General features: G+C 37.4%; 4 protein-coding genes across 12 annotated transcripts in view; 1 reads left to right on the top strand and 3 right to left on the bottom strand.

The window, feature by feature from the left end:
• The window catches only part of LOC111870648 (exportin-6-A), a 42,962-nt gene extending 28,622 nt beyond the window's left edge, over window positions 1–14,340 (bottom strand). The window contains exons 1-5 of one of the 6 annotated variants that reach the window (XM_033753947.1): window positions 12,598–13,230; window positions 11,767–11,946; window positions 11,416–11,619; window positions 4,076–4,273; window positions 2,819–2,978 (exon numbers count right to left, since the gene is read on the bottom strand). In XM_033753947.1, the coding sequence (XP_033609838.1) occupies window positions 2,819–2,978; window positions 4,076–4,273; window positions 11,416–11,580 (523 nt within the window). In that variant the 5' untranslated portion in view covers window positions 11,581–11,619; window positions 11,767–11,946; window positions 12,598–13,230. The other 5 variants (XM_023863113.2, XM_033753949.1, XM_023863112.2 and 2 more) reach the window with 5 other exon arrangements.
• A 2,673-nt stretch (window positions 14,341–17,013) lies between these two features.
• Window positions 17,014–22,153, bottom strand: LOC111870647 (transcription elongation factor SPT4). Of its 2 annotated transcripts, none has more exons than XM_023863111.2 (6): window positions 22,083–22,153; window positions 21,319–21,414; window positions 21,114–21,220; window positions 20,123–20,178; window positions 18,927–19,095; window positions 17,014–17,442 (listed from the first exon to the last, which is right to left on the bottom strand). In XM_023863111.2, the coding sequence occupies exons 2-5, from the start codon at window positions 21,385–21,387 to the stop codon at window positions 18,977–18,979; spliced, it is 351 nt and encodes a 116-aa protein (XP_023718879.1). In that variant the 5' UTR covers window positions 21,388–21,414; window positions 22,083–22,153; the 3' UTR covers window positions 17,014–17,442; window positions 18,927–18,976. The 2 variants fall into 2 exon arrangements, with proteins under 2 accessions (XP_023718879.1, XP_023718878.1); XM_023863110.2 differs by lacking the exon at window positions 22,083–22,153 and adding an exon at window positions 21,646–21,967.
• A 50-nt stretch (window positions 22,154–22,203) lies between these two features.
• Window positions 22,204–47,684, top strand: LOC111870646 (beta-glucuronidase). 3 transcript variants are annotated; one of them, XM_023863108.2, is made up of 13 exons: window positions 22,204–22,384; window positions 27,776–28,000; window positions 29,730–29,903; window positions 32,023–32,198; window positions 33,326–33,468; window positions 35,005–35,207; window positions 36,898–37,038; window positions 37,129–37,301; window positions 39,678–39,821; window positions 41,085–41,169; window positions 44,477–44,653; window positions 46,101–46,239; window positions 47,308–47,684. In XM_023863108.2, exons 2-13 carry the CDS (start codon window positions 27,809–27,811, stop codon window positions 47,424–47,426), a joined length of 1,866 nt encoding a protein of 621 aa, XP_023718876.1. In that variant the 5' UTR covers window positions 22,204–22,384; window positions 27,776–27,808; the 3' UTR covers window positions 47,427–47,684. The 3 variants fall into 3 exon arrangements, with proteins under 3 accessions (XP_023718876.1, XP_023718875.1, XP_023718877.1); XM_023863107.1 differs by having other exon boundaries at window positions 22,208–22,384; window positions 47,321–47,684; XM_023863109.1 differs by lacking the exon at window positions 27,776–28,000 and having other exon boundaries at window positions 22,208–22,384; window positions 47,321–47,684.
• Window positions 47,685–65,972: 18,288 nt separating this feature from the next.
• The window catches only part of LOC111870652 (CUE domain-containing protein 1), a 7,550-nt gene continuing 4,390 nt past the window's right edge, over window positions 65,973–69,132 (bottom strand). The window contains exons 4-5 of the mRNA XM_023863120.2: window positions 68,722–68,944; window positions 65,973–66,924 (exon numbers count right to left, since the gene is read on the bottom strand). Of these exons, the coding sequence (XP_023718888.1) occupies window positions 68,730–68,944 (215 nt within the window). The 3' untranslated portion in view covers window positions 65,973–66,924; window positions 68,722–68,729. The remainder of the gene's footprint in view (window positions 66,925–68,721; window positions 68,945–69,132) is intronic.

The raw sequence follows: 69,132 nt of genomic DNA, 5'->3' as shown, positions 1-69,132 counted from the left end.
TTACAGAATCCACATATTCCTGCCAGTTTTAATATGTATTTTGTAATCAACAAGTGTGTAACACCGGTCAAAGTTTGACACTTCTCTGGCCATTATCTCCGTAACCGTTCAACTTTGGACATAGGTGTTTTGGGTTATATCGGCATACTTTAACATAAGGAACACCCTCCCGAAGTTTGGTCCATTCCTCCTGGGACATCCTGTATAGAACTGACAATATTTGTTCCAAAAAATGTTTACCATGTTCCTGTAAACTTTGTTATCAACACAGGGACTTCTAAATTTGGTCACATATGTGAACAATCATACCTCTAAAATGGGCAGAGCTATAACTAGACACAAATTTGTCCAGAAGTGTGACTATTTAGGAAGGCATTACTGTAAAATCTGATTTCAAACAAAACATTCATGATGTAACAATTTAAAATGTTTTCCCTTGTCAACTGTCTTTCATCCAATTCTCCATTCACCTACCATCAGAGGCTGGTAAAACCGGGCCATCTGAAGTTTGATATTTAACAACACTTTCAGCATAGAGACTATATAATGTTGATTATAGGGTGATTAATGACTGTGGAAAAATTGGTGGTATGAGAATTGACAGGGGAAACTGAAGCACTCAGAAGAAAAGTGCACCAGTGCCAATATTTCTGCCATAAATCCCACTTGACCTGGGACTGAAACTGGGCTGCTACGGTGGGAAGTTGGTGGCTAACCATCTGAGCCATGGCATGGCCAGAAATGTTATCATAACATTACTTGGGGAGCCATTTTCTGATGCTCTCAGCACCTACACTATGTACCGTCAAATGATAGGATGATAAACAATGTATTTGAAAGGATTTTGAAGGAAGTGGTCATGGCATAACCAAGGTACCACTCCAGAATTTGCCTGGAGGGCTGGAGAAAAATCATAAATACCTCAGTCAGAATAACGACTGCCTTGGCCAAAATTCAACCTGCATATGAGTCTATGCTGTTACTGCTACACCAGCTCAATAATTTTATCTAAAGAGTAACTGCTATGCTAACCCAACAAATCAATGAGAACAACAGTGTAAGCATCAATATACATTTACTGGAAAAAACTACTCTGAAATTTCTTTCATTCACAGCAGAATAAAACATGTTCCAAAGAATGAATTGGTCAAATCTCCTTAAGATAGGAAAAAATATTATTGATAACAATAGACAGAACCAGGAAATAGAAAGATATTGTAGTGGGAAAATCTTATATGAATACTGGATTTGAAGTTCCCACAGCAATGACTATGAACAGTTCTATTTTTGGGAATTTGATGCCATGTATGAAGGCTACTTGGAAAGTAAAATAAAAAGTCTGGAAAATATTTGTAAAGCATTTTTTTTATTCATTTGTACCACTTTTACAATACACCTTTATTTACTTTTCAACATTGTCACAATGGATCACAATGCACTTAGTGAGCCTGGGAATGAGTTTCTTTTTTATTCTAGTGTCACAGAAATCTCCCACCTGCTCTCTTAGCCATGTCATCACTGCGTCTTGAACCTCATCATCATCCGAAAAAGTCTTTCCAGCTAGACTTTCCATCAATTTAGAAAACAAGCGATAGTCACTTGATGCAAGGTCTGGGCTGTGTGGTGGATGGGCCAATACTTCACACTTGAAGGATTGTAACAACTCCTGCGTAGCTCAAGCAGTGAGCAGACATGCGTTATCATGCAGTACGCAGACTGCTCATGTCAGTATTCCCCTCCACTTGTTTTGAATAGCCTAATAGTTTCTTGAGCATCTCACAGTAAGCAGAATCATTTTTGATATCTTCTCAAGGCAAAAAACTGAGAAGTGGCTCCTCCCTGTCCTAGAAGATGGTTGCCATGAGTTTTCAGTCTGATGGTGAGGTTTTGAATTTTTTCATTGTTGGTGAGTGTGTGTGGTGCCATTGCATCGATTTTCGCTTATTCTCAGATGTGTGACGAGATACCCAAGTTTCATCTCCCATCACAATACAGTCCAAAAAGTTGTCACCTTGATCCTTGTAACATGCAAGGAATGCCTGCACCGCAGCCACTCAATTTTTCTTGTGATCATCTGCCAATGGTTAAACATCTGTCAGCATCATCAGTTTTCATTAATTTTCTGGATGATTTCAACAGTGACAATTGATGGCCTTCCACTCCTTATTTCATCATGAACATCAGTTCTTCCTGCTGCAGAGTCACACCACCATTTTGCCACGTTTTGCCTGTTCCTAACATTTTTGCCGTAAACAGAAACAAGTAGGTGATGAAATTCTGCTGCAGTTTCTCCTTTCATGTGAAGAAATGAAATTACTGCACGAACCTCACATTTGGCAGGATTTTTAATAGACATGGCCATTTTAAACACACCCTGCAAGCACAATGTTGCCCTGACTGTGGCCAGTGAACTCTGCCCTGATATACGGTTCCTATCTCACATGGAAACAATGTCATTTCTTAAAAAAAAAATCACATTTTTCCTGGACATGTGCCCTTACTTTTCTAATATCGCTCATAGTCTGGTGAAAGTCAACCGACACCTCAGAAGGGCATATTGCCTTAAATAGAGGCCTGTTTCATACTGGTTTCTTAATTGGCTTACTCTTCAACTGTGAAGATGGAGGTGATATGATCCTCCGAAACATCGGCTAGCTTTCACTGGACTACATGGTTTTATATCCCAGAGGACAGAACTCTTCTTGCATTAATAATCCATAAATATGCTTTCACTGCCTCAATATGAGATCATAGCTTTCTAAATTTTGATGTTACAGTCAAATGTGATACTATGTCATATTTGAACTGAAGGTAATACCTGTAAGCATATTGAACACCTGAGGTATATGGGCTAGGAGCAAGCGCCGCAGTTCTTCCTTGCGTGATACGCTCAGATCTTCCCATGGACAAACCAATTCTTCTGAAGCAGTTTGTAAGAATACCAAGCCCAGCACAGTTGTATCTGGAGTCTGAATTAACTGTCAGTAAATAATGTATTAATTTCTGATGATTATTCTATAGATATTGATCCACAGAGTAAATAAATTAAGAAAAAACATGGGATTGACAACTTCAACTGGAAAATAACAATAACAAAAAGGCATTTTGCAGCCAAGAACCCACATGAAGCAAAACAAGAATAAACAACAAATTACAGACAATACAATTAAATTTATGAGACCAATGGCAAACTACACTTGGATGGACCATAAAAGAAATGCAGCTATATTAAAAGACTTAAAACTGAACCAATGTTGTGTAAAATATCAACATATAGTCAAAGAACCAACTGGATTCAACATGTCGGGAGAATGCAAAGAAATACGGTAGACTTCTGAGCTATTAAACATTAGAAACTGCCTGGATCAAGGAAATGGAGAAAACCTTTGAAGAGACTGCTTGACAAATGAAGTCAGAACAGGCAAACAAGTGACACATCTAGATGGGTGCTTGATAATAATTAACTTCTGATTATACAGAAGTAAGTCTACAGAACATTACCATGAAATCACAAAATAATTTCATAACCATTTATGCACATTTACAGTCAAGGAGATAATGATAACGCATATTAGAATGAAATAAGACATCACCAGGGTGATGAATAAAGGCAGCAAGTTTTAAATTTCTGAAATCTCTAAAAATATTTGCAGATAAATATAAAAATATTGCACATGTAAAGCATTTCCAGAAAATAATTTCAACTTTTTACTACCCAATCACAATGCCCAGTATTAATACCATAAACGTAGACATTAATTCTCACTGAACAAGATTTGCTGATATAAATAATAATTTTAAAATTGTCTGTAACTATAAAAGGGTTAAGAAAGTGAAATATTTCATAAGAGGCAACATTAGACATTCAACAGTGATTCATATAGGCAGGAACACTGAAATGGTCACCCACTTCCCATTATTAGTTTGAAAGAGAATAGGTGGCATAAAAATAACTGTATAAGCTTACAATTAGTCTACAGGAAACTCCTGGAGCTCTGTATATATGTATGGATGTAAACAAACATGCTGCTAAAATTATGAAATATATTTTTCATTTCTTATTTACTGCTTTTACCTGTAAAATATTGCTGAAAAAATCTGGATAAAAATGTGGCCAATCTAATCTTGCAATATCCACCACCAATTTCACCAATTTGTTTCTGATAAAATTAGGTGCTGACTGATGGTGTTCCAATGCAAACTGGTACAATGTAGCCTTAAGATGTGCCCGCTCCTCCCACATCAAGCCCAACCACTGTTTTGTGATCAGTGTCTGAAGACATATACATAACCAATTATCCTGAATTCAAGTTGCAAGACAAAATTAATTAATGAACACTCAAAATGAGCAGAACAGTCACTTAACACACTGAGGACCGGTCGCATGATATCATGATTTTAGGACACATTAGGTTGTAACACACTATACCTTTCTCTGGCGCCACCAAAATGAATGACTACTGTGTAATATTACTCCGGAATGTTTGTTTAGTAGGCAGTAACTTGACCTTGCTGGTTTGGTTCCCCCTCAAAAGGAAAATGATCTTTGACCCTTCAAGCTCTCATGTACCAGGCAGGAAGTTAGTGCAATATGAATCAAGGACAGAAGTGGTTGAAGACCAAGCGATCCTTCGGAGAACAAGAAATATGCGACTTGTTCTCCGATGATCTGATGTGCCTTGTGAGAGTAGTGAAAGTGATTCAGACAGTGGTAGTGACAGGGGACAATAAACAATTGTGGCCACAGACAATAAAAGTGAAAGTAGCTCCCACAAAAGTGCAGGTAGTAACATTGAGGGGACAGCCACATGGGGAAAAGTAGACAAAACGCCTACTTTGGGACAGTTTACTGGAAATCCAGGGGTGAAACAAATTCCATCGGACCCAACGCAAGTGTCTCAAGTAGCAGAACTGTCTTTTAGAGATCGTTTCTTTGACATGTTATGTCAGGAAACTGACAGATACTATCTCCAACACCATGAAGGATATGACAGAAGTTATAAGGTGTTGAAGTGGGTGGATGTCACTTCAGCAGAAATGAATTTTTTTTTTTGCAATAATCATTCTAATGGGGATCCATTTTTAGAAATTCCCATTTTCAGCAAACTAATGAGCCGTAAGAGATTTGAACAAATTTGGTGGTGTTTGCATTTGAATAATAATGAACTGCAACCACAATCAACAAGCAGGCTTTTCAGAATTCAGCCCTTCTTAAACTTTTTCGTTCAGAAATTTCAGACAGTTTATAAGCCAAACCAACAACTGTCTTTGGACAAATCTGTGATTCCTTGGAGGGGAAGGCTTCATATGCGAACATATACTCCTGAGAAACTTACAAAGTATGACCTACTTATTCATGTAGTTAGTGAAAGCACTTCAGGCTATATTGGAAATTTAGAAATTTATTCTGGTGAAGGCAAAAAATTACAAGAAACTATTGTTTCCGTTTTGGAACCCTATCTTGATCAAAATTACCATGTCCATCAAGACAATTATTATAACAGTGTGGTAACTGCAGAATTTTGAGAAAAGTATGTGTTTGTGGAACAATTAGGGTGAGCAGAGGTCTTCCTCCAGATCTGAAAGAGGAATGTAAATCCCTGAAACATGGTGAAACCACATTCAGGAGGAAAGTGGATATTCTTCTTCAGTCCTGGAGGGATGCTCGTGTTGTGAATATGATTTCCACAATTCACAATTCGAGCATGGTTGATGTTCAAAGGAGACATGGACAAGTAAAGAAGCCTATTTGTATTTCTGATTATAATATATTCATGAAGGGAGTTAATAGAGCCGATCAATACATGGCATATTATTCTCTTCCTAGGAAAACAATAAAGTGGACAATGAAAGTTGCCTTGTGGCTTATAAATTGTGCCATTTTCAATTCATTTTTGGTTTACAAAAATCTAAACCCTCATTCAAAATTGAAATACAAAGCATTTCTGATGAATGTGGCAAACGCCTGGGCTACAGACCAGATGGTGGCGGCAGAACCAGAGTCACACACAGACTTAATGCGACCAGATCCATCAACTCTCACCTCATGCAGGCCTCATGTGGACCCCCTTGGGCAACTCTCAGGTGATATGCGGAAACATACCCTCTTGAAAATTGTGAAGAGTGAACATTCCAAGGGGAAGCATCCTTCTAGGCAATGCCATGTTTGCGCAGTTCACAGAATAATGAGTATGACTGCCTACATTTGCAAGTGTGTAATGTCACTTCACAAAGGGGAATGTTTCCAGAAATATCACACTCTCAAGCACTTCTAGGAGGACTGGTAAGTGTTCTACAAAAATTTTCGTTCATAAAATTAATTAGGAGATTTTATATTAATTTTTAAAGTGAACAGTGCACAAGTTAGGGTACTGGGTTTTAAAATGCCGGTCCCCAGGGTGATTTAAATATTTAAACTGCCGGTCCTCAATGTGTTAACTGGTATTTAACTTGTTTAATAAGGCTACACATAACTGGTATGCAGTATGCAGTAGCATAGTTGGTTGAGGCACTATGCTACAAGCTGGAAGGTCATGGGTTCAAATCTTGATGAGGTCACTGGATTTTTCAAATGACCTAACCCTTCCAGCTGCACTATGGCCTTCGGGTTGATTCTGCCTCTGACAGACCTTAGTACCATTCATTCACTTATTCCTTCATTTATTTACATTCCATGGATCCTTACATGGGTGGAAGACCAGGGGATATAGAAATAGTCAAAGACAACAAGACGTGTCCCATCAGTTACATAAATAAGAATTAATTCTACATAATCCATCACAATTACACATGTTATCCAAGACAAATCACAATGAGTAAATCATTAAAGAGTTATAAAATATATGTAAAAGCAGGGGGCACACGGTAGCGTAGTTGTTTGAGGCACTATGCTTCCAGCCAGAAGGTCATGGGTTAAAGTCCCAATGAGGTGGATTTTTTCAATTGATCTAATCCTTCCAGCTGCACTATGGCCCTGGGGTTGACTCAATTTCATAACAGAAATGAGTACCGGGGAGTAAAGGGTGCCAGCATGTAAGACTGACAACCTTACTGCCATCTGTAAATCAACTGTCTAGATAATGTGGGACCCCCAACATCTCACAACCCTATGGGCCTTCACAGCCTGTTATAGAGATAGCTTATGTAAAAGCATGCAACATACTACTATGAAACAAGACTACAATAATCAAATATAAAAATATACTACTCGGCATCAGCGTATAACAGACCAAGATTGTTAATTAATATTGAAGTTAAAACATTCTTCAAATGAGTAGAATGAAGTTATAAGTAGAAATCTTTTTAAAGCAAATTTAAACTGTTTCATGTCATTAGCTAACTAAAAACCTTGATTCCAAAATAGTATGTCCTTTTTGAAATACTGTTAAATTAAATATTGGATAATGGAAATTCTTATTGTGTCCTGTCTTAATGCTACGAATCTCAGAGTTAGATTAAAATTGTTCTCTATTTTTAACCATAAATAAGAGGAAAATACTATGTACTGTGATTGGAGGGGTAAAATTTTCAGTTTCTTAACCCTCTCACTGCTAGTATGTTAAGTAACTCTCAGTACTCTATGTGCTGAATTATTTTTGAATAAATCTTTTATAAATAATTTAAGTGCAAAGTATGAAAATTTGTGATAAAATGTAACTACTCTTACCTCAGACAGGGAACAGGCATCAGAAGTTGCAAAAATGTTGAATTATTCAGTATTTTTCACAGGGGAAAAGTCCATTTAAATCAGCGTTGTCCAAGGTGGCCAAAAAAGTACATAATTTACTACCCTAGTCTTATCACTATGTCACATCTTGACCTAAGTCCACAACTTTATTTAAAACTATAGGACGCCATGTTTTTCAGAGATTGATATATGTCGACCACAGCAGTGTAAGGGTTAAACAATTCCCTGCAAGAGTCTCCACTTCTAGAATTAGTAACAATTCTAATTGCCCTTTTCTGTAGCCTAAAAATATGAATACTATTGGAAGAATTGTCCCAGAAAATTATACCGTAAGTCATAACAGAATGAAAATATGAGAAATAAATCATTCTTATTGTTTCCTGTGACATACAAGGTTGAAAAGCCCTGACTGCATAACAGGCTGAACCTAATTTAGACATAAGCCAGTCGACATGTTCTTTCCTTGACAACATATTGTCAATAATTAATCCAAGAAATCTGATATTAGTAGATTTAGCAATCTGATTGTTACCATAGTCAATATACTACATATCCACTGAACAGCTATTCTTAGCCAAAAATTGTATAAAATATGCTTTATCAAAGTTTAGTGTCAATGAATTAGCTTGAAACCAATCATGTATTCATAATCTCTGTTTTATTATTTATTAGAAGACTTTTTTGTCTCGGATAAATTCTGTTTTGGGTTTGAAACCTTCTTTCATATATTTGATTCGACCAAAGGCATTTTTGGTTTTGTTATTTTTGACGTCTTCTTCCATTTGCAGTAATTGCTCATTTAGAAAGGCCTGTTTCTTTTTCTTGCAAATCTTGTCTGCTTTCCTTCTTGCTTCTTTATACACCTCATTTCTTGCTCTTGTTGGTCTTTCCATATATTCCATATATTTCTTATTCTTGAGGTCTATACTCTCCCTACATTCCCTGTAGAACCATTTTCTATTATCCTGTTTCTCTTGATATCCCAGAGTCCTCTCAGCTTCTGTAATTATTGCGGTTTTAAAATCTACCCATATCCCTTCTACCATTACTTCTTTATTTGCTCTATTGTCATTAAGTTCTTTCATTTTATTTTGAAATGCTTCTCTCTTATCACTGTCCATAATCTTGTCAATATTAAATTTCTTACATTTCTCATACTGCTTAGATCTTTGACAACTTATTTTACATATATATTTGACCTGTACTAAATAATGATCACTATCACAGTTGGCCCCTCTTAATGTTCTTATGTCCAGGATATTCGTCGCAAATCACTTCTCTATGAGGACATGATCTATTTTATTGAAGGTTACCCCATCCGGTGCTGCCCATGTTCTTTTATGTATATTTTTGTGCAGGAAGTATGTAGAGCTGATGATCAAGTTCTTATTTTCTGCAAAATCACAAATATAAATCACTCCGTCCAATGTGACCTGTAAGTTTTTTACTACATGAAAACTTAACAGTTAAGTTTTCATGTAGTAAAGGGTGTTAAGTTTTCATGTAGTAAAAAGGGTGTTAAGTTTTCATGTAGTAAAGAGGGTGCTAAGTATTCATATAGTAAAAAACTTACAGGTCACATTGGACGGAGTGATTTATATTTGTAATTGTTAGTGTGACGGACCAGAATGAAACCAATCAAATTCTGCAAAATCTATTAATTTTATTCCATTATGGTTGGTTGTATCATGTAAACTTTCTGTCCCAATTACTCCTCTGTATTCCTTCTCTTTACCTATTTTGGTGTTAAGATCCCCTAAAACAACCTTCATGTCATTACTTGGAATTGAATCATATGTCTCTTCCATTTGTTGATAGAAAGAGTCTTTGACCTCCTCTTCTTTTTCTTCNGTCAGCCAAACAGAGTGGAAGCTTCTTCACAGAAAAGCTGACCCAACATTCCTCTGTGCGGGCAGATCACTGCTTCTGTAGCTCTCAAGGAAGTGTGACGTGTTTAGTGAGTGTCTGAATTATCAGCTTGTGAGTCAGTGGCGGACTGTTTCTCTGGGGAAGCCAAGATTTTTCATTGAGTCATCTGGAACTGAACATTGACAACACTGTCCGGCCAGCCAGATAGAAACAATAACTTCCTGTTTGTTCGCTAAGCGAGAGACTGAACCAGATTGTCTACCAGCGTATGAGAAGTGAGGTCTGTGTGACCTTCACAACGCGCTGAAGCAAACTCTGCCTCTCCGCGCTCCCGCACGCAGTATCTATAGTAGCGTAAACTTACACGACGCAACGAGTTGAAACTCGTGTACAGTCTGACCAAACATTTTGGTGTATAGTGTCAATGTATTTTGGATATAACGACGTCTCAAATTTGAAGAAAAACTTATGGGTAAGTCTTTTGGAATTTCATTACACATATAATAGAGAGTATATTTTGAATTTCATGACATAACAATTACAGTTAATTTTTATATGTAAAAATTGTCATAGGTATATTGTAGGAAATTTCATTCTCTTTCAGGCGGTTTTTAGTTCGTATTTCTAAGCTGCATAGAACGGAAAATATGTAGTTTTTTCTGAAAGTCTACAATATTAAAAGGGCAACGTCAAATTAACTCCGGCAGCAGCGCAGTCGTGGGGGGTTTAAATGCCGGCTCTTAAAGGATAAGTCCATGATTCCTTTACCCAGCCATCTAATTTCCTGTATGGCTGTGATTTTCATATTGTACTTATCTATCTGTTCTAGTACTGATTTCATGGCACCAAGTTTATTGAGGGTTTTCACATTCCATGTAACTAGAGAGTAGTCCATATTCTTTGCCAATTGTCGTCTTCCATTCTGTTGAGGTTTCCGAGGCTTGATTCCAGGTTTCGAGACATTTATATTTTTTACGGTGAGAGGTCATCAGCCCCTCACCCAAAACCCAAAATGGAGGACCAGGGTATCTCTTTTAGTCTGAGTCATCCCCTTCGCCTGTCCAGCATGGGTGGCCCTACCAGTAGCTATGCTACTGCCGACACAGTTCTCAGGGTCATTTGACCACACAAGCCCCTCCACTACGTCAAAGTAGAGACACCATCAGGGGGCTGTTACAGGAATAGCTTTACCTTTATAATTAATACTCACTATAAATATGCAGGGCCAAGAATTTATTTCTTTTTCTGGTGAGAATTTAACTTAATACAAAGGAAATCTGCTTCATTTTATTAATGACTACAAGTGAAATATGTCACTAAATACAGTTCCAGTACAATTTCCAATCATAATTTATGAGAAATCAGAAATGGAATTCTTAATAGGAGTTGGAGTATAACATTTGTTAACAGATTTCAAAAAGAAATACGATGGCTTAGCCACTTCAAAAAGAACTGATACATTAAGAATGCCAAGAAGGCCACTAGAATTAACATTTAAAGGCAAGAAATGTATGGGATGACCTGGCACAAGATAGTTCAGATGATACCAAACAACATCAAGAAGAGTGGAAAGGGCTTTCAAGAAATCAAGGAAGGATTGTGGAAATGTCTTTACATGTCTTTAGCGTTACTGCCTGGCCGAGCCATATAGTTGCAATGTGTACAAAACAAAAACAACACTAGGGGAACAATAAATCATATGAAAGGCAAATATATATAAGCAAAGAGATGTACATGAACTTGCACAATTTTAAAAGAATGCTGTTTTGATTCTACACATCCATTCAGCTTAGGAATACTTTCATTAGAACAAATTAATTAGGTATCCAATATGAGTGAGAAGCATTAGAAATTCTTACCTCAATAGTTGTTAAGCTATACATACACACATACTGGTTTGTAGAATGTGACATGAAATTTAGGCAGTGCTTCCACGCACCTCGCTGGCTACTAAAGTTGTGCAAAACACCTTCTATTTCTTTCTTCCTTTCATTGCTCGTGCCAGGGGCAAAGAATTCATTCATTAAAGCCTCTAAGGCCACCAATGATTCCACATCGCTTGCCTAGTAATATGATATCAAAATATAAACAACAATGTACTGTATCATTTTTCAAATGAGTTAAATGTACTATGGCACATACATGTCTTACAGTTATCTCCATCAGTCTTCAAAACTTATAATTTAAACCAATTTAATATTACCACCCACCACAACACTAAGTGATGCTTTTTCGTGTGGCACACACTACATTATCCAGTATTTAGTATTCACATTCCTTGGCCAGTGAAGAATTTTTATTTATTCACACTCTAAAATGCAGCAGACATCACCAGCATTTCAGAGAAACTTACTGTTTCCAAATTCACAGTTCAGAAGAGAGACCCCACCCTGCAGATAGAGGCAATAGATTCCTCTGTAACATTGGCACCTTTCTACAAGTGCACAGTCTCACATCCCAAACGGCAATAATCTTCAAATTTACCACCATGAGAACATCAAATCTCAAATAGTTGACTAATGTTTTCCCCATCCTGAACTAATGGAAACATGTTGGATTTGAGGTTCCTAAGGCAGAGACTATCAAAAGTACAGTCTTCTGGATTGTAACAGTGTGCAGAGTCCAGCATTTCTGAGCAACATGTGACCTCCACGTAAGCCTAAAAGCCAAGCAAGAAACCAGCAGAAGCAGGCAGCAAGCTACTAACGTTCACAATGGAAACATCTTTCTGATGTTCAACCTTATTACGTATATAATATTTCTGATTATTTCCCCAGTATTTCAGTAAAATGTACCTTAGCAATTCCCTCACTAGATTCAACTAAATTATATTCCTCACATCAGCTTCAGTAGCCCAAACAATTTAAAATTATCTTCTGCATAAATGTGCAATGACTGTTTAGTTTATGCATCTATAAGAATAAGCAATTTAAGAACCAAGACAAACTAGATGAAAAAAGTTAACCCCCCCCATGTGTAACTGTTATGAACAGCTTGCATTGGGTACTGCATATATTGTTAGGGTCTCCAACAAGATTTACCTCTTTCATGTTAGTTATCTGCATCAAAATAGATCTTATTATAATATTATCTTATCATACAAGTTCTTGTTGAAAATCATTAACTTTGCTGGTAGTGTCATGTTCATGCAATGGGCTACAACTCTCATTAATCACTCAGATATGAAATTAGATCCGGCAGGTACTTGGGTATATGAGCAGGCTCCAAAACGAAAATTCTTTTAAAAACTTGGAAAAAGTAATACAACTATAGGTCTACCTCAATCAGACCTGCATTTCTAACCTAAATTACATATTCCTGATAAACCGCATTAAACACCGAAATATCTTTCAAACCAAACAAAATGTAACAAACACGGTGAATAAAAAATGTTTTACAAATTATTACATGACCAAACTTTAGACTGCTTACAATTCCAGCTAACATTTAAAGTAATTTATATTATTGAGTAGTTTAAATTGCATTTGCTGCTGTTATGAAAACCAGAATTATAATCTTTTATGTTATACAATACGTTCAGCAGAAGGTGTGAAAACTCCGTAATAGCATTGCGTGAATTTCATGATAAGCAATATGCACAAAATTATTAACAAATAACATTCATAGCTCCACACCAGGCACATTATTAAGCCATGTGCATGTCTGTACAAAGATAAATTTTACATACCATGGTAAGCGGTGCACAAATTTACGTCCACATTAAAATTCTACCGTCTTCTACACATTCAACATACTAAATGATTCTGAAATACAATAAATACATTTAATTCGCTGACACGTCCCTTTTGCCATTTTTCATTTGAATGCGCGAGATTTTGAGCTAAAGCTGAGAGGGGTGAAAGCGGGTGTGAACATGTAATTTCACAGAACAAATGACTGCTCCAATGCCTGCGCGCTCGATGTGAAATATTACTGCCATCTACAAGAGCAAGATTGCACTGATGTTACAGCCACCTACATAATTACATTTTTACCTTACATATGGATCCATAATAGGCATGCATTTATAGCATAAAACATAACCTCCTCTTACCAGCGGCATATTTAGAGTAAACAAACTTGAAACAAACTCATCAATCACACATTACATTTCCAGAGCAAGCACATAAACTATATAAAATATTTAAGACTTTTATTTATATTTGTATACGAAAAACAAGAAAATGTTGATAAATAATGTAGAAGTACATTGAATTTATTACAAAAGAGGGGCAGGATTCCCCAAATACAAAATCCGCCATTAATTTCACATGGAACTCAGTACCTGAATACAGCAATGCAAGCCATCTGGAACTGAACCTCAGGCTCCACAGACAGAAGCCAGCGCCTAATTGCACGAATTATTACAGTGAAATGAGAAATAGTAACTCTAGGCAAATTTATAGCTTCCTCCTTCCCTTATTCATATTTTATATCATGTATACTTACATTACCCGATTATTAACTCGGAGAACAATGGACATAGCAAACATTACAATCACTTAGAATATATCACAATATTTACTGTCAGCCTGGTGTTAGCTTTTTAGTGTTTGTGGTATGAAATTATGTGACAAAACCTCCCCACCTTGAAGACTAAAATTGCACCCCGATATTTTGTGTGAGACTCACCTCACAAAGATACACAACTCGTTTGGACCACAAAGAAACTATATTTAGCTTTCTGTATGATAGCAACTAAGGAAGAAAACAGCGTGAAGCAGGTAGCAAGCAGAGCTTTCTCTCTGCTTCACACTGGTTTCTTGCTTGGCTTATTCTTCGACCCTGAAGATGGAGATGGCATGTTCCTCCAAAACACTTGTTGACTTTCAATGAACTACATGGTATTATATCCCTTATGATGGAACTCAATTGGTGGATTTTACACTATATTTGCACATATTATCTTTATGGATTCTGAGTTCATTCGAGATGCTGCTTTAACTGTAGCAATATTACAGCATCTACTGTGATGGGTAGATTCTACTGAATGGTTAAGTATGTAAAGAAAGCAGCCACACTGTGCTGCAAGGAACTCTTCAAGCACCATAAGGCTTAATTTAAGGTGACTAGTAACGTGACTAAGATTCAAACTAGATACCTTATGAATAGAAGTTTAGGACATTAACGCTACACAACCTGGTCAGTGAGACTGAAGTTCAATTTAGCTGAAACCACTTCCTAGATTCTTTCATACTGGCATTGACAAAGGTTTATGCTCACTTCCATGCTTATTTGAAGTATGGTTTAATTTTCTGGGGTAGCGACCCAAAAAGTAAAATTATACTTAAATTGCAGAAACGAATTGTTAGAATAATCAGTGGTGTGAGTAGATTAGCTTCATGGAGACAACTTTTTAAGGATTTAAACTTACTTCCACTACCTTGTATGTATATATTTGGAATAGTATGCCATGTTAAACTACATTTAGAAAAGTTAGAACAAAATAACATAGTTCATAATCACAATACATGCCAGAAGTTAAATCTCCATGCTCAGTTTTGCAGAACAAATGCCTATAAGAAAGGAGTACTGAACATGGGAATAAAATTATACAATAAAAAGGGGGGTTTTTATTTTTAATTATAGAAATTGAACTATTGTATGTTTAATGTGTATGAAACGTTTTCCTATGACAGTGATTTGATGAGGAAGGAAGAATGGATTGGTTGATTGATTGATGTGAAATGGATTGAATTGGTTAATCTGTTGAGGAATTTATGTTGTCTTAAATTTTTAATATAGTTTTATATGGTATGTTGGACATGTACACAATTTGTGTATGTAGTTAAATATTATAATATTGTTGACTCTTATACAAATAATTTGACTTGTTCTATATCTGGAGGCTGTATTGCAAAATGAGGATTTCTGGAACCAATAAAAATATGAATATGAAAGGTTCACTGTAAGGAAACATTGTCACACAAGTGAGGACAAAAGGATACAGCATGAAAGCTGAAAATTGGGATAGCAGAACCAGAGAAGACATCTATTGCTAGCCAATGGCTCTGTGAACACATTCCCACAGCAACAAATACATGTATGACAATGGAGGATTTGCTTATGAACAGACACAATAGAGAAGCCATGAAGACAGAAAATTCTAAAGGGTTCTGATGACGGTGTACAATACTTAGAATTACCAAGTTTTTGAACTTTGTCCATTGTCCAGTATTCCACAAACTACAGAACACAACGTTTTGGAAACTGAATCTGTTTCTGTCCTCAGGTGAGGAGACATCTACTCTGTTGGGTCCCTTAGGAAGAGCTAACCTCTCTATTGATGTGAGCTCTTTCTGAGGACGGAAACAGATCCAGTTTCTGAAATGTTGCATTCTCTAGTTTTTAAGACTGCTGGATCATGGCCAAAGTCCAAAACCCTGCTAATTCTGAGAATGGAGACAGTGTTTTCTATTGTTGTGTGTCACATATTTAGTGACCAGATATGGGGTTTGGATTGGTAATTGGATTTATTGGACTCTCACAAACCATAACTAAAAGTAACTATAACAGCGCCATGAATGTATACACTTTACAATTCACAATGGTATGCACTAAGTATTCTAAACTTCACTATGTGCTGCCTGGTAATGGCTCCCAACAGTGCCCTCTGCTTCCCGTGCAAAAGGCTTTACTGGTCATCGACTGACTCAAAAGTAAACTTCACTCCACCTTTCATGACTGTGAATCCTGGATATTGACTCCTAGATGAGTCGGTCACCACTGGTTATCATCTGTCTGCTTACAGACTGCTCTGGCTTGTCCAGCTAGCCTCGACATGAACCACTGTCTCCATGGTTTCTTTATTGTTGTGTGTCTATTCTCCAATTCCTTCACTGCTGTGTGAGTATTTGTTGCCGCAATATCAATACTGACATGTGTTAGGGTTTTCTGCGATTATTAGATGGGGTTTGGATTGGATTTACTGCATTTATACACCAAACTTGCAATTACAAGTGACACTGTGCTATCGCTGATCTATACACTTGACAGTTCACCGTTACACACACACACACTAGGGTTCTCAGTCTTCAGTAGTCATTTCCTGGAAATGGATTCCAACACAGCAATTATACCAGTCTCACTGTAACTGCAGCACACATGAAGTCTTCTTTTCACAGCCTAATTCCTTTCTTGCCATCTCTTCTCAGTCATCTTCAACTGCCTACATAAGAGACTCTCTCAATTCTATTTCAGCTGGCCTGGGTTCCTCGTTATATAGTCTCTGGGTGGATCCAACAGAAAACACCATTTCCATTGTTATGGCTCAACAATATATCGATTGTTTCTTGTTTATTCATTGCTGCAGGAACCTGCTTACCGAGTCACTGCCAAGCAATCAACATCTACTCTGACTCCACTGTTCTGGCTTTCAGGTGTCACACCACAATATCAGTCATACATACACTATTAGGTTACTGAAGTTCTGCTATAAAATAAATATATTACACACATTTACATATGTTTATCAAACGGTATATTTACCAAGAACTTACAGTTCAGTCACTTATCATGTACACACAGTTTAAATCAAACACACATTTATCATGAAACATATCTTATGTTTATAAAATGGCATAGGTAGGAATATTAAAATGGATCTCGAAGCAATAAGTTACAAGGAACGGACTTGGTTCATCAGACTCAGGACGTGGACCAGAGATGGGCTGTTGTGAATGTGGTAATGCAGATTAAATCCTCTATTGACTCGTAAAATCTCTGTGATGAAGATGCAAGTATATTAAATCAAACTGTGGAAAACTGGACGGTCCTTCTCCCTCCAAAAGGCTGATCCTGAATGTGCTGAGCTCCCAGGCAATGAAGACAGTCCAGCTGGTTTTTGTGATACTACAATAGCTGCATCCAACAGGTGTTCACAGTCACTAGAGGAAATAAAAAACAATGTCACATTTCAACCAAAAACTGAGTTCAATAACCTACAACCCAGAAGAAAGAAACACAAGTTGCTGTCTTAAAAATTATTGCCATACAAACTGAATAGGAACGAACAACTCTGCTACATTTGCTGATAAATATTTTAATTCTTTTGTCACTTCCAGAATTACTGAAACATCACCAAATATTCTGGCTCATAGTATTCAAAATAACAGGACTGAAAATAATGTGATGTCATGTAATCTGGTTGAAGTTCACTGATGTTCCTCTGAATTATCAGTTAACTTCTATCGGAATACATGGTATTACAACTTAGGCAATACTAGCATACCCAGTTATAAGAACATCAAATTTCATACAAAAAATAATAAAAACTCTTGAGATTTGAGGTCCTCACAGCAATGAATATTATGGTCATGGACTTCTGAGATGTAGAGCAGTTTGACAAACAGCAACAATGTTCTTTGGTTCAAGTCCAGCTGGATATCCACAGAAAGAAGGCTTGTACTCATTTTGTTCCGAAATTTGAGAAGTTCCAGATGGCCTGGCATGATCAGCTGCAACCATAGTTTCTAATCAACCCCTGGCAACTAGGAATCCACTGGTGCCCTTGGCTACACTGTGGGCTTGTAATTTGAGAAAAATGACTCTGAGCTCTTCTGCTGAAGAAAAGGTAGGAATTAGAAACTGTACCTTCTGCAGAAAACAAAGCTTCTTATTAACCCTTAGATGGAGAGAGAACAGTTGCAACAAATACTAACATTTCAGAAGAACCAGTTCCTCCATCATCAAGGTAGTATCCTGTATATTGTGGCAAGTCTGCTGAAAGCCATAACTGTGAAGCCTGCAGAGACAGCCATTGCTAGGGAATGGCTCTGCAAACATGTCTGTTGCTAGGCAATGGCCACAACAGACATGCACACCACAAAAGAGGAGTTGGTGGAAGTGGTGTTCCCTGCACAATCCGTGCCGAGTCCATCTAACAAGGGTCAGCTGCCACTACCAGTCAGTTTGAGTAAAGTCAAGAGAAGAGCCCTGAGATGGCAGTTACAAGACTAGGAAGTTGCTGTGAGATGGCTGCCAACCTGGGATTCAGTTAGTCAGTCAGTGAGTCAAATGAAGGTCTGCACACAGTCAGCTGAGAGTTGCAGCTGTGAGAAGTGGAAAGCTGGTACCTGAGGCCAGGGACAGTTGGGAACCCAAAGAAAGGGAAACATCCACCATTGGAAGCCATTACCATGCAACAGCTAGTGAAGGCCATGATTGAGAACACTAATTTGTGTGTGACAGTGATCTGTAGAGTGCAGTCATGAGTTGTGTGTTAAAGCATCCAATAAATCCAATTACCAATCGAAACCCCATCTACTGTCACTCAATCAAGTGACAATATGTAATCTTAGTCATAACTTGTTTTAAGTGAATGTTCATAACATCATAACTGATTAGTATTTCCTGTATTAAAAAGTCATACCTAGTTCTTAACGTAGACCACAGTAGTAGAAACCGGAACATACTGCATTTTTACCTCTGGCTAGTGTCACGGGGGCGATATACTATACCCCTGCTCTTCATTTCTCTAACAACACCAGGAGGGAGCCGTCCAGACACAGAGATAGCATATACGCCCTTTGTAAATCGATCTGCAAATGTTAAGATACCAGCACATCACACTTGGTAATTTAAATCAACAGTTGTGCCATACTTCAAACTAGAACCTGTTCTATGCATAACAATGTGAGATAAGGGCCTGGGTGTAATACCGTAAAAGGGTGATCCCCAGGAAACGTCACAAAATTATCACTGCACTAATTTTATAAATGTGAAGAGAAGGCATTACCTGGATTCAGCTACCTGATGATAGGGTCCAGTGATGGGTTGTTGTTAACAAGGTAATAAACTTTTTAGTTCCACAAAAATTGGCAATATTTTGAATAACTCTGTAAGTACTAGCGTCTCAAAGACTCTGCCCCATGCAGTTAGTTAACCAATTTAACATTCGGTTTTGTATCCAGAATTTACTATGGACAGAATTACTTTTTGGCTTTGCCTACATGTAGAAAACAACTGAGGCTATTAATATAACGCTTGCTCAAATTTTAACATGAAGTTATAAGTGTAAAATATGATGTAAACTGTTTATAAGAGTTGTTTAAACAAAATCTGTTTTCTGCTATAGCCCTTCAGTACTTTCTTGAGGGAGACAAACATGGCCAAATACACTAATGGCTTTTGTCTGAACATCCCTCACAAATGCATGAGTTGAAGCATCATTTCAAACCTTCCTTTCTTTCAAAAACAGAACTTTTAAGCATTATCAGAATGTGGAACATGGTAAGAATGGGGATGTGATGTCATAACATGTGATGCACATTCCTATTACTGTACATGTCAGTTTCCTTGAACTCTCAGAGGTCTACAGGGCAGTACGTGTATGTTCCATCATTCCACAGTCTGACTGAAAACGTGCTTTGTTAATGTCTGTAGAGAGAATATGGAGCTTAGGGTGGATGTTTTCTGTTTGGTGTATATCTACTGCACAATGCTGTGTCGCTTGACAAACTAGACCTAATTCCTTTCAGCTGTACAGATAAGGAATGCAGGGCTCAGGAAAAGCAATGCAGACAGTGCTAAGCCCAGACAAAGCCCATTCTGTTACTAAGAACTTACTAATTCTCTGCCACTTGCAGACCCAACTGTCCTCTGGGCTCATCGCTGCAATCATCCTGAAACCACACAAGGCACAGCAAATATAAATCACTAACATAGGCATAGTATCATGTCACAAAACTACACTTCATTCTAATATTAGAAGACCAATATATTTAAATGCTCCTTTTACATGCAACATTTGACTACATTACTCATGGTAGAGGGCCATGCCACAATTCAGCTGGTTAGATGTTGGCTTCTCACCATGAAGCCTTAGACTAAATCCCAGCTGACTACATGTGAGGTCCGTGGTGGATAAAGTCACATTGAGGCAGGATTTCCTTCATATTTTTTTTTGGTCTTACACTGACAATCAACCATTGTTCCATACCCATCTATCACTAACTGCATAAGCTACGCAAAAGTTCAGAACTGGGAGTACATCATCACATCCTTGGTCATTATGTTGGAGGCTTCATCTGTGGCCCAACACTTGGCTGGTTACAGAGTAAAGAATTTAATTTGTAGTAGAAGTCTGCTGCCTTTATTACATAATAGTCTAATTGGGCTGACAAGGCTTTCAAAGAAGTATTCTTCCAAATTATGACAGCCTAGTAATCAGCGGGTAGAGTTTTCATTTTGGTAGGCGTAAGACTTTTGTCTTTTCCAAAGTATCCAGACAGGCTCTGGGGCCCACCCAGCCTCCTATCCAATGGATATCTGGGGTGACAACCAAGGTCTGAAGCTGACCACTAATGCCAAAGTCAACAATAGTGGAGCTATACCTCTACTCCCCCATAAGTCTTCATGGCATAGTACTTACTTAATAAAGCACAGGTAAAACTTTACGTTTTTACTACTACTTATCTAATACTTCTACTTGGACTTCGAAGGTGGAAAAGTATGTTACTCCCAAATATCTGTAAGCATCTATCAGGCTACACAGAGTCACATCTCAGAAGACAGTAATCTTAAACTAACAATTCCAGTCATAAAGAAAAGAACGTACCCATCGAAGTTGGAACTGGTACAATCATACACATTATCTCTATTATTCTTCATACGAAGAAACTCGTCGCAGTTATCACATCCATCATATTCGAACTGATCAAAAGTCTGAAATAACGAGATAACATGTTGACAAAGCCTTGCAGTACTTGAAATGTTAAAAAATAATTGGATCCGTGATAGTCTGAAACTTAAATTTTACTTACCTTAATCAAAGAACACACCAAACACGCTCTCAAGCCTCGTAAATCTTTTGGAATTGTGTCCATTGACATTTTTTGGCCTGCGTCTACAACGTAAGCCTACAATGACAAATATCCAATCCTAACGCCAACAATGACTCCTATAACACATGCGGCCTATCTGGTTCTATTATCAAACACGGATCTGTAACTATGCAGCAGCCAATTTCGGCCACGGATTATAGCCACTCTGCCTTCTTTATGTATGATAGTAACCAAGCTTCGCTATATAGCATAAATGGAGCAAACTAAAATAATACCACAAGTAGTGCAGAAGGAAACATTTCATACCCAGCAACGATTTATTTTGTGTCCCGTAACAGAATGTATAACAAAAATCCCAATTTGAACAAGTGCAGTCATTTCACAACACACTTCTATGCTTCTGCTTATCATTTACTCTGTGCGGTAGACAGCATAGCCAATACAGGAAACCAAATCACCCTATGGACCCTATGGATGGACAGTTTCGCGTTTTGGGGCGTGGCGAAAGAAATCGTGATACGGCAGTTACATTAAGAAGGGCCCTTTTACGAGTATAATTAAATATGAAACATCATATGTCGTATTTCAAAAATTTTAGTTCCATAAAGTTTGGTTTTTATCTCCCATGTAGGTTCACTGCCACAGACTGGTGTACTGTTGGTTGACGCTAATAAAACAAGAATGAAAGAATTTCTGTAATTGAAGTAACGAATGTTGCATTATTTTTTGTTCTACTGACATACCTTACCAATATCCCGGCATTTCTGTACCTCAAAAGTATATGTATCTATTCGCGATGTGCCCACTCTGTATGCACGTGTAGAATGTAACGCCGTATGGTTAAGTTGGTTGTTACCGTTGTTACCAAGAGTTACGAGACAGCTTCATCTCCAGGTTATGACTATACTCGGCTTTACCCTGAAGTTGCAAGCACTGCGACCCACCTGAAACGTCGGTAACAATCAACCAGACCACTGAATCACAACTCAGATAACAGAAATCTTCATAATCACCATAGAGAAAACCACAAATCTTGCAATTAAAAGTAAGAATTCAAAATTCATAATTTATTTACATTCATAGACTGTTACACTAGTAAGTTTAAGCCATCTAAAACAGTATTACTTAACAACTCTTAAAAATGTACAAAATTATATACAAGACTACAAACAATACAATCATCTTAGGATCATTGTCTTCCTGCTGAAGCTAGCAACTGAGGATGACATCCCCCAACAATCCAATATAAAGCAATGCATAAACTTTAAAAAAAAAATATAGAGCTATCCCTGTAACAGGCCGTGAAGGCCCATAGGTTGTGAGACGAGGGTCCCACATTATCTGGACAGTTGGCTCAAAGATGGCAGTAGGGTTGTCAGCCTCACGCACCGGCCACGCTTTACTCCGCAGGAAAATTATTTAATTAATTCCAGGAACTAATTTCTGTTAGAGGCTGAGTCGACGCCAGCTCCATAGTGTGGCCGGAAGGATTAGGTCAATTGAAAAAATCCAGTGACCTCATCGGGACTTGAACCCTCGACCTTCCAGCTTGTAGCATAGTGCCTCAACCAACTATGCTTTGTACCAACTATATACAACCACACCACATTAGAACCAACACAAGCCACCAAACTACCGTCCTTCATTGTTATTAAAAACAGTTGTGTAATAGATAACGTTTTAATTTTATTTTTAAAAGCTTTAAAATTTTCTATTCTTTTTAATTCAGGGGGCAAGCTGTTATGTATTTTAATTCCCATGTTAATTGCACTTATTTAGCAGCAAACAGTGTTGCATGTTTGTACATACAAATCCTGTTTTCCTTTAGTGTTATACTTGTGAATGTCAGAATAATGAGTAGTGTAGATCTTGTTCCTTTTTAAAAAGCATAAGATCTCATTCATTCATTCATTCATTCATTTATTGTATATTCTATAAATCCATATACATAGATATAGAACCAGTCACATAGTTAATATAGTACAATACAATTATAAATATATATGTACAGCTTATAATCATTATAATAGACAAAAAAACATGTGTTAAATTTACAGTCTTACATCATTATACATAAAATTATGCAATATTAAAATTGTTTATGTTATTATCCTTATTTCTAGGCAAATTTGTTACTAAAGAATTCATCACATGTATAAAAAGAGTTTTTCAATAAAAATGTTGTCAACTGAATTTTAAATTTTTTTAAGTCATTAGACATAGATTTGATTTTTGGTGGCAAATGATTAAAGATCTTTACCCCGATGTAACATATTCCTTTTTGGAATTGTGTTATCCTAGTTTGCGGATAATGCAGATCACAGATAGATCTGGTACTACAATTATGCATTTGTGAGTTAAATGTGAATAATTCCTTATTTACTATAACTAACAGGGAAATCGACAATATACGATGGGGCACCCAAAAGAAACCGAACTAATTTTTTTGTGGGCAGAGCTTTTGTAGTACTGCGTTTTGCCGCTGTGAGCGCATAGAGCTAACATTCCTGAGTCGATAAGCTGACTACCGTTGCTTCAGAAGGTAAGGACTAGTTTTGGCAGAGTTTATAGTGACAACTGTTTTGTGTGATCGTCGTTTTTGCAATGGCTGATTTTCTTGCGGCGATGAAATTCTGCTTTTTGCTCGGGAAAAGTGGAACAGAAACTCTTGAAATGTTAAAAAACGGCGTACAAGGGCGATGCTGTGGGGAAAACTCCAGTGTTTGAGTGGTTTTCCCGTTTCAAAAATGGTGAAATGTCAATTGATGACAAACCTCGTTCTGGTCGTCCTTCCACGGCCTGAACACATGAAAATGTTGAAAAAATTCGTGAAATCATCAAGGAAGATCGACAACGGACCATTGAAGAAATTGTGAAGCAGTCGGGTGACTGGTTTTTCCATCATGACAATGCCCCTGCTCACACAGCCCTGTCTGTACGACAGTTCTTGACCAAAAATAGTATGACCCCTATTCCTCACCCTCCATACTCACCCGACCTTGCCCCGTGCGACTTTTTTTTGTTTCCTCGAATGAAAAGAGACATGAAAGGAAAGCGTTTTGCTGATGTTGCTGAGGTGAAGGAAAAAATGACGGAGGCGCTGTCAAGCATCTCAAAAGATGAATTTAGACAATGTTTTGAAAAATGGAATAAAAGACTAGACAAGTGTATTAGTGTAAGTGGAGAGTACTTTGAAGGGGATTGAAGGTTTGTGCTTAAAATTTGAATAAATAAGTTTAAAAAAAAATAAGTTCAGTTTCTTTTGGGTACCCCCTCGTATATTGAGCTTGTAGTGGGAGGATATCCAATTCTTGAAACAAACTACGACACGATGTTCTCTTTGTTGTATTTGTTATAATCCTAATTATCCTTTTCTGCATCCTAAACACTTTTATACTATGCGGGGAGTTACCCCAGAATATTAATCCATATGTTATTATTGAATGTACATAGGAAAAATACATCATTTTTAATGTCTCCAGTGGTAAAAAGGATTTAACTGATCGGATTGCAAAACAGGGTCTGTTTACCTTATCAATTACTGCATCAATATGACTTTCCTACGTTAAAAAATTTTCAATTTTTAATCCCAGAAATGATATATTAGAAATACTTGGAATATATAAAAAAGTTATTGTTAAAATCTTAATTTCACCAAACAGACTTCCAGTGGTCGCCCTGTTTTTCACTCCTTTAATGAGCCTTAGACATTTTTTTTTTTGTAGTTTGAAGACTGAATTACTGTTATTTAATCCCTCCCCCCACAAGAAATAATAGCAGATTTCAGTATAGATTCAAATTTAGTAAAATAAACACTTCTTAGTACTGGTAAACTTACTGAGTCTCATATGGATTTAATCAAATAAAGAGCTTTGTTTAATTTATGGCAGATATATATGAATGGCCCAGCTTAAGTTATCTGTGACATAAATACCTACAAATTTTTGATGTGATGAATAAGTTATTTCATTATTTTTAGATACAGAATTGATCCATAAGTTAAACTAGATCCTCTTCCCTGAAATAGTATTGCTTTAATCTTTTCAGTATTTATCATAAGATTATTAGGAACCAGTTTTCTAATTGTTTCATGACTTTTACTGACTTTTCTTTTAACAATGGGAGGTTTTTCTCTGTGAGTAATATGTTTGTGTCATCGGCAAATAACACCACCTTACAGAACTATAAGGTTTATTTTGGACTCCATCCATCGTCTGGTATATATAAAACAAAAAATCACATTTCCAACACGACCACCTTAGCTTCTTGAACTGCTTGGGGCAAATCGTTTATAAACAACAAGAACAGAAGGGGTCCCAAAACAGAACCCTGAGGAACACCATATTTTATTTCCTTACATGATGAAGCAAACAGCTTTATATTTGCAGTCTTTTGATCTAAATGCTGTACTTCTACAAATTGAGTTCTACCAGTAAGATATGAATTCATCCATGAGTGTATTGTTCCTCTAAGTCCTTAGAGTTCCAATTTGGCAAGCAGTAATTTATGATTCATTACATCAGAGGCTTTAGTTAAATCTGAAAATATGCACATAACTAACAGTTATAAGGCATGGGGTCCCACAGTGGTCCATTGCTCTTTTTCTTTATATTAATGACCTGCCAAAATCAATAAATGTTAAAGCTGAATTTGTTGTCTTTGCAAATGATACCAGTATAATTATTACTGGCCTTAACCTGATAAAATTTAAAAATAATGTTAATAAAGTTTTCCAAGATATAAATAGATGGTTTACTACTAACTTATTGTCATTAAATGTTGATAAGACTCAATTTATGTAATTCGTAACTAAGACTGGTTCTTTACTTGCTTTAAATATGATGCATGGGAACAAGAAAATAGTTAATATTTGTAATACAAAATTTCTTGGATTAACATTGGACAATACTTTCTCTTGAGAGATTCACATAGATACAGTCATACCTAAACTAAGTTCAGCTTGTTATGCAATTAGAACAATTAAGCCTTTCTTGTCCCAGGAATCATCGAAGATGGCGTATTATCCTAATTTTCACTCTATTATGACTTATGGACTAATGTTTTTGGGAAATTCTCATTATCACAACATAATTTTTAAACTACAAAAAAAGAACTACTATTACAATTATCATGGTGACTAGGGATAGAGACTCACGCAGAAAATATTTTAGAGAACTAAAATTCACCACATATATTCATTTTTACTCTTTGTGATTAATGACAGTATTCTTATGTTCCCATTCATTTCATATGTTGGACGAGCATTTTAAATACAAGATGAACTAAACTTTTTATATTGCGGTTCATATGGTATATTGCGTAAAAGACTTTCAATTGGTATTTGTATATGTATTTTTAAGGAATGAGCATAATGAGGTATTAATGTCTAGTTAATGAATTGTACATGTTGGTTAAATTATTGAATTGTATAATTATTGTCCCTTTTATGAATGTGGCTGTAAGAGGACTAGTTTCTGTTCTCAGAACTAATGTATGTAAATTGTGACAGGTTCTATATCCGATGGCTTTGATAGCCAGTAAGGATTAATGGAAATGAAAATAAAGATACAAGATACAAGCTATCAGCTAACACATCATCTTCCATGAATGCAGTTGACTTCAAATATTTCATTGAATTATGTGGTGTACCGAAAATTAACATACAGGAATCCAATGAGATAATCCCTCCTCACTCAAATAAAGGTCACACTTGTGAACCTGGTTGCAAAATCTTTTAGTTCCGTGAAAGTTTTTAAATTTCATGACCCCCTTCACAGGACAGAGTCTGATATAGGGAGATAAGTTACTTTTCCTTGCATACTGCAGTTCAAAGGGAAAGGATGTACAGTAGAGTTTGGGTCTGAACTCTGAAGCTCTGTGTAGTGAGGTTCAGGAAAGAGTGAAGAGACAGAGAGACTGATAGTTGAAGAGGACAGTCTTTTGGGCAGTAACACCATGTAGTTCTGAGACAGAGGCCACATGTTCCTCTAAAACATTGGGCTCTATCCAAATTGCACAATGTTGCAACCTAGAAGACTTTTACTATTGATGGTCAGAGCTGTGAATTCCTCAAATCTCAGATGAGAGTTGACCAGAGAGACTAGCTGCAGAGGCAATCAGCAAGTGTCCAACTAACATTCACATTACTGTTTCTGCGTCACTTCTGGGGTATTTTGGCTGGGACTGAAATTGTACTCTTCTTTCAATCCTTTATGTCCTGCTTCTTAACGCATCCTACATTAAATTATTGTCTTCTGGGATGTGATGCTGTATAGTATGGGAGATTTTTACTGATGTTTCTGAGAAACATGCTACCTGCATCATCTACTTTGAGGATGGAGATAGCACATTGCTCTGAAACATCAGTAAACATCTACCAGGTTACAGAGCATCACATTCCAGAAGACAGCCATCTTCAAAATGAAATTTGTTTCAGAGTGCATATTAAGTATCAGATTTCATCACTGAAATGGAGACCTGGTTAGTTTTGTTAACATTTTGTACTATATTACACACAACTGTATGTGGAATTTTATATCCACGAGAATCTGAGAGTCGAGAAGTAGTTCCGCTGGATGGTATCTGGAAGTTTTGTACATCCCCAGCTGAAGATCAGGAGAAAGGGTTTAGAAACAAATGGTTTTCCACAGATTTAGAAGAGGTAAGTAGTGAAGATAGGTTGGCAAACTATAAATATGAAAAGTTACAACTTCTTGCAGATTACTAAGAAATAGTCTCCTGATCATGAGTACAAATTATGGATTGAGAGGACACATTAACAGTTCCACTGCAGGCCTATTCATAAATGTCCTTTCAGGGCCACCTTTCTTTTTTCTCTTCTTTTCTGCCACTTTTATTGTTTGTTTTTTTTTTTCCCACTTTCCTTCCTCCTATTTTTCTTTTCATCCCTTTCATGATGCTTTATTCCTTTGAAAATGTTTTCTGTCACCTCTATTCCTCTTAGGTTTTCTTTTTCCCCTGCTGGAGGTAAAAAAGCCCATTTTAGAGCACTGATTCCCATTAGCCCGCTCATAGCCCAGTCCCAAGTCTGCCTTCCTTTTGTTATGTGCTGTTTTCCCCATTCAACCCAGTTATTATACCCTGAAGACTGAGGCAGTAGATTCCTCTGAAACATTTGCTCCTGTCTACCAAACTATACATTGCTACATACCAGAACAATTATAATATTGGTCTCAACGAATGTCTGCTAGATATAAGACATTCTGTATACACCTATACAGCAGTTAAGCATCATACATTTACATAAATGAAACCTGCCATTTTAAAGGTATCCTCGAAGGTGCATTTACATACATGGTGCGTTCCGTATATAATGCCTCCTATTTTTTTGTGTTAATATGTAACATCTGAGCTGGATGTTGGTGGTGTTGTAGTAAAGGTTGAACCTTCCTGCCAATTTGGTTGTCGTGCGACAGATAGCGACAGCAGAGCAGTCTACCAAAATGGCATCTGACATAGAAGTGTGTATGAAAGAAAAATGTGTTATTGAATTTCTCACTGCCAAACAAATTGTACCCATTGACATCCATCAACACTTGCTAAAGGTGTATGGAGACAATACAGTGGATGTCAGCACAGTGATTCGGTGGGTAGTGCGTTTCAACAGTGGCGAAAGTGAAGTGCACGACAAGCCATGCCATGGGTGTCCCTGCTCAGCTGCCACTCCTCACAATGAACAGCGCCTCATCTGAACAGATCAGCAGATAACGACCGGGGACTGTCAATTCTGAACACTAAAAGATGACGCTGACTAAGCTGAAAGCCTGTATTTCCCGAGTCAGGCCAGAGAGGCAGACAACCTTTTGCTTGCAACACGATAACGCTAGACCCTATACCAGTTTGGCGACCACCGCGCACATTGCAAGGTTTGACTGGACTGTCCTACCACATCCACCTTATAGCCCCGATTTAGCACCTTCAGACTTCCATCTCTTTGGGCCTATGAAACACAGACTACGTAGGCAACATTTTCCAGACGACGATGCTGTCATTGCAGCTGTAAGAAAGTGGCTAGCCTCTGCTGGCGCAGACTTTTACGGCCATAACATACAGGCTCTTGTTCATCGATGGCAAAAGTGCATAACGAATGGTGGTGATTATGTGGAAAAATAGCTGTAAGTAGCTGAAATCTTGCTCTATTTAACTGCGTTATTATGATTTCTGTATCTGTTGTAGTTTTCTTTAAAATAAATAGGAGGCATTATATATGGAACACCCTTAGTATTTATGTATTTTTCATGTGAGTTCTGTACATGGACATACTTCTCACTCCTATAAAGAATATCGACAAGTGAGTCAAGGGAAATATCACACATGACTACAGTACTGTTACCAGTTCATATGAATCAATGTATGCAAATATTTTGCAGTGGATACCAATGCCCGTCCCATCCAGTTATAATGATATAACTGTTAATTCTGTAGTACGTGATTTTATTGGTTGGACATGGTATCAACGTCAGTTCTATACTCCTAAGCGCTGGTGGCTAGATAAGCAGCGTGTGGTGCTACGATTTGGAAGCGTTCATTATACAGCCATAGTGGTAAGTTGTTTTCCTTAATACATGAAGAGACTGATATACAGTGAAAACCGATTCAGTGTTCCTGGGTTTGAGGTTTCTGCATATTTGAAATTCAGTATAAATATTCACAGGTAAGTTATCTTAGTATTAAATTACACCCATTTGAAGTTTTCCTCAGTTTAGTGTTCAAATCCACTCATCCATCAAAGAAACTTTAAATGAGAGTTTCACTGTAATAAAATGCTATTATTCATAATTAACATGAGATTCAAATTATTGTAACTACTGATTTCTAATAAGATCAGTCAGTTAATGATCTTATTTCTTGTAGACCTATGATCTTACATGTTATCAAAAATTTAATTTGCAGCTTGGTATATAAGGCTTTCCAGGAAAGACCATTAAAATCATACTTCATGTGAAAGTATGTAAAAATCTGAACATAGCTATTGAATGTATGAGGGGTAAGCCTTCTCAGCCCTTGCACCGTGACCTACAGTGGTCTATTGTGCTTCACATTTAAACACCAGACTCCTGAAATGGTGGTAATCTTGAGCTGGCTGGAGTTTATTTAAATGCCCGCTGCTGGTGCACCATTAAATGCCCGTTGCTACTCTGCATTTAAATGTCCGTTCTTGTTAGGACACTTAAACAATTTAAGCATTGTGTTTAAAAATGCTGTATCTAACTCAATTTTTATAATAAATGGACGGAATTTACATTGTTTATATCAGCAAAGAACATAGTGTTGCATATTGTAATGGAAGATTTGAAAATTTTTATATAAAATATTATACTCTGTTTTCAATTTTTTTCTTTTAATTTTGATGTGTACTGCAAAAATGGTTTTCCAGTTCTACACAGAGTTGTTCTGAATTATAATTTCATTTCTGTTTGTAACACTTGACAAATTTTAGCAGTCCCTGGTGTCATAAAACAGATGGAAGCAATAAAATCATTTGGTCTTCTGCTAGCACTGCTTACACTCTTCGGATTTTCGAATCTTTTGACTGAAGGACAGAAGAATGAAAGAATGGTTATTCAAGAGAAAGATAGAGGGGGTCCTTTCTTCAGTGCTAAGACCTTCCGTTATAGCTGCAAGAGATTAGTTCCCTTAGTGACGTTTGCATCATGGCTGAGATACAGATTGCGATCTGTTTTCTGTGCGTTCATAGTGAAATTGAATACTGTAGTTTCATTTCAACCTATATATACATCAAGCAGATAAAAACAAAGTATGTACATCTAATTTTACTCTGTATTTTTAACACATTAATCTGCAGAATCTGTAATAAAAGTACTGGCTCATGGATGAGTTTGGGCATAACTCATACGTATATTCTTTTTGCTGTTGTTCACACAGGTATCATTTTAATTCCTCTATTATGGTTTTATTCACATCTGTCTGGTAATTACTGAATTTAAAAATAAATATTTAGGACTGTTCATGCGCTTCTACTAGTGGCGTTTGCACATGCTTCCACTAGCGGTGTTTAAATGCCCAACTGGCCAAAACAGGGTACTTTGACCACGATGACCATACTCATCACTGGCCCAAACGGGGCACTTCGGCACTTAAAGGTTAACATAGCTATTAATTACTGCATGAATTTATGTAATATTCTGGAATGCTGATGTTGTGACTAATGAATACAGCTATTGAATATACTCAATACTGGTAGTAAGGACATGATAGTAATAAATGTCACTTATGCCTATTTTAATGTCCACAAGCATTGGTATGGGTGAGATGGGGACAAGTTAGACTTTTGCAAGAAAGAAGGGAAATTACCAAATATATATAAAAAAATTATAATTATTTTTAAATGTGATGCCATCTGTTTTAATGTAGAGATCCAAAACTCTGGAGTGATCAATGGAAGTATTCTTAAATGACTTGAACATAAGTCAGCAAATTTTCATTTTCTGGCTACCTCTGTCCACTTAGAAAAACTCACAGTGGCAATCATAATTAATATCTGTGAAACTGAAGATTGCTGCCTCCTGACATGTGACACTGTAATTTATTAGGTAAATAACAATCTAATAAACTGTATAGCATCACATTCCAGAAGACTGTAATATTCATATTCACCAGTGTCAGAACATAGATCTGAAATCTGTGAAAATAATATTTCAGTGGGTAAATGGTAAGAAAGCATGCAAGCATTCTGGTGGACATCTGCCATTTGAAGCTGACATTACGACATTGCTTTTTTATGGTACTGCCAACCTTGTGACTGTGGCCGTGAACAGTACTTTGACCCTCAGTACTCTTCCACAGGGTTACGTTCAGCATCCCAATGATACAAGAAGGTACCATTATTTTTGTAATTAGTATAATACATATTTGTAAGTAATGTGTATGTACATCCTTAGAATTTTAATATCCCTTTTCAGACTTTTTGTTCCATCCGTCTGGCCTGCAAGATTATGGTCTTGTGCATTGTGACACCATGTAGTTGTTTTGGGCAGGTACCATCATTTTGGAGGAACCTGCTGCCTGCATCTCCAGAAGTAAAGTGTATGGGTTCAGGAATAGGCTTAGTTATGTACAGAAGTTACAAGGAGAGTGGTCATGTGACCCAGAGAGAGGGGTTAAAGAAAGGTACGTAGTTCTAATCAATGGGAAGAGCTGGACAAAAGTGGACAACACACAGACCTTATAAGAGGTGTATCATCACCTATGGAGGAAACAGACTAGTAAAACAGAATGGACCTATCCAGAGATGCGTTGTTTTCAGAAGGAAAGTTGAATTGGGGGCAAAAGGCCTTTTTCAAGGCTGCTATAAGTTTTTCTCACAGGTGGGAAATTTGAATTGGAGAAGTTAGAAAAACTACAGGAGAATTTAGAAAAACTACAGTCTAAACAGTCATTGTCATGAAAATCTAAAAACTTACATCTGGCCTTTATTTTTGTATATAACATTTCCCTGGATAAGTAACATGAATAAGATTTAGAAATAAAGCTAGGTTAGTCAGGTTGATTTTTGGTAGTTGCACTATGTGGATGTGGTCAGTGTTTCCAGTGCTACAGAGGTACATGTTACCTCCATCTTCAGGGTCAAAGCATGCACATCTGAAAGTTGGCAACATTGCCCACATCACACGGTTTGAAGATCCAATAGGAGAAACAACATCAATAAGGAACTATTGTAAAAGTCTAAAAGAAGTGAGGCAGGGAGCTATACTTTCACTCTCCCCCCAATACTTTTTCATGTCAGTTTGTTTAATTACGTGCAAGGATACTTTTACCATTATGTTGTTTAAATATTCATATATAATGTGTGTGTGTATATATGTACACATATATAATATTCATATGATAGATTCAGAATAAATATCTAAAGCTTTGACATTAAAGGCCCAGCCTTCACTCTGTCATTCCAGTTCTTGAAAGCATTTAATTTCATAGGGATCATATGTATTTCTTATTTGTTTAGGTATCCACCTGGTTATGCACTATTCCACTATGACTTTGACTTCTTCAATTATGCTGGTATCCACAGGCCTGTTTATTTATATACCACTCCTCAGACATACATAGATGATATAACAGTTACAACTGATATACATGAAGATGTTGGTAAGTCATAGATCCTACATATACCTGCATGTTCTTTGAAGACTTGATTGTTTTGGTATTGAATGCTGCATTACTGCATTAACTTCCAAGATTGTCCACAGTGAGTCCAGAAGAGGTCTGAATGCTTAGGGTAACTACTTGGGTTAGGGATTAAATGTAGAACATCCTAGCCAAAGCAAAAATATAGCTCAGCTAATATAGTGCCTAGGCTACTGGCTGGAGACCAAGAAATCAGGGATTGATTCCTGGCAATGTATCCAGACTCACTCTAGGGCCCATCCAGTCTCCTATCCAATGGGTATGGGTGGCTCTCTTCTCAAGGGTGAAGCAGCCAGGGCATGAAACTGACCACTTCCCTCCACCTAGTGTCAAAGTTAATAATGTGTGCAGCTATACCTCCATTCCCTGTATGTATTCATGATGTGGTGCTTAATTAATAACAAGGACAACTTTACCTCACATTAGATAGAGCCTTTCATAATGATGCCTTATGCTGTCTTTCGTAGGGAAAAATATACCTTTATCCAAGTGAAAAACAACTGGAAAGTGGAGCTGATTGCTTGCACCTATCTAGGATAGAGACTCAGAATGTGTAGAACTTTATCACCACTTCACCACTCTCCTATATGCTTTCATTGCACAGTGCTTAGGAACAGACATAACTGTACCTTATCCTTACCAAGTCAGCATTAGGTGGTACATGTATGTGTTTAAACAATTGGGAACAAAAACTGCATTGTCTTGTGAGATTTGAGATTCTCACAGCAGTGAGTATTGTGATGCCTTCTGGAATATGAGTTCATGTATTTTGGTAGATAGATCCAGATATTTTGGAGTAACCTGCTGTTTCTGTCTACCCTGAAGATAGAAGCAGCAGCTTGCTTTGAAATATTGGTGCCTATGTATGGAACTACAGGGGGCATGTGGTAGCATAGTTGGTTGAGGCACTATCCTACAAGCTGGAAGGCCACGAGATCGAATCCCAATATGGTGGATTTTTCAATTTACCTAATCCTTCCAGCCGCACTATGGCCCTTGCATTGACTCATCCTCTAACAGAAATGAGTAGCAGGAATATTTTGGGGGGTAAAGGGCGGCCGGCGTGTAGGGCTGACAACCTTGCCGCCATCTGTGAGTCAATTGTCTACAAAATGTGGGAACCTCAACATCTCACAACCCTATGGGCCTCCACGGCCTGTTACAAGGATACCTTTACTTTACTTACTTATGTATGGAACTACATAACTAGGGCTGATGCCATGGCACAGGCAAACCAAGCACCTACATTTTGCAATCCCCTTATTTTTTACTTCATCTTCAGTGTTTTAGTCAGTATCCAGGGATTTTATGTTATGAAGTGTGTTGAAGATGGAGAAAAATGAGTTGTATTTAACTAAGCAGAAGGCAGGGATGGAATTTCATGTTACCTGGAGTGGCATTTAGGCTTATACAAGACATCTCATCACTGAGACCATTTTATATATACATATATATATATATAGCCTTTTTGTGTAACTACTCTATGTTCATTTCTAGGCATTGTGAAGTATACAGTGGAATATCAGAACAAACTAAGGGACCCTTCTTCAGTGCCTCAGTGCACTGTTACTGTGTTTGCCAAAGATGGAACAAAAGTAACTTCAGTTACAGGAGTCAGTGGGAAAGTACATATTCCTAAAGCCAATTTTTGGTGGCCATACCTCACAAACCCAAGTCCTGGATACCTTTATACACTTGAGGTAAGTTCAGAAAGCATTAATTAAAAACATTATGTTCCTATATTAGATACCAGTTTTCTAACAGTGTTCTATATGAACTGTTTGCAGGCTTCATGAAAAATTTCCACAACATAAGCTAAATACCTTTCACTGACACATCAGTGCAGTGTTTTTTTCTTTGTCCAAACAGGACAAAAATTGAATAAGAAAATACCGTTTTCTGATTTCCCTGTTCCTTGTCAGAACGTTGGCAGTATTTCAAGGAATCTGCCATTTCCATTCTCTACCAGTGCTGGTAATTTCTTACCAAATTTTATGGCATCACAGCACCTCAAGATAATAAATGTCATAAAAACGACTTCAATTAATGGACTCCAGTGCCAGCTCTCAGTCCTTTATATATGTATTGTGGTTACTTGTGAATTATGACTGTTAATCAGGATATTATCTTTTTGCCTCGTATTGTCGTATGTGTTAGATAGCTAATGTGGGTGATCTTCGTTGTGTGGCTTGTGTGACTTTGTGTATGTGTTTGGTGACTATTTCTACATCCTGGGTCTGTTGCCTGTATGGATGTTTATGGAAAGTGGAGGATGTGTGTGTATGTATGTATATATATGATGAGTCCTGTATCAATGTATTTTGATTTGTGGGAAAATGAACTACAGAAAGAAAGAAGGAAAGATAGTTGGTCATAAGTGTGTAAATTTGTAATGCATTTAATTTAGTTAATTTGGGTAATTTGAGTGAAATTGTATTAATTTTAAGTTTTTATAGTCATGTTCTTTTTAAATTATGTTTATTGATTATAATTGTAATAAGTTCCCCCCCCTCCTATGTTGGTTGACTAGTGTGTGTGATTTAGGTTGTGTGACTTATGTAATTTCTTATATGTATACATCTATTATCAAAGGGACTATTTCCACATCCTAGGTTTTTTGCCTGTATGGATATATGGAAAATAAAGAAAATGAATGAATGAATGAATGAATATATGGCATAATATATTTTATAGAGAGATATGGATACTGTTACAAAAATATTCCCAGCCAAAGTATTTGCAAAGGCAAAGTCTTTATATTAAATCAGCAAAAATTGTGCATTAAAAGAGTTCTGAGAATATTGGAATTAGATTTTATATGAAAGTGCCACCTGGTATAAAATAAACACTGAAAAGCCACATTTTGAAAAGGTAATTAAAATGACTGTTGTTTTAATCTTCCTTTTTTATATACTAGAATATACAAGTACATAAAAGGCAAATGAAAATAGTTTTACAGATTATGTATCTGACTGAATGTTAACATCTCAAGAAGGACTCTGTTCCATGAATTAATTAGTTACCAGTATATTTTAAGATATATTCGACATGAGAAATCTGAATGGAGAAAGAAGATTTCAGGCACATATAGGCCAGCCATGAATATTCTATCCATGCCATAAGTGCTACAGCTCTTCTGAAGAAATTACTCATACAGTCCTGTTGTAATGTGATAGCTGTGTTCTTGAAAAATCACTTTATAAAGATTCAGTAGAAACTTCTTCTCCCCACACCACATGTTAACAATCATTGTCTAGTTTCCATATGTTCAGTGACATATCCTTGCCATGAATATTGTGTTCCATAGTACTTTTATCATATTATATCAGAAGTAAAAAGAACTCATATTAGAGAAAAACTAATTACCTTATAAGTTGCTTTTATTTCTAGATTTGTCTGACCTCTGAAATCGGTAAAGATGTTTACAGATTACCAGTTGGTGTTAGGAAGATTGCATGGAATTCCACTACTTTTTTCATCAACAATATGCCCACATATTTTCGGGGATTTGGAAAACATGAAGATTCAAATGTGAGTCCAGTTGCTTCAAAATAGCTTCAGTCTATTATTCTGAGACTCAAGACCATTTGCCATACTGTGTAGAATCTTTCATTTTCACAGCTACGAGGTAAAGGATTAGACTATGCTTTGCTAATTCGAGATTACAACCTCATTGCCTGGTTGGGAGCCAATGCTTATAGGACTTCACATTATCCTTATGCAGAAGAGGCTCTGGACATGGCCGATGCTCTTGGAATAATGATCATTGATGAGAGTCCTGCCTGTACAATTGAGTAAGTGAAGTACATTCCCAGAATAGGAATTCTGATTTTGTTAAACAAAAACTTTAGGGATCAATGTTACCAAACTTTAGATTAATACCACACANTGGGAACCTCCCACATGAAGGTCAGATGTCAAACTGTGTGGTGTTATATGTAATCATACAACTGCCGTCATGAATGCAACAATATATTTGGTTGTAGTTCTTTGTATTTTCTTCCTCTACCCTACATCTTTCGGCCGTAACTGGCCATCATCAGGTGTATTTTTCACTATGTAGCTGTCACAATGCACACAATCCAAAATGTAAAACACCAGCCTGTCAGTTTTGTTTAAAATCTTGCCAACATACGCTTGTCAATTTGATTTTAGAATTCCAGTTTAAAATTAAAAAATTAAAGTGTTAAATCACAGGGATACCTGCTCTGTGTCNTAGCGAATTTTATTTCACATTCGCTCATACAATCACCCAAATTACAGATTTACGATTACTGCTATCTGCAGTATCACAATTAGTACACTCCAAATGCCACAATACAACTGACTGGCTGACTGTCACAGTACAACTCCCGACTGTTACTTTATAACTGACTGTGAATAGCCTTCGCTGCTCCTTATGTAGCCTTGATCGGACCATACGGAAAACGGCCACGTAATAAGCACCCTTGTTGCCTGGCGCTGTGTTGCTAGTAACGCTAGCGGTAGTAACCGCTGTTACTACCGTAACAAACCTGTTGCGTCACCGTTACGTTACCGTGCGGAGGAGGGGGAGGGGAGCACTGACTCACCCGCCGCGTCACTGCTGGTGGGGGGTTTCTCCTTTGCGCAACATGTCACACTGCTCCCTCCTTAAGGCTGTTCGTCCCGAATAGCCTAACGGTGCATCCCTGTTCCTTTTCCTCGGTGGCTGTTCTTGCAGTGTTTCCTGTTTTTTCAGCTACTCTTCTTGCAGCGACTATTCTTTGTTCGTCACATTCGCTCCCTTCTTAAGAAACTGGAAACAAGAAATAACCGCTGCAGCACATGTAGACACAGAGCAGGTATCCCTGTGATTTAAAACTTTAATTTTTTAATTTTAAATTAAAAAAAAATGTTCAATTTTAAACTGGAATTCTAAAATCAAATTGACAAGCATATGTTGGCAAGATTTTAAACAAAACTGACAGGCTGGTGTTTTACATTTTGGATTGTGTGCATTGTGACAGCTACATAGTGAAAAATACACCTGATGATGGCCAGTTACGGCCGAAAGATGTAGGGTAGAGGAAGAAAATACAAAGAACTACAACCAAATATATTGTTGCATTCATGACGGCAGTTGTATGATTACATATAACACCACACAGTTTGACATCTGACCTTCATGTGGGAGGTTCCCATTTCAAATATTGGCTGGGACACTTTAACTATTCTGACATAGGTTTTCTTATGGTTTTGCACAACCTGCCATGCAGTTCTGGACTGAAGGAAATTGTATAAATCTCGAAGTCAATAGAAAGTCCGTCGAGTGTAACAATTTGTAGGTCACTTCTTTATCACTTCTGCCTTACATGTTTCGGTTTAACACAACCATCATCAGAGGCACATAGTACAATCATGAAAACACTGTCGTTGTTTAAGACGTACACAGTTATGTGTAAAAAAAAAATGAAACAATTAAAAAAATGTATAAATCTTGATATGGAGCCATTTTTGTTATGACCTAATGATAGCTATATGCTTTTAAACAAACAGTTTGTCAAATTCATGATATTAAAGATTATAGGAAATAATTTAAGGAGCTGAACACATCTCCAAATTTAATATTCATTGTCATTGAAGTACCCCATATGGAGGTGGGTTAGGATACCTCCACCATGGCCCTATGAGTCATGGAAGGCCACGGAAAGGGAACCTGGTGTCCAGAGGTATAACTGTGCCATCCTGTCAATGGGGGACATACCTGGTCCTCCAGGTTGGGGGTTGAGCACAAGGCTGATGACCTTGCTCTACGAATAAAAAAATATTGTTGCAAAATCAAAATAAGTGAAAACCAGATGGTATAATTTGAGACAAATCTGACACTCTCTTCTAAGGAAGGCTATGGCTGAAAAGGGACTGTTTTGCTGCCAATGATAATGGTCATTTACTCAGTTATCCCCCATATATGTTCCTGCTGCTGCACTGAATATTCCTGTCAAAGTTAATTCATAATCTTAACATAAGAACTTACTATGAAGTTTGACGTCTAAAATGAGGACTAGTAAAATGTACAGACCTCAAAAAAAGAAGAACTGGAGAAGATGATCACTCTACCATATGGATTTTGTTTGTTCATTTATGAGTCTACAAAGGATACATTTAATGGGATATATGTAAAGTATGAGGTGCTTGCTTACATGTTCCAGCAACTTTTCAGAAGAACTGTTGCAGAAACATAAAGAAGTGATGACAGACTTTGTGAGGCGGGACAAGAATAGACCTAGCGTTGTGATGTGGTCGCTTGCCAATGAACCAAGTTCTTTCAGAAATGAATCCAGAGAATATTTCAGGTGAGACTAAATATGAAATGTGAGATTTGATCACTCAAGAAATTCCCTGGCTTTTATGGAATCCACAGATATGTTTAAATGTTTTCAAATGTCTAAAAGTTTCATCTCCAGATGCAGTTTTCAATATTTTATGTATATTTCCTTTGCAGTCTTCGTAACTTCCACATAGAACGTGAAAAATACACATCAGTGCCTACTGTTTTCAATTCTGTGACACATGGTAGTGTAATTGGTTGAGGCACTGTGCTACAAGCCGGAAGGTTGCAAGTTCAATTCTCAATGAAGTCATTAGAATTTTCTGTTGACATAATCCTTCCAGCCACATTACAGCCCTGGGGTCAACTCAGCCTCTGACAGGAATGAATAAGAGTACTTTTCCTTGGGTAAAGGGTGGCTGGCATGTAGGGCTGACAACTTCCCAGTCATCTGTGAATCAACTGTCTAGAAAATGTGGGAGCCTTGACTCATAGGCACAGTGAAAGGCCAAAGGGCTACCTGTAAAAGTAAGTAAAGTAAAGTTGTCCCTGTACTTAACTAATGAAGCACTGTGCCATGAAGACATATATGGGAGTGGATGTATAGATCCATGCTTTCTTGACCTTGGTGCAAGTTGGAGGTGAGTGATCACCTTCATGCCCTGGCCACTTTACTTCTAGGGGAAGAACCCCTAGTACCCATTGTGAAGGAAGCTGGGTGGGCCCAAGAGCCGGTTTGGATGATGTGAATAAGATAAAATTCTTGACCCTGCCAGGACCCGAATTCTGAGCCCTCAGTCATCAAGCCTGTAGCCAGTTGCTCTACTGACTGTACTATCCCAGCTCCTAAATCTCTACCTGTGGGTCTGACATATTCATTTTCAGGTTGTTTTACCCCTTTTGGCACTTAAATATGATTCCAAGGCCATAAACTATGTCACTTATTGAAGGTCTCAAGCAGCTAACTTCTGCTGTCCAGGAAAAGGGAGTTGAAATCCCTTTGTGCTACAGACCTTACGGCTAGATTTTAACTCGGGAGTTTATGTTATTAGAATTGGAAAAATGCAATGCTTGGCCATCTGGACCACATGCATGCACTGTTACAGAAATATGATGTATTCCCCAATAAATGTCACCTCTTTGATGTGCTCTGTTTCTCTACAGTGAATTCAGTCCTAGAACATTCTGATGACACTAGTGACAAATGTGGGTGTGATACACAGAAATAAATCAAACTGTACTTCTAATATTTATATTTGTTATCTTTTGTATTTTGTTGGCATCTCAGTGCACTGGTGAATCTTACAAAATCCTTGGATCCAACTCGGCCAGTAACATTTGTAACCAGCCAGACAGTTGACGAGGATAAGGCTGTAAGTAGTGAATGAAATGAAAAATCTGATTACTACATTCAAAATACTTATGCAAGAACTGCAGACATAACTAGAAATGAACACTCATATGTCTGTACAAAAAGAAAGGTTCAGAAAAATACTGATGTGTCCACCATTTCCTCGTTATTACAACCACCAAATATTTAAAACACTACGATTGATTCTGAGAGAGACCAGAAGTGATAAGAATGATAAATGAGAAGAGAACTGTTTTCAGGGATATGATGCCATGTACTTTGGTACAAGTTTCCTGATATTTCAGAAGGAGTGGCAAGCTTGCTTGGCATAATCTTCAACTCTGAAGATGGAAACTGTACATTTCCCTTACACATTGGTACACTTGTACCACATTATACAGTGTGAATCCAAGAGAAATACTCTTCATATAGTCACCTCTGTGACAACCTCAAATCTAACAAAAAACAATGGTTTGTATGTAGTTTAAAACATTATACAGTGGAACCTCGCTTAATGAGCATAATTCGTTCCGGAATCTTACTCGTAATGCGAAACACTCGTTATGCGAAACAATTTTTCCCATACAAATTAATGTAAAATACGATAATGCGTTCCATGCTGAAAAAATACTCTAAACATTTTATACATAACGTTTATTCAAAGAAAATTATATATACATTGTTAAGGAACGTGATTCATCTTCATCTTTTCTTATATGCGGAATGAACCAACCTGGAATGTGAATTCTATTTGCAGAAAAAAAAATCGAAATAATTAGTTTATTATTTATGATTCATATCAAATTCTTTTTTTACTAGAAAGCTGTCTAGAGATTTGTTTTTGCTGATGCCTCAAAATTTGGTGAAAATGACACAGCATTATCATTAAATAAATTTGTAGCGCACATAGCCACTGCCTTATTAGGGTGATGCTTCTCAATGTACAATGCAACAGTTTCCCATGCTTTCAGCATTTCTCTTATTGCGCTAGAAGATTGTTGCTTTGCTGTTACCTCCTCCTCCTCCTCTGACAAACTCTCCTCCACAACTTCTTGCTGTGAAACACAGTGCAACTCAAAATCGTGCAAATCGTTGATGTAGACCGATTGTATGTGCATGCTAGATCAGCCACGTTCACACCTCATTCTCGCTTTTCAATGATTTTACTTTTAATTTCTACAGTTATTTTTATTTTCTTATGGCTGTCTTTTTGCGACTTTTTCTTCAGGGACATTTTTGCAAGGGTTATTAAACTTTGCACAAAAATCACAAATAATATGTCTGAACACAAGTTTTGAAAAATGTGTGATCACAAGCAACACCAAGATGTTAGCGGAACAAGTGCTAAACACAGACTGATGTAGCAAGTGCACAATCTGGTACTTCCCCTCTCGTCACTTGTTATGCGAAACATCGCTCATTAAGTGAGTCATTTTTTTTGCAATTTGTTTTGCTCGTTATACAAATACTCGTTAAGCGAGGAAGTCTGTTACACAAGGTAGAATGAGTTAACTTGTAACATTATGAACAGCATTTGCTCGTCTAGTTTGTTGTCTGAGAAAAGTCCCCAGTCATGACTTTTTGGTGAATATAACAATTTGTTTACTCTGCTGACAGCAGTGCTACACCTTATTACAAGGGTCATACCGAAAGTCACGAGCAACAGTTTTTTGTAAAGTGACATGCCTTATTATTGACAAACCAAATACACCACCTCAATCTACAGTCCTTTCTTTATTTTTCCACATAATCGCCACTTCTTTGTACACATTTCTTTCAGCGTTCTGGGAGTTTGAAAATTCCTCTTCTGTAAAATTCCGTTCCAGCCATCCAAAGGCACTGCTTTCTGAATTGCCTCCCTTGTCTCAAAACGTTGTCCACGCAGCTGATCCTTCACAAATCCAAAAAGATGGTAGTCAGAGGGTGCCAGATCAGGGTTATAGGAGGGGTGTGGAAGAACTTCCCACCCCATCTTTGCAATTGCTTCCGATGTGAGGCGAGTGGCATGGGGGCAAGCGTTGTCATGCAGGATGATGATGTTTCGTCCTTGACATTTATCACGCAATGCACGACGGAGCTTGTGCAGCGTCTGGACATAACGAGCGGCATTGATGGTTTACCCAGGTTCCAGGAATTCGGCCAGAATAAACCCCTCTGCATCCCAGAAGACTGTGCCCATCACCTTCACAGCTGATGGCACTGTCTTTGCCTTCTTTTTTGATGGAGAATGCAAATGGTGCCATTCCATACTCTGTCATTTCGTTTCAGGCTCGAAATGGTTAAATCAGCTTTCAGCACCTGTTACAATACAGAGAAAAAAATCGCCTTTGTGTCAATATCTCTGCAGCAGTTCTGAGGTGATGGCTTTTCGCTGACCTTTGTGGTCTTTGGTCAATAACTGCGGGACCCAACGAGCACAAACTTTCCTATAGCCCAAGCTTTCATTCATCTCCTGTACTGCACTGTGCCCTATTCCAAGTTTTCGGGCTATTGTGTCCACAGTCACACGCCTGTCATCTTGAATGATATCATCCACTCTTTCCTTGTTGTGTTCAGTTGAGGCTGTTCGAGCATGACTGCTCCAAGGCTCATCTTCGATGCTGGTGTTCCCATCTTTAAAATGTTTCACCCATCTTCAAACACTGCTCGCACCCATGCACACACTTCCATAAGCACGCTGAAGTCTCTGGTGAATTTCTGCAGCAGGGATTTCCTCTTTCACAAGAAATTCGATGACAGCACGCTGGCAAAACGACATATGGTTGTCGGCCATTTTGTTAGAAGTGATACTGGTCACGTGATGCAAGCTATTGATGTCACAAGACACTCAAGGTTAACACAACAGCTGGTTCCACCTACCACCATACTCTCTTTCGTCTGCTGTTCCCAGGTTGCATGCAAAAAAAAAGTTGCTCATGACTTTTGGTACGACCTATTATGGTGTCAAGCAGCAAATGTAACTTTTCAAACTTATGATATATAAGGTTACTTTTCTACAAGTGTTTATGTCATGTCTTAGCAAACCACTGATCAGTGATGTGGCTGTGTGGAAGGATCAATGATATACTAAGATGCATCAAAAATGCTCATGAAAAAGGAGACTTAGATGTATCAATATTGAACCTTGATGAAAACACAGGTAGTTGGACTAGAACTAATACACAATTTTGCTACACTCACAGCTAGGAAAGTGCACAAAATGTATTGCATCTTTCATGGTGTCGATGCATGAAACCCTCCCAAAGCACAAGGCCCTGGACTCCCCCCACTTATTCTACCTTAGAGATGGCTCTGCATATGTATCCTAACTTGTTCTTCTATATTGACAGGTGCAATTCATGGACATAATATGCATAAATCGGTATCCAGCATGGTACAGTGATTCTGGTCGAACAGATCTAATTCAGCTGCAAGTGAAGAATGAACTTGTTGCATGGCACCTCAAATTCAACAAGCCAGTGCTTGTTACAGAATATGGGGCTGGATCAGTGATTGGCATGCACACGGTTCGTTCATATGAACTCTCATTACACTTTCACAGGGTGTTCCATATAATTCACCTCTGATAACATTAGAGATTCATGAATGTGGGAGAACCTAGGCTCTCACCATAATTTAGAGTGTACATTCAACTGCAAGTCCCTTCTCTTGGCCTACATGGGAGTATTTCCTGAAGAATTTATCCACTGCCTGGATAAGAGAGATGTACAATATTTTGGATGCAGTCTATCCCAGATCTTACTGAGTAAGTATTTAAGACAGACAAAGAGCCAGTCTTCAAAGCGCTTCATATGTTTCTTATCCAGAGAATGTAGAAGATGCTCTCATTATGGTACTTAATCACTGCTGCAAACATTTAGAACTATATATAAATCACCATTTGTTTAACATTTATGTTCTACAAGAGGTTTCATGTCAAATTCTGTATGCATTCTATGTCTTCCTCCTCCTAGTCCTATATTCAGTCCATCATTGTCTTCTTAATTTCATTCTCTTATATAAATCAAAAAGTTTCTCGTAAATCACACTGTAGTCATTTTTCCAGCTTTAAATTTTAACTCTTAACATTTAGAATAATATTTTAACTTGTGTTTTATAAGAAGAGCTTGATATATTTGAGCGTAAGACTGAATAAGATACAGGGTGGAATAAGTGGAAAAACAAATGTGATTGCATGTAATTATACAGTTGTTCGTACACCTGATGATGACCTCTTGAGGTCGAAACATGTAGTGTGATAATAATAAAAACGTGTTGTATAGTCGGTAAAATTGACTCTAATATTCATTTTTCCAAATTGAAGGGGGGGGGGGTATGAAACCTTCTTATTCATACCAAGGGAGCGTCAAATTGGATGAGTCTGGGAATCACTGATGTAATATACACACCAATGTATATATTTGATGTGGCCGCACCATAGCTCAAGCAGTTAGTCGCTGGCTTCCCACTGTGGCGGCCCGGGTTCAATCCCGGGTCTGGTCAAGTGGCATTTGTGGTGGACAAAGTGCCACTGTGGCGGGTTTTCTCTGAGTACTTCGGTTTCCCCTGCCAATCACCCTCACCTATCATCTGGGGCTAGTACAATTGGCCAGAAGTGGCCACAGTGCAAGGGACTTAGTCCCACCTCACTAGCAATAAAAAAAATATATATATATTTGATGTAGGAAAGTAATTCTTTTCAGAGCTGGAAATGGGCTAACCTGGATAGATGCCATCCACTTAGTCAGAGAGTGCTTTTTATTATGAAGCCATTGACATTGTCTTAAGACATCAAAACTATTATGCACAACAATACATATAGGAATGAATTCCTAAACATGCATTAGAATAATTTCCTTCATAACATGTGCTGATCATTCCCTGGTCTCTTCTACTGATCTGCAGTGTCCATCTAGTTCTGAAGAGCCAGCACCATCCCCAGGTCTGTTTAAAAAAACAAATTTTTATCCACAGGCACCATCTTCCATGTGGACAGAAGACTATCAAGTGGTTACTTTGACAGAACACTTCAAGGCTTTTGATACTCTGTATAAAGAAGGTTTCCTCATAGGTGAAATGATTTGGAACTTCGCAGATTTTGCTACACCCCAAGGTGAAGTGACTATGTACATAACAGTGCTGTGTCAGATACAAGACATTCATGCATGAAGACTCACTTTTTTTACACAAAAAAAAACTTTGGTAAAAAAGGTAAAGTTGTCCCTGTGCTTAACCAATTAAGTACTAGGCCATGAAGGAATATGGGGGAGTGGATGTACACACCCACATTTTCTTGACCTCATCACTAGTTGGAGGTGAGTGGCCAGCTTCAAGGCCTGGCCTTTTTATGCTCAGGGAAAGATCTTCTGTTATCCAAGGGGTAGGAGGCTGGGTGGACCCTGGAGCTTGTTTGGATGGTGTGGAGAAGAGAGGATTCTTGACCCTATTGGGACTCAGAACTCTGACCCCTCAGTCATCCAGCCCATAGCCAGTCGCTATACCAACTATGCTAACTTCAGTAACTGCAAACAGCTGAGCATTAAAGAACTACATACATACAGAAAAGTTTCCCCTGTACATGCCATATAGACATATGGGGGTGTGAAGGTATAGCTCCATTCATTCTTGACCTTGGTACTAGAGGGAAGTAAGTGGTCCCTGACACACACTAGACGCAAAGCTAGTGGACACCAAGGGCAAATGTGGATGTGGCCGAAGAGGGAAATCCATGCCTCTGCAGGGAACACAAATTTATGTCTATATAGAGCACCTGGAGACTGGGGCATCATGCATTTCCTTGATGTATATTGAGACAAAATTATCCTTGATAAATTTTCAGCTGACACATAATATTCTTGGAAAATGTGATCCACATTGAATTCATATTTCCTACAAAAATTATGCAGTGATCAAAATTTTATTAGGAAATATTTTCTTCTTGATGTTTGCAAAGGAATTGAGTGGAGGAGTCTGCAGACATGAATTTCCAGACACTGTATACCTATAGTCTCATTTAATGACCCATTGTCAATACATAGTTCATATAGCACAAAATGACAGGGTACAATGTCTCAGATATTCCCTGTAAAAGACACACCATTTCAAAATACATGCTTATATGACTTATGTGATACATCTGTTTGCTTACATTCATTTGAATTTCACATTGACATATTTTCAGTTTGTTTCTACAGAATATATTCGTCCTGGAGGGTGCAAGAAAGGTCTGTTTACTCGGGAACGACAACCAAAAATGGCAGCCCATATCACCCGTTGGCGCTACTGGACACTTGCACATAGCTCTGTCAATGTAACTGTACCAAATGATTTGCTGTTTGCAGGTCCCTAATACAGATAGAAGTACTGTCTTTTTCTTCATGCAATATATCAGTGTAATTCAATCCAAATGAAGGTTCATAATGTAGATATGAATGCCAATTTTTGTGTCATGTATCAGTGTAATTCAATCAAAATGCAGATCAATAATGTATGAGGGTAAGTCAATATGTCAGTTACAAATGGATATAGAACTTAAACAAATAAGAGTACTGATTTGAAAAATGCTCTTATTTCTCAACATAATCTCCCTGTACATTGAGCCACGTGTCCCTCATTTCACAAGCCCCTGAAAACCAGCAGCATAAAATTATTTGGGCTGCTGTCGGAACCAGGCGGTGACTACCCTATCTACGGCTGCATCATCGGGAAAATGTTCAGCTGAAAGATGATGTTTAAGAGGGCCAAACAAATGGAAGTCGCTTGGAGCAAGGTCGGGGCTATACGGAAGATGCTCAAGGACTTCCCACTTGAAATTTTGCAGCGTCTCATTTGTCTTGTTGGCAGTATGGGGACGCGCGTTGTCTTGCAAGAGCATGAGGTGAGGAGTCCTGGATGCTTCCGTTGAATGGCCTTATGAAGTTTCCTGAGGATGTTACAGTAGGAGTCGGCATTTACTGTTTGTCCTTGAGGCTGGAATGCGGTGAGCAGTATGCCTTCATGATCCCAGTCACCGCCTGGTTCTGACAGCAGCCCAAAGAATTTTATGCTGCTGGTTTTCAGGGGCTTGTGAAACGATGGGATAAGTGCCTCAATGTACAGGGAGATTATGTTGAGAAATAAAAGCATTTTTCAAATCAGTACTCTTATTTGTTTATGTTCTATATCCATTTGTAACTTACTTATTGACTTACCTACGTAGATACAAGTGTCATCTGTTTCTCCATGTCGTATGCCAGTGTATGATGTATGTAACTCAATGAAAACACATTCAAAACAACTACTTCTGCCAGATAATCTACGAGGGTACAGAATGTATAACATCCTGTTTCAAAATGCATTAAATATTATTAATACAAAAAAATTTGTTTATTACTGCTGATTTTGTTAGCAGACCCATTCTTAACCTTCCCATGAGACAACTCACTTAAAAGCATTGGCTTTTTTAGGCCAGGCAACTCCCAAATACAAGTCAGAAGTATTGCATACTGAGTCATCTTGTTTGGTGTCTAGTAATGGGGTTGGTACCTTCCAACCTCTGGACAAGCTATTGCTTCTGGTATAACATTTACTCTGGCCCTGATCTCACATTTATACCACAATGGAAAAAGTGGGAAAGAGACCACTTCCTATAATTGGCAGTCCAGTACTGACTGAAGGGATGACATGATTCAGGGCAGAAATGATGATGGAGATACCAAAACCAACCATCTTGGCATTCAAAGGCATTGTTCTCAATCTCCGGTCCGGAGATAGGGGCTAGCTCTATCTATTGGACCCTACTGAGTAGGTTTTATCTGAGAATGGGGACAGAATCCAGTCTCCGAAACGTTGTGTTTTAAAAAAGAAACAGGACGGTATTTTAAAAACTGACAAGCTATCCAAAAACATAGTACTTGTATTAGTAGTATTATGCAACAACAATGACAGGGTTCTTACATTTAACTGTTGAAGATTTACAGCTAGGATCTTGGAAGAGAATATAAAACTTATTAAAAGATAAAATGTTAACTCCCCATAAACAAAATCTATAGTGTATTTGTAACTTTAACATAATTACAGTAAATTAAGTTTTCTTTCATAGAAAGGGTATTGTACAATCCTCACTAATCCTTTCTGCAGAATTAAATAAACCCTAATTCAGTCCATGTATGTATGAGTAAATTAAACATCAGCCAACCACATGAAGTTCCTATATGAGCACTATAATAATCAGGTTTTCTTTTTTGAAATCATATATTCAGTTGTATACAAAATTCTGTGAATCCCAAACACACTTCAGGTCATAAAGCTATCAATAAATACAAAATAAATGTATTATATTGCACATTTATTTACATGATAACAATGGAAACAAAAATAACAACAGTCAACTACCAAATATATGTTACAGTAATATATAATCTGCTCTACATACACACAGTAAGATACAAAGTATGTCTGCTGGCTGCAGTCAAGTCAGAAGAGGTGGCTGCATAGTAGCATATAATTAATTAGGTGTTAAGTTGCATAGCAACATATCCTGACCAATTCTTTCTGCTTGTCTCCAGCCTTCCTGCAGGGACCTGGCTAGTGACATCCTTCTTGTACCAGATTCAGTTTGCTGTCCTGAGAACATCACCATAATCCAAACATTTGAAGCATGTTCCTTTCTTGTTAGCTTATTTTCCTAAGGAAAAAAGTAAGCTTGTAAGATCATCACACTATGCCATCTTTTGAAGCAGCTGAGTCATTTTCATGAAACTTGGTGTAAATGTTATGCCATCTGAGGCCACAAGAGTGCTGTATTTTTTAATTTTCTACAGACAATTGTAACAACATGGTGGACACGAGGATTTATTTATTTAATTATGCTCCCGGTAGCTAAGGCTATAAGTACTGAATGATATGGTTAATGAACTGGAAAAGAGGAAGGAAGTGGTCACAGCCTGTATCACAGTACTATCTCAAAATTAAACTGGAGGGGTTCAGGAAAACCACAAGAAACCTCAAGTCACCATAACCAGTGCCCCAGCATGTCTTGAACACAAGCCTGCAGTGTTATCTCATGAGTCAACATGCTTGGTCACATGAACTAGGAGCGAACAGCAATAAGAAAATATGCAACTCTGATAAAAGATAACTTTATGTAGAATGAAAAGTGATGACATGACAGACATGCAAACATTTTTTTTAGCTTTTGGTTTGATGGCAATGACAAATGAACCACTGGATCTTGGGATGTGAAACTTAGTATTGAGATGACCACACACATATCTATACACTGTGTATAAATCGTTTTTATCCGCAACAGCAGCATGTGTGAAGATTGAGTTAATATCATACATTTCAGAGCAAGCCCTTGCCTCTGTCATCTGTGTCTGATGTCATCCTCTGATGATAGAGGCACAGTCAGACTCTGAAACACTGGCTACTGTGTCTCTACACAGCTGACTGCTTGAGAAGATTCTGCTGCATTTTGTCACTGTGAAAGCTTCAAATGTGATATAGATTGGAGTGTGTTGCAATGACTTGTGGGAAGAAGGAGCCAGACAGCCAGAGTCTGACAGGTTTACAGTCCCCTGCTGGTGATCCTCTGATCCCTTATTAAAGAGCATCACAGTGGGAACAGTAAGAATCACCAATGGTATGATATATGGTAAGACACTTAGCTAAAAATTACATAATATATTTCTGAGTATTCTACCACTCTGTAGCTTGCCATATAATGTCATGTTGGATGCTTAGTATCATTTTCTCATTCAGTTTCATACAAAGAATTTAAATTTGATGCCAAATTCATTAGCAGCACTTTTACTTTGATTCATATTTCATGATATTACAATTTTAGTTTGTAAAAGAGATAGAATAAATAGATGTCTTGCTTAAACAACACAGCACATAAATGTATCCAAGATCTCTTGGCAAATTGATTGATTTTTAAAGCTTCAAAAGTTCGTTTGTGGAACACATAGTGGACCAGTACACTACAGAGTTCACATATTTTACATATAACAAGAATGGCTCAGTCATGGAACTTGCATTGCCATAGTTGGACATGAAAACTTTACTTATTTGACCATATGAATGAAAACATAATTATTTCATTTCAGATTTGTTATTCTCTTGGCAATAACTATGGAGAGTACTATCATCATGGATGTGACACCATGTAGTCTGGTAAAAGTTTACCAATATTTCAGAACACTGTTTCCATCTTACGGGCACAGAGTATAATGAGCAAGCAAGGAAGCAGCAAGCAGAACTGCCCTGAAGATGGAAGGACTATATTTTTCCTAAATGTCAGTACAATCCACCAGACTACATGGCATCACATCCCAGAATACAGTATCGTTCATAATTATTTTATTCTGACCTTTCAGAGCAGAATTATTGCTATATGTATGACCTGATTTCACATGAAAGAATTCTGAATTCTGCCCACAGAGTGTATCCATGTGTTTTTCATAATTCTCATGAAAAACAGGAACTACTTCCCATGCAATGTGCTCTCTGTGAGGTAGGAAATGAGCTTTAAATATTATTTGGATGAATTTCTGATCTCAGAAGATTAAAAAATAAATCTCATGACCATACATTTCTGTCCTGCAATAAATTTGCAACCAATATGACATGTAGCAGACAGCCTCTAAACTAGCAGCCGTTCAGTGTAAGCTGCTATGGATGGACAGGTTGGGCTTCTATGGCACAAGGGCAGATGGCTTAGGTAGGGCACACAGTGACTGTGATGGCTTGTTCATATTTGAATACAATCTAATGAATCAATTTCAGATAAAATGACTGATTTTATGGTAGGTAAAAATGAGACTGATGCCTGCTGTAACACTCAACTTGGTAATCTCTTGCTTTCTTTCTTATGGGTTACTTTACTAATACAACACTGTCATTATTTAGACCATACAGTGCCAAATGGTAGTGCAACTGATGAATTGAAAAGGACTTGGTAAGAAGCAGTCATGGCCTAATTGAGGAAATATCTCATCATTTACCTGGAGGGACTGAGAAAACTCATGAGAAACCTGAGTCAGGATAATTGGCGTCCCAGCGAGATTTTAAGCTGACAATCTCCCAAGAGTCCACAGCATTATGAATCCACTCACTGCTTTCAACTTAAATACACAAATGTTAAGTTATTAAATATATATTACATAATACTATATATAATAGCACTTGTAGTAACAAGCATTTCCCAGCATCTGCTTTATAATCAGATGTACTGAACATAATCACATGCCATATTTATCAAAATTAGGCTTTGGACTTTCTTGTGACTGAGGGATCAGAGTACAGAATAACGTGAGGTTCTCACAGCATGACTATAAAAACTATGTTCTCCTTGGAGGTTATGTCACATAGTCTGGTAAACAGTTACTAACATTTTGGAGGAGTCTGATGCCTTCATCTTCTGACATATGGACGGAGGACCAGAACTAGGGCTGTCATTGGATAAAAAGGAGATTGTGGCACTAAGAAATGATGATGGTGATTCTACCCTATATCACTTTTCTTCACCATCCAATTACTCTTCTTCTATGCTAAAGACAGAGCCAGCAACCTCCTCTGAAAGGTTTGTAACGATCTACCAGATTAAATTGTGTCACATCCCCAGAAGACAATAATCTTCATTATACAAGTAACTATTTATTATGTTAGTGAAGAGTGTAATCTGCAGCATTTGACTGCAAAATGTAAAATTAACATGAAGTAAGAACACAGTGGACTCCATTGCAGCTGTGAAATCACAAGATGCAGTACATGACTGCACATTCATGATACAATAAAGAAGTGGAGACCATTTTCAGCTTACATCACCAAGTTAAAGGAAGCATCTAGCTATATGATTTATGTATACAGCAAATACTGGCAAATAATCTCCTAAGTAAAATTATTTTCCAATGGCAGCTTTACAATAAATACCTCATGAGAGATTTGAGATTCTCATGGCAGTGACTATGAAGAGTAGTGTCTTTTTTGATGAGACACCGTGTAAAGTTGTCCCTCTGCTTAACTAATTAAACACTATGCCAGGAAGGCACATGGGAAAGTGGATGTATAGAGCCACATTTTCTTGACCTTGGCACTAGGGGGAGCCAGGATAGTAACTGGCTACAGGCTGGATGACCAAGGGGTCGGTGTTCAAGTCCCAGTATGGCCAAGAATTTTCTCCTTTCCACATCATCCAGACCAGCTCCGGGGCCAACCCAGCCTCCTAACCAATGGGTACTGGTGGCTCTTTCCCTGGGGGGTAAAATGGCACGGGTATGAATATGACCACTCACCTTCAGCTAGTGCTGAGGTTAAGAAAATGTGGATCTATACATGCATTCCTGCATGTCTTCATGGCATAGTGCTTAATTAGTGAAGCACAGGGACACCCTTACCTGTGACACTATGTAGCCCATAGAAAGTTACCAATGTTTTGGAGGAATGTACTTCCTCCATCTTTAGGGTCAAAGAGTAAGCTGAGCAAACAAATAAGCACTGTTACTCTCCAAACCTACCTATATCTCCTATTGGTCATTTGTGCCACTATTTCTCCTGCCTTTTCCTATCATTCTGCTCAGACAAAGTACCTATTTAATGGCCTCTGTTCCTCCACTCCTCTCCTTGCTCCTGTTGGTTTGCTGTAGGCTTCTACCCAGCCTATATCTGCATCATGTCCCCCCCACCCCACTCTCCTTACTATGCTTGCTTGTTTAGCTTACCCATTAAAGCTGAAGATGGTGGCAATACTGGCCTCCAAAATGTCAGTAAATTCTACCAGACTATATGATGTCACATCCCAGAAGACAGTACTTTCCAACTTTCAGAACCACTTTTATTAATCTATTCACACAACCTTGGCACAGGGCAGAGATTAATTTTGATAACTTTCTTCTTAGAATCTGGAGCAGGATTGAAAACAGGGTGAAACAAAATACCGGTCAAAGTGAGATATGCATTGCAACCTTCTCAATATTAAAATGACCATGTGAAAACCTGGGTATGCCTCCAAAGCACAATACTTTCAGTTCAGGAACATAATGAAATACTGAGCAACATACATTCATTCAAAAATGTCTTACATTGTTTTCCCTCTTGGAAAGTGATATTTAGTGACCTTATCATATTTTCTGGAACACCAGTTTTAATTCAATGTTGCGACAAATGAAAATGCAGAATAAATGTTGCGATCATTAAAGAATGTCATGACAGTTTATATTTTATGATTGTGTTTAGAACTGAAAGTAAAATTCCTAAGGGGCCATACCTGCCATGTTAACTCAGTTAACTACACAATTCTATAATTTCTGCAGCACAGGGCAGTGTGAATTAAAATAAATTTTTAATAAAATATACAAATACATTTTCCGATATTTCAAAACTTTTTTTACAAAATTCCAAAAACTCAATGTCTTGATCATCCTTACCACATACCCAATAAGGCTTTCTCCACAGAGCAAAGCCGCAAAAAACATTTCTCTTTCAGCTCCTGAACACAAAATTATCTCAGGCAGAACATTGGAGAATAGAGAAATGGAGAAGAGAAAGATGGGAGAAGCCACGGGCTAGACACAAACAGTACAAAACCATATTATATTTATTTATTTAGGGTTTACTTAACAACAATGCCAGAAGCACTGTCTGTACAACATCAGATGGTAGGATGGTAAGAAAATAATGAAGTAGGATGTGGAAGCAGGCAGTCATAGCCTCATTTGAGGTACTGTCCTTGGATTTAACTGGCATGACAAAGGAAACCATACAAAACCTCAGTCAAGACATGTGGTCTCTGGGCTTAGATTTTAATCTGGGGCCTCACAAAGTAGGGGTGCTAATCCACGTGGCCATGATATTCAGTGGAATGGTTGATAAAAATGAATCATGGCCGCATAACTTTTTTTAAAATATTTCTGTGTATGAACCTTTTTCTGGACATATTTTAACAACACAGATACAAAATTTAAATTTGAAGTAAGGTGTTGCAGAAAGTAATGGTGGGTCAAACTGTTGTTCATACAAAATTTTAAAACATTCATGCATAATATTTTTAAGTAAATTATGGAACATTTTAAATTCAGCTATTCAAAATTTAATCTCTGCTTCTATATATATTTTTTTGAGTCACTGTATCATAAAATTGTCATCATGCTGTAGTATATTACACAACTCCTAAAGTCACTGCTCGAAAGCACGCTAATCAAATCTACACAAACATAAAATATTTGATTCAATTATCACTCTACATTTGAAATTCCTTTCCTATATAATTTACAATGTGGTTTTGCCAGTGCTGTCATTTATTTAATCTCAGTCTTTGATTAACCTTCTCTAACCTAATTAGCAACTATAAGATTTGACTCTCATAAAATAAAAATGATATATGTATAGTAGTAACCAGAAAATTAATACATATGTTTGTGTCAGTGCTTTCATGATATTGGATCTTCCAACAAAAAACTATACACGAGTCGGGGAAAGAATGAACATAGCTGGTTCAAGTTCAAGTTCATAGAGTTCAAGTTGGCTTCCTGCTCCCCCACCCTAGCTACACTGTACATTTATCCTCTGTCAACATTAGCAACAAACGAAAAGAGAAAAGAGAGGGATGAACAGGAAGTGACAACTGGTAAGGGGAGTTATCTGTTAGGGAGACAAGTAGACAAGGATATATGTATGTTCATTCTGTCCCTAGCCTCACCTTAGTTTGTTATTACGTTATCAGACCAAAGATATTAACACAATAGTTTAGCACCATGCAATTCATCACTAGCAGAGACTGAAGATATCATGAAAACCCTGATCAGTTTGATCATTTGTCAATGGGAAATCCAAACACATACCCACCGAATATGAAGATAGAATCCAAAACCTGGTCAGAATTATTCTGAAATGTCACTGGCTTCTGTCTTGTTAATTATTCCAAGATTAATTATGTATAAATTATCATCTTACAAATTTGTATATATATACTCGTAAAAACCTTTCACTTTCACTCTACACAAGTTACAATATATATTTTAATTTATCATGTCCTTTATCTTTGATTCAGCAGCAGATTTATAAACATAAAGATTAGATCTTCACCTTTAATAAATGCTAGAAAATACAACTGAATACTCATCTTTCAAACTCAAAATATATTATGATTGTCAGGTAACATATTACATAATAATAACAATTATCATCATTTAACTGAAGAGCTGGAAGAATAAAGTTAAATATGTACAGAAACAAATGTTCATTTTAGCAACAAAGAAAATAATACAATGGGAAATGAGCGAACTTTGTGAAATTGTGTCAAATTAGGTCATCTTTCACATATCCTGAGTTCAAATAACTATAACTGTGTTCTAATGAATATGAATATTACTGAAGTTTTAATTTAAATTTTACAAAATAATATTATACAAGTCAAATCATGCTATTTTTTTAGCATAAATTAGGCGAAAATACTGTACATATTTCATTATATGCATGTTTTCTTATCTATAATTAGGGAATTAAAAGATATGTGAGTAGCTGTAGTACTGCATACTGACACCTAAATTTAACACAGGAGACTAAAAATGTGATCACTGAATATTATGTACCTCATGTAAGAGCCAATCGAAACAGCATTTTACTTCCTAACTTATAAATTTAATATAAGATTTGAGGTTTTCATAGCGGTGACTATGAAGAAGTCTGTCTTCTGGGATGTGGCGCCATGTAGATCTTGTGTGACCCAACATTTTGGAGGAATCTACATGGTGCCACATCCCAGAAGACAGCATTCTTCTTATAAATTCAACAATAAAAAAATCAAGTAAAATAGAAAGAAACTTTCTTGAGTATTACAGTGATGAATAACTTAACAATACTGGTCTTTGGTTATTTTTTTAAATATTAATATGTAGTACAATCAACTAGTTATGAACTTGATAACTCAGTCATTTTACTATCTAGGTTACAGGTCAGACAATATGATAATCAGGGTTCAATTCCCAGTGGGGACGGACAGTTTTGTTTTCACCACCGCATCAGATCAGCTCTGGTGCCCTCCCAGCCTCCTATTCAATAGGTTCCTAAGGGGCAGAGCAGTTAGAGTGTGATGCTAACCACTCACCTCCATCTAGTGCCAAAGTCTAAGAAAGACAGGATATATCTTCACAAGATGGCTATGGCTCATAGAGGGCTGTAGTGACAGCAGCTTGCATTTACTATCAACTAATTAATGACAGTGACACTTTTAACAAAAACTGCATACTCTCATGCACAATCATGTTTTGCAGGTGGAGTTGAAGCTGGTTTATTTGACCAAGAAGAAGGCAGACCTTGAAGACCAGTTATAACAAGAATGCCACACCAAGAGCCAGAATCAGAGAACTCTTTTTGAAGGCAAGAGTGACTTAAAGGGCAAATATGGGTACTTAAGGTCATGTCTAATGGGTATGGAAAAAGAAACTACAACACACAAGACCAAAAGGTAAAATTGAGGCACTACTACGATATTTTGATGAACTTTATGCTTATTGCGTGTCAACTCATGCAGGACACACAAATATCACATGCAGTTCCTGCAACGATGCTTGACAACCTAGTAAAGGCAAGTGATTGGAACTCTGATACTGATAGAAAAGGTGGCAGAACAGATATCTTGTCTGAGTTGTCAGAAGAAGAGCTGTGGTACATGGGTTTTCATATCCCAGCAACCAAAACATTACTTATGGACACACAGATTCAGAGATACAAAGAATCTAAAGATAAAGGCAAGAGACTCTCAAAACTGATGAATGAGTTTTATGGCATGAAGAATGGCTCACAAGGGAAAAGAAATATGGCACTTGACCTAGTTCTGAAAACAAATGGCAATGAATTAAATCAAAATCAATTGTCTCAGATGAGGCATGATATGAGTTGTGGGATAAAAGGAAATTCAAAAATCTAACACAACCTCAAGTTAACATGAAAGGGCTAATCAGTGAGCTTAAGAGGAAGGAAAATACATATTCAGGGTAAGTTTATGGACCCTGGTCTGATATGGAAAACTCAAAGAACCTACTTCTAATCTTTGTATATACTCATATTTACACATAATGCACCCTCAAGCATAGTACTGTTCAACGTGGACACGATCTATGCAACACAACACATTCCATAGCATTACAAGGACATAATTTTTTAATACTAAAATTTTAACGTGCAACATTATTTAATGAACATTAATTTTAACTTTATGGCATATATACAAGTGTACTATATGACTGTTATACATTGCATCAATATGGATCCATATTAGGCATTTAGGTAACTACAGACATATCTGTAGAATTACCAGTGATGGTCCTGTGAGGATTGAAACATGTAGTAGCCACGTAAATGAACCAACAGTTAAGAGTTCCCTTGGTTTACTTCATTAAATATGTATTGTTGTGTTGATGGCCAAATCTTTCCTCTTTCAAATATAAATCACTCCGTCCAATGTGACCTGTAAGTTTTTTACTACATGAAAACTTACCACCCTTACATGTTTCGGTCTCTGTGGACCATAAACTCTTACTCTTAAGCTCTTAAAAACTTTACATTCCCAGGAAACTGCTGTGTTTGTGAAATGTTCTATTTTGTGTACTACACATTGTAGCATATAAGTGTACGTACTTTACATCTAAACAACTTATGAGATGGTGGTTTCCTATTTGTAGTGATGTTTGCCCTCTGAAGATGGTCCAGAGAGACCGAAACATGTAAGGGTGTTAAGTTTTCATGTAGTAAAAAACTTACAGGTCACATTGGACGGAGTGATTTATATTTGTAATTGTTAGTGTGACGGACCAGAATGAAACAAATCGAACTTTTCTCTTTAATTATAATACACAACAGGATGCATACAACAAAGATTATTTTCCTACACGAGTACTGCTAAAAACAAAGAATTAAAAGAGTTACTAGTTATATGTCTCAATATTAAAATAACTACAATATCTATTTTATTTTCTATAAGCAATGAGGTCTTGTAAATAAGGATGCCAGTGTATGACTGGAAATGTTGCAGGTTACTTTATATACAGTAATACAAAATGGTATGTTAAAATCCAACCCCACTTGTACTTACTACAGCATTAACATTCCCATTAGCTTCTGTAACAGGAGCAGTAACAATTCCTTACAAGATTTTAAGTTACTGCAGAAGTATATGTTAAGATTACAGTCTTCTGGTATATGACACCATGTATTTTGGTAAACTGGTATGAATGTTTCAAAGAAATCTAATGTCTCTAATGGCTGCAAAACTGCAACATTAAACCTGCCAACAGAATTTCTTTATTTTATTCCATCATCACAATAGGATGTATGGACACACCACACATTCATTGTTTCCTACAACATGTTCCAATTCATTAAGCCATCATCAGGTGTTTGACTTTTTTACTTTTTTGCATTTACCTGTATTTGTCTCCTACTATTCCTACCCTGGCCAGTGTTTACACATTGGAATAATGTTTTTTGGTAAGATGTAATATGGAATACTAGTAGATGAAAGTAGAAAAAGGAAAAAAGTTAAATACTTTACAATGGTTTAATGAGCTGAAACATGTTGTATGGAACAACAAATGTATAGTGTGTCCATACATAATAAATAAAATAAAGAAATTTTACACATGCAATATGATGCGAAAATATGTCTGCCAAAATTACTGAAACAAAATTTTTGGGTATAATGTTTTGCATTGTTATGGACATTTAAGTTACAGAATTTCATTCTTATAAAAATCATAGAATACAACCACAACATGCAAGATATGGACCACAGATTCACCATTATGAAAATTTGGGAAAAACATTTTGTCCCCCCCCCAAATGCNCCCCCCCCCAAATGCCAACAATGTATTCGGCCAAAACCAATTTCCCTTAATAAAATATTAAGAAATTCAAATCATATATGCTCATGGGTCACTGACATTTGGGATGGCTGGTAACAGTGCTGCCATTCTCATCCTATTTTAGATAGTGTAGTGTATTACCCTTATTTAAGATATCTATGTACCTACTACCATTTCTGAAAGGAGGGGGGGACTTGTTTTATTACAACTGTGGACCAAAAAGTTTCAGAGAGGAACACATCTCTACTTACAACATGGGAGTCTCTGGTAAAATATGGTTTGTTACAGAATTTCATCTTACAGAAGCATTTTCAACAATGCATCTCTTCTCTAATGTGGAGGGGGGGGGAATCAAAGTTTTCAGTTCTCCTCTAGCAAGCTATTCGTGACATGACCAAGGCTTTAATAAAAAATAGTAGAAAAACTTTTCATGTGACTGGCATCATTACAGATCTAAATGAAGAATTCTGTTAAGAATAAAGCCAATCTTTAAAAACAGCTTTGCAAGATATTTTGATTACTACATAATAAAAATAACTTATAACAAACATGGTGAAACAATTTTTTATAACAACTAATATATGCACATGCACTAAAATGACAGGATACACAACACAGCTCAGGATGTTAGCTGCCAGCTTCTCATCACAGCACCCTAGTCCAATTCCATGTCAGTTCACATGGGACTTGTCTTGGACAAAGTGGCATTGAGGCAAGTTTTCTCCAAGTATTTCTGGTTCCTCCAATTTTCATGCCACCAAATACTCAATTTCTTTCATCTGTCATTTATGGACTGGTACACCAGACCATTACAGCCTAAGCACCAAGGGATACTGATTCACCCAAACCAAAGAAAAAGAACAAGAAGAAGAAAAAACTAGTTATGTTTTCACAATTCTGTCACCAGTAACCTGATCCATCAACATTACTTTCATAAAGATGATGATGATGATGTAGTATGATGATTGCAGTAATAAAATAAAATACAAGGTGGTGGAGAAGGAGCTCCATAGTTTTGCATCTGAGTTCATCACACTGGTAGCTATGAAAAGTTTCTATCTTCTGGGACTAAGCACCATGCAGTCTGGTGAAAGCCACGCATCAGGTTGTCCTGAACATCATGGAATTACAATCCAAGAGACTCAACATCGGCATACTGGTTAAGTTGTTTAACAACGGACATGCTTAGTTTCCTTCCTTATGAGTGTCATTTAGAGACTGTATAAAAATGACAATCAAGTCAAGGAGGATAAGGTGGGCAGGGCATGCAGCACGAATGGGGGAGAAGAGGAAAGCATATAGGATATTGGCAGGAAAGCCAGAAGCAAATAGATCACTGGGAAAACCAAGGCGTAGTGGGTGGACAATATTAAAATAGATCTTAGACAGGATGGGGTGGTATGGATTGGATTGATCTAGCTCAGGATAGGGACCAATGGAGGGCTCTTGTGAACACGGTAATGAACCTTCGGGTTACATAAAATGCTGGGAAATTCTTGAGTAGCTGCAGATTTGGTTTCTCCTCAAGAAGGGCTCAGCTCCATAAGTAAGTAAGTAAATAGAAATGACAAACATATCTACTGTGGGACACAAAACCCACAAGAAAATATTAAAATAAACAATATAAAAACAATTAATGTAATCAGAAAACTGATACCCATAATCTAGCATCACATAAAAATAATATAATAATATAATATCTGAATAATACTCACAACTTTTCCTTTTTGATTAATAATAGTTAACATCACAATATGACTATTCATACATAAAGCAAGGAATCCTTGTTCAAAACTGAAAACTTTCAATAAGAAAACTTACATTGAAATCTTCTGTCCTGACTAGCACACAGTTCTCTATAAACATTATCCATCATGAGCCTATCAAAAGTAAAAAATGACTACACAATATTTAGAAAATCAGCCACAAACTTTACACTGATACAGCTGATTACCCATAAGAATTCAAAATACGCCTGACACAAAATGTAAAATAGAGTTCCATAATTTATGATCAGTAAGTTTCTGGACTTTCACCTAGTATTCTAAACAGAGCCTGACTAACATTCTGGAAATTGGATCTATTTATGTCCTCAAGTGAGAATCAATTCAGTGACTGACATCAGCTATCCCAGATGAGCCCAACTGAGTAGGTGCCTTCCTACCTTTTCACCTAAGTATGGAAACAGACTCAGTTTCTGAAACATTCTGTTTGGAATACCATGATGATAAACAATTCTTCATAATAAAGCACAAAACAGAAATTTGCTGCTACTTAAGTTTCTGAATTTGGCAGTTAAGGGACATACACATAGAGTCAAAATAAGAGAACAATTATCTATTTACATAAACTTCACAAATGTCCATCATATGCCAACAAAGCAAACTACATTTGAAAGGCTCATATGAATTGCCAGTTCCATTTTAACTCTTATCACAATACTAAACGTTGAGACAGACTGGCAAAGAAAGCCATAAATGTAAACTCTTCCATCATCAGGCATAGAGACTGCTCAATAACATTCAACAGTATGTTACAACCATATTTATACTTCAATAAAGACATCTAAAACAAGAAAGAATAATGGGCAGACACCAAGTTTCTCCATATAACTGCCAGACTAGATGAGGTATCTGTTCCAGCGACACACCACATGTATGATTCCAAGGAGAAGAAAGAGGGCTGGTGCATCTCAGCTTTCATCTTATTATGTAAGTAGTATTTTCCTTTGAAATGCTTCTTCAGTGATCAAGAGACATAGAAATCGCTTGGCACAAGGTCTGGGCTGAAAGGTGAATGGACAAGACATTCCAGCAGTCAGTGGGGAAGTTACTGATGTCATTTTGGGTTGCACAGAGAATTCTCCTTTTTCACTTCCTGGACCACATGGCAACAGTGAATGCATACTGCTAACCTACAACACTGACACACCTGAAGGAAGTGTAGCTGTGCCCATGGATGCAAACACTGATCCCAATTTCTTCCCTGCGCTAATCAGTACATGGTGCATGGCTGCAGCAAATTCCTCAATTGCTCTGCAGTTACACGTAAAAATAGAGGGTAGATCCATTACTCCTTGTTATGTTTTATATCTATACTGGGAAGTAATAAATGCAAGTTTAATACACCCTTGCACATAACATATTGAGCACTGTTCATAGCTTTAAGAATATCTTTGTTATAACCTATCAAAACACAAGTATCCCATATCAGGTATGTCAGTATGGCACAAACGAATCTCCTTTAACACAGAATACCAGTGTGATTATATTACTTTCATTAAATATATTATACGATAATGACAGATGAACAATCACAAATACAGCGAGTTTCCTTAATAGTGCTTTCGCAAAACAAACTTAATGCATTATGGGTCAGCCCAACCTGACTGGGATAGCATCTGACTCCTTAACCTGCGTTTATGCTCACAGAAAGAAAAGACGCCATATAAATCAAGTACTAATATCAATATCATCTTAAATCATGATACTTGGCAAGGACCAATACATTCTCTAGGGAGACTTTCACTTGTATACAAAACTTGCAAAGGTATCATACATACATGAACAGATACTTTGAACAGGGGAGACATAGCACTTCCATTGCATGTATTACTCTTTACTGTAAATTTCTTTTAATATTTATGTAAGGAAAAGTTATCAGATAAGTTTACAGAATATTCACTTGTTTGTATGACCAAACTTAATTTCCAGTTAAACTTTAAAGCATATGCATATGATGTCTGGCCCACTACAAATAATTTCACCTGCAGTCGCTGACATCAACTTTGGAACTTTAGCACTGAAGATGAAAACTGGTCATTTTAAAAGAAAAGGGGAAAACCTGACAAGTTTGAAAATAGACCTGCAATATGAGAACATCATGACATACATTCTGGCAATTTTTGTAGAAAACAATTTTTCAGGTTCAAAAAAAGCACAACAAATTTGTTAACTTGAATTTTACCTCATATAATCAATGTCATAGTGTTGCAATAAGCATTATTATGTTATGATTGGTTCTTACCTTCAACTTCCTCAGCTATGTGTGAGACTACTGTGATAACCCAAGCACAGGTGCACCAAGCCAAGAGTCACACTGTCAGAATACAAATACCATGATATCCTTTTCTTTTCTTATTTCTTTTTTCCTGTCTATTTGATGATTCACATATAAAGCTTATTAGAATATATTCTATTATGTTAACAGTGAGTGATTAGTAGTATTTTATCCAAATTTCTCATGTGTCACTAATATTGTTAACAACTCCAAAAGATGAGAAATAACATCATTAGCTACAGCTCTGGCAAAATCACTTGTGTGACAAGAACAAGTATCATGAGTGACTGAATTGGCTAAATGAGTTATACACATATGAATGTCAATAATGCTAACCGAAATTAGCACTCGCACTTCTCACAGACAACAGAGCAGCAGTTTCCTCTACAACTTGTACACCTGATGGCCAGTCGGGCTGAAACAGGTATTGTCCGAATACTAGGAAGAGACTAGTGCTTCTGAAGTGTAAATTTTAATACAATGACAAAGTTGCACAGGGATGGTGAGAAGTACAAGTGCCAATTTAGAATACACAGTTGAACAGGATGCTGCAGTATAATGTAATGCTAACCTAATTTGAGTGCTGGATGATTATCTACTGTACAAATGGCACCATAGATTCATCCATAATTTTCAAACACATTCAACCTTCAGAGAACAAGTAATTTCTTGCAATACAAATATGTTCTGCATAGAGCATTAATTTCAAACAAGTCATTATCATCCACAGAGGAAGAGTCTATCTCCTTGTCTTCTGCACACCCAGCTATATTAATAAGCGAAAGGCGTATATAATCCACATCTTATTTCACTAGCATTATAAGGCTAATCTCATCTCTTATACTAAGCTGTTGAGTTTCTAAGTACAGAATTCTGAGATTCGGTGTCTAACTAAAATATGATACAGGTTGGCGCTAAAGTGGCACCACAGTTTTAAGTCAGATCATAAGCTGCAATGGCAAGCGACTTTCATCCCCAGATTTTCATGCGAGTAAGCACTGTTGCGACCTTGGTCACACCATATTCATAACATAAAATTGTATGCACCGTTGTCATCATCAGTTTAAACCCTTTTTTAAAATTGCAAACAATATACTCGTATAGAGGTAGCCTTAAACTGTAGTGCAAACTTTGCTCCATCCTGTACATTCTTCTGGTGTTTGCTCCATCAAGATAATATGCCATGTCCCACATGCCAGTAAACAGAATGTATATATGTATTAGGTGACTGCAGCAAACCGATGAAAACTAGTATGTTAGTTTCACAGTTTGCAGTTATTAGTCTAGGAAATTCCTGGAACTTAGTACTTTCATATTTACAATATAAAAAAGTACAATAAATATTATGGCATTATTTCTACAGAGATGCTGTCACAAGTTCTTTATATATATGAAGGTAATTCATATTTGACCTGCTATTTTTGGGACCCATTTTACGGTGACTTTTCAAAAGCAAAGTTACTTGTAAATGATTGTCGCTACACCACCAACACTATATTCACTACTAAGATTCTATGCACAGAAACATGGCAGTTTTCAGTTCTCAAAGCAAGCTCCTCGGTTTCGTTAATGTTGATGTGACTGAGTGGTGTTTATGTCAATCAAGGAGATCGCTCAATGTGTCACGGCTGTCAGTGAATACAGAATATCATGATGGTGCATCATCCGTGTACTCTCTAAGTCTTTATTGAATATCATGTCAGCCTTCTTGCACCCAGAACTTTTATTGTAAGATTTGAGGCTTTCATGGCGGTGACTATGAAGAAAGGAGTCTTCTGGGATTTGGCACCGTGTATATGTGGTGTTAACCCACGTTTCGGAAGAACGTATCGCCTCCATCTTCAGGGTAGAAGGAACTGCTTTTACTGGTTCTCATGGTCTCTTCGCTTGCGAATTTCTTATATTTTTCCTTCTACCCTGAAGATGGAGGCGATACGTTCTTCCGAAACGTGGGTTAACACCACATATACACGGTGCCAAATCCCAGAAGACTCCTTTCTTCAGAACTTTTATTATTCATCATTTCTCCATCTTCTTACCAGCTACTTGTAGCATCACTAAGCATATGTACAGGGGAACAGTTAACAGAAATGGGATGTATGAAGTGACTGTGCATGAATTATAACAATCTGCATCGTTGTTTAAGAGAAACAATAGAAATTACAGGTCAAACTTGAACCACCAACTTTGTTTTCTATTTTGATACTGAAGTATTTCACCCACAATGATATGCATCATCCATGAGCACCCTGATCTCCGACACATGGAATATGGCCTTGCTGAACTTACCCACATGTTATAGACTTATCCTGATGTAACAGGAAGTCATATCAAAAACTGTATTCTACAGTCATATTATTATTACCTGCAAGTGTTCATACAAAACATGGGTCATCGATTGAGATCATCAAAGAGTTGGTGACAAAGTATTCACAACTATCATTAAGCCAGACTTTTCTTAGTATACTGACAATACATATTTGATTCGACGTTCGGATAAAAATCTCACCAGTACAGTAACACTGGTGCATTACTTAGCCATTTTATCATAAGTAACAGAATAAATTAATGATACTCAAGTAAAAATACTGGGAAGCAGCAGATATATATTGATGTTGGCACTTACCCAAAACTATTCTGAGGTTAATAAAACACAGCAACATATATAACTGTTCTATATGCCTTTTGGTAAACAAAACGAAGCATACTTCATCCTTGTCAGCGATGCCTGAGGCATACAGATGATATCCAGCCTTGCCACTTACTCCCTGAATGTAATTTGCTCACACAAATTGTCATATTTATGTCAGTCTATATATATAATTAATATGTCTGAAGAACTGTGCAGTGAAGTAAGTTAAGTTCACTTTGAAGTAAATATGATGAAACAGCCAGACAGCCTGTAATCCATAACATGAGAATTAATTTTTATTTATAAAATACTATACACAATCACTGTGTGAGATTCAAAGGTTTTCATACGGCTGAAGGATTATGTTGGGGGCTTCTAGATTATGACATCATGTAGCCTTGGAGGTGGGTACCAATATTTTGGAGGAAACTGGTGCTTCCATCTTCCATTCTACCCTGAAAATCTAGGCAGCGGTGTAATACTGCCTACTTAAAGTACAATGTGCCTTCAAAGATGTTTTAAGCAAAGAATGCAACAGTAATGACACATCAGCATTTTAGAGCTGTCTGTATGTTAGCAGGCAAGTATGAGGGGCAGTCAAATGAAAACAGGTCAGAAGCCAAAACATATTAAAGAACATTTATTACCTCAAAAGTAATCCCCAAAACTGTTAATACATTTATCCCACTGGGAGATAAGATCGTCAATCCCATCCTTGAAGAAGCTTGTGGGCTGTCTACGGAACCACATCTGTACCCAGCCACACACGTCTTCGTCCGATGCAAACCGATGCCCACGAATGTCTCTCTTCAGGTCTCCAAAAATGAAAAAATCACATGGGGAGAGATCTGGGTTGTAGGGGGGATGTTGAAGCACTTCCCAACCAAATCTCTATAGCGCATTCCTCACAGAGTTGGCAGTGTGGGGGCGCGCATTAGCATGAAGAAGGATAATGCCGTTCGATAGCATTCCAGGGCGTTTTGACTTTATGGCACGTCTCAGTTTCTGCAAAGTGTCTTCATAGCGCTGTGCACTGATTGTGGCCCCATGCTCGAGAAATTCGACAAGCAAAGGGCCCTTGCAGTCAAAGAAGGTCATCATCAATTTACCGGAACTTGTGTGTACGGCTTTGGATTTCTTCAGTGGGGAAGAATTCACGTGTTTCCACTGTTGGCTCTGCAATTTGCTCTTGGGTTCAAAATGGTGGCACCAAGTTTGGTCCCCAGTGGCAATATGGGACAGAAAAGCATACTCTTCCTCATGGTATCATTGCAAGTGACCCAGTGATACAGCCATTCTCTGAGTCTTCTGTTCCTCCATGAGTTGATGCGGAACAGACTGCACACAGATTTTGCGGTACAGCAGGTGCTTTGTCACAATTGCGTGTATGGAACCGTGCCTTATTCCCATCAAAAGACTAATTTCTTTCACAGTGATCTGTCGGTTTTCCTGGATATGACCATCCAATGCAGCAATAACATCAGGAGTGATGACACGATGAACCTGTCCTGGGTGAGCATAATCTTGCAGTGACACACGTCCCTCTCGGAATCTCTTATGCCACGCCAGCACGTTCAAACGTGATATGCTGTGTTTGCTGTAAACAACAGACATGGGACGATGAATTTCTTGTCATCCTACTCCTTCAGCAGTCAAAAAGCGCACTACACTTCGCTGTTCTTCTTTACCCTCCTCCATTACTGATGTTGGACGACCACACATAGCGCTAACCTTACTTCCAGCACAATAAACAAATGACAGTGTACAAGGGCACGTTGTCACTGTGCTTTCCCCGAGTCCCCACCAGATGTTTGTACCATAAACAAATTCCAGTGTTACCAACTTGCGCGCTGTGTGAGTTATGCGTGGTGACCCGTTTTCATCTGACTGCCCCTTATACAACACAGTGCCAACTATGGAAGAGTTGAAATAACAGATTCACACAATTCATGAAAGTGGAGAAAACCCCTAAAACAATTGAATTAACATATAAAATATGTATAGATAAACTACTTGCCATCCCATATCAGATTCCTGTCCAAGAAACAGCAAATAAGAAACTTACATGGACCTTTATTCACGATGTTCAGGTCTTCGCATAGTGTCATAACTATCGGGTACGCTGTCATCGTCATCATCATCATCATCATCGTCTAACAATGGCTCAGCATTGAGCAGCAGGTTATCTCGCGATGGTGCTGGCCCTTGGCTCAGAATGTTTTTAGCAGAGCTCCTTTTCTTACGTCTTGTGAACACACGGGCAAGCTGGGCAAATTTTTTACGTGACACTGGAAAAACACAATGTAAGGATTTCAATTCCTCTTGTTGGTCAAGAGGACAACACAAAGACTGCTCAAATGAAAGTAGCTTGCAGTGCTGGCAGCAAATATTGCCTGTTGCAGGGTGCAGGACCCACCAGTAGACAACCACATGCTGTGCAACATAACAGGCGCATTAGGGCAAATGAGAACAGAGT

The sequence above is a fragment of the Cryptotermes secundus genome, unplaced genomic scaffold, assembly GCF_002891405.2.
Source record: "Cryptotermes secundus unplaced genomic scaffold, Csec_1.0 scaffold588, whole genome shotgun sequence".
NCBI classification, from domain to species: Eukaryota; Metazoa; Arthropoda; class Insecta; order Blattodea; family Kalotermitidae; genus Cryptotermes; species Cryptotermes secundus.
The sequence above is the reverse complement of the archived record's forward strand: the minus strand, read 5'-3'. Positions and strand labels throughout refer to the sequence as shown.

Bases quoted from the DNA above. Each gene is read 5' to 3' on its own strand.
- LOC111870646 (XM_023863107.1), top strand. From the start codon at position 27,809: ATGGAGACCTGGTTAGTTTTGTTAACATTTTGTACTATATTACACACA. The intron at 41,170-44,476 runs GTAAGTAGTGAA...CTATATTGACAG, and splicing joins CAGTTGACGAGGATAAGGCT to GTGCAATTCATGGACATAAT. The intron at 46,240-47,320 runs GTGAAGTGACTA...TTGTTTCTACAG, and splicing joins AGATTTTGCTACACCCCAAG to AATATATTCGTCCTGGAGGG.
- LOC111870647 (XM_023863110.2), bottom strand. From the start codon at position 21,750: ATGATAAGCAGAAGCATAGAAGTGTGTTGTGAAATGACTGCACTTGTT. The intron at 21,415-21,645 runs GTATGAAATGTT...TTGTCATTGTAG, and splicing joins ACAAAATAAATCGTTGCTGG to GCTTACGTTGTAGACGCAGG. The intron at 19,096-20,122 runs GTAAGTTCTTAG...TAACATTTGCAG, and splicing joins CTGCAAGTGGCAGAGAATTA to ATCGATTTACAAAGGGCGTA.